General features: G+C 41.6%; 1 protein-coding gene across 1 annotated transcript; it reads right to left on the bottom strand.

Moving 5' to 3' along the window:
• Nucleotides 1-51112: 51112 nt before the first annotated feature.
• On the bottom strand, nt 51113-61046 carry Ppp1r17 (protein phosphatase 1 regulatory subunit 17). Its single transcript, XM_052172549.1, has 4 exons — nt 60953-61046; nt 56353-56505; nt 55918-56070; nt 51113-51207 (listed from the first exon to the last, which is right to left on the bottom strand). The coding sequence occupies exons 1-4, from the start codon at nt 61044-61046 to the stop codon at nt 51128-51130; spliced, it is 480 nt and encodes a 159-aa protein (XP_052028509.1). The 3' UTR covers nt 51113-51127.
• Nucleotides 61047-72089: the final 11043 nt, after the last annotated feature.

Raw genomic sequence — 72089 nt, 5'->3', positions numbered from 1 at the left:
TTTTCCCAATGGGGAACATGGATTTTGTGTGTGCCAGGACACACAAAAGGAGAACATAAAATATGAAATAAAAATTGATCATCTTTCCTGAGGGAAGATTTCTTTTCTTAAAGTAGAACAGGGTAATTGAAGGTTGCTATTGCTTGAATATAGAAGCAGTTGACTTTCCAGCCTCCTTCCCTTCACCAGTTTGTTAGATGGGGCTGAGAACTATGCCTCAGTGCCTTTCCACATTATAGCGAGACCTGCACATAGAAGCCAGGGTTTCAGCATCTGTGTAAAGCAACGGTTCACTGCGGTTGTAGACCTGAAGCTTATGAAGGGATGGACTCATTGGCATCCTTCTTATTATAGGCAGTGACTCTAGGTATAATGACATCTCAGAAGAGAGAAATGCTGGTTTCTGTTAGCACTGACATTGTTGCCAGCAAGTGTATAGTTAAAGTGAGTTTTTTTTTTTTTTAAAGACAGCATCTGTGAAGGTTACTGAGTGTGGCACACAGTAGTTTGTTCACTCATTTAAACATTTTTCTGCACCACCTATTATCAATACTAGGTTACATTAGGAAGTACAGATATATGTGAACATTATCCCTGCCCAGGGATGTAGACATGAAGGGCTGAAGAGGTTATGGCGTAAAGAAGTGTCTAAAACAAACAAACAACCACACCCACAGAGAGTGACTCAAGCATTTCTATGTCTCAGTGTAAGGAATGCAGGGTCCCAGGAATCAGGATGGGTCCTGTCATTTTCATAGTCTCCCCACGATCTACTAATTACATCTAGATTAGAAATCAGGACCAATTTCCATCTCCTCATTGGTTGTCTGACATTCTTCCCATCAGGATCTCTAGCACCTTTTAGGTTCTTCTCAGTCATCCAGTCATCGAGTCCATCTTTTTACTTGCTTAGTTCAAAATATGTTTTGGGTATTCTTCCTTGCTTAGAATACTACATAACTTTTGAAAAGTGGCTTTCTTGAGAAGTTAAGTAGTATGTTCTCTGAAAAATGCAAAGAAACAGAATGTCTTCATTGTGTGATGAGATCATTCAGGTGTAAATCATGTATAGGAAATTTGATAAATTTTCAATACTGTTATAAGAAAATCAAGAGAGAAGACTCCTTGATAAAACATCCTGCTCTTCCATGCTCATTTATCATGTAATGATTGTCACCAAGTACCTACTCTGTACTCACTGCAAAGAACCAGCCTGTATATTCTCTCTGGTATGCAACCTCTTGAAGTTTTCATAACAGCCTTGTAAAGAAGTTACCATTCTCCCAACATCATAGAATAGATGAAAAGAAAAAAATCCTTCGTGGAGGAGACCCTTAGGGTCTTAGATAGAATAGTAATGACCCCAGTTCTTTGTGCCTTCAAGCTAATGCTTCCCCCATAATGCCACCCACTGCTTCCAAGAGGAGAAATTCATGGGTCTTTTCTGCCATAGATCTCATCAGAGTCTGTATCATGTAATGTCGGTGAAGAGGGACCAGAACAGTTCTTCATGCATGAATCAGACCCAGTCATGTACCCCATAGATTTCTCCAACCCTAAATACTGTCATACACCATTTCACAATGGAGATTCGGTCCCAGAGATAGGTCGTTAAGTGATTTCATTTGTGTGCACACCATGCAGTAGTCTTACATAAACCTCAATGGTATAGCTTGCTAGCACACCTGGGCTATATGGGATATTCCATTTTATATGCAGCCAATTATTAATTAAAGCATCATTATATGATGCATGGCTGTATTATAGATGACTTTTTTTTTCTTTCAAAATGAGCTCAGCTCATCTGTGGTTCTTAACCTTGGCTCAACATAAATATCACTAGATAGCTTCTCGGAATGCAAGCTTCCCCCTTTCACCTCACAGAGCTCTTTAGTCTTTCTGAGGAAAAAAATAAAAGCTATAGATTATGTGTGTGGGCTTCTCATGTCTTGAGGTAGTCCTTAGGAAGCCAAGATCTTTAAAAATATAGATAATGAAGTCATTCATTCTATTGTTTAATATGAAATTCAAATTGAAGAGTTCAAAAATAAAGTGTCACTTTGGATAACTTCATGTAATGTGTGTAGATGAAGAGTAATTTTCTGATTGGGCTATGTTGTAAAATCCTGTGTCTACAAAGGGGCAGGATACCTATCAGCCTGGTTTCAGGCTAATGCTTCCACATCTTGGGATGTATATGAATGGAAAAGATGTATATGAATGGAAAAGATGTATATGAATGGAAAATGTGGAAAGGATAATACTACTGAATACTCCTGGCAACACTAAAACTGCCAGACCATTCCATATCTTCATCTCAGGAAATGCAGAAAAACTGAGAGAGAAGGAACACCCCTTCCTTGACAATCAGTGCTTGGGCTGCCGGCTGCTTCTGGATCTGTGGTTCTTTGCGTTCTCATTATTGACTTCTGAAGTTTGTGTTAATTCATTTCTATTACTAAGAAAAGAAAGTGAAACAAGGCTCTCATGTCACATGAGGACAGAGTCAAAGTTGAATCTGTCTACCTTCTAAAGATGGCAGAGCTGCAAATGAGATTGTGGAGATACAACTCAGGAAGAATACTGGAGAGATTATGGTAGTAGTTCTAGCTGTCTGGAATTGTGGTGGTATAAAGACAGTGGAGGCCCACTTCTGCCCCACAGATTCTGCTCTATGTGCTTGAACTTAACTTGAACACCAGTAGTTTTTGAAGCTCTTCATGTGGGCTTCATTGACAGACGGGGGAGGAACCAATAAGGACAATTTCACCTAAGGTCCCAAGCTTGCCTGGTGACTTGTTTCCACTGGCCTAAGCTTGTAACACTGGCCAGCATTCTAGCCTGTGGAGGGTAGGCACCAGAAGAAAAGTTACTTCAGGGGCCTCCATCAGAATCTCTGTGTAGCTACTCTTTGAGCCATATACACAGAAGACGTTTGTTTTAAGGAAACATTATTATAGTATACTCTGTCCTGCAGAACTCAGAATATGCCACAGGTATTATGTAGGTTCAATGATACTTAGAATAGTTTTAACTTGACATTTTAAGCCTGTTATAGCAATTATTAAAGCTAAATGTGGGCCAACACACTTACCCATGTACCAGGAAGGGTCTGTGGTCTGTTTGGATGTGAATCAAGCCTCCATCATCACAGTTGTAATGTAAATCTATTAAGCCTGTTTCTATTGTTTCTATGCCTGGGAAAGGAGTGGCCCTAGTGCTTGCTTATAGGCAGGTGTAAACTGAGGCATGGATTAAGCTAATTCACATTAAACTCACATTAAATGGTACCTAGTATGGTTAGTAGGCATTATATGTCAGTTTTCATAATCATATCTGAATCCAACATATCAGTTTGATATGTAAACAAATCTAAATCCATTTTCTGCAGAAAAGAATATGTGCACTAGTTTATGAGAGGAGGAGAAGGGAAGGGAGGGAGGGAGGAGGAGAGGAGAAGAGAGGAGGTGGGAGAGAGAGAGAGAGAGAGAGAGAGAGAGAGAGAGAGAGAGGAGAGAGAGCACAGAAGAGAAGAAAGCCTTGGGCATTATTTGGGAGGAAGGAATTGTAGTATTTATGAAAATAATGAGGGCAAAATGAGGGTCGAAGCTCCTGAAAGAGCATTGCTTTAGGAAAATCAAAGATTATGTGTAATTATAAAATAAAGAAAAATAGGTAATGATGTATAGTTTTTGTCTTGAGTTTCTTTTTCTGAGTGTATTCAAAAGTGACCTTTAAATTAACATTGTATGTAGGTGTATAAGCCTGGGTCAACATCTATATCAGCTGGTACAATCTTTTTCTGCAAGTCCTTTGCTATAAGAGAACAAAGTACTATCCCACTGTGTTCACTAGTGAAAGAACTGTTAACCATGCTGATAAAGCACATGGAAAGTGGGGTTTTGTTCCCTATTTGTTTCTTCTTTGTCTAGAGAATGAAACTGTACTAGTGGGTTCAGTTGTAGTGAATGGTAGTTATTGAAAGGAAGAGGATCAGGTCCCTTCTAAGACGCTGGGCTGGAGACATGCCAAAGATGAATAAAAACTTCAGCTGGATGCCTAGAACCCCAGAAGAAAGATCAACACAGCTTTAAAGATGGTGCCCCTGCCATCATGCCCTGCCATCAAATCTTGATCCCTGCATAGGAGAAATGCAAAAAAGTGCACACAAACAGCACTGGGCACAGCCTCCTCCCTTTCCCCATAGTGAGTGGAGGTGACAGCAGGAATGCACGTATTTCATAGCTCTGTGGGGAGCTGATCTCTACCAGTAGGTCCAGGCTATTTGCAGCTAGTGGCAAGCAGAGTTTTTGTTCTGACAATCAGAATTCTAGCAAATGGTAAATGTTCCTTCATGCTGAGAAGTGGGAAATTCAATAATACTTTGGCTGAGTTCATGCTGAGTTGTGAAAATAGGATGAATGTGAAGAGGGACTGTGACTCAAAAGACATAAATCAGTGAGCCCAAGCCTGAGCTCCTGATCTGAGCCTCTCAGTCCTCCCTTCTGTTTCCTCCTGGGTCACAGCAATGTTTTTATACTTGCTCTAGATGTGTTGGGAGTCAGAATAGTGGTGACTATAATACTTGTTTACCCTAAACCATGGGATTAAGCACTCTTGAGAGCTTAAATGTGACCATTCTTACAATGAACAGGGGAATTTATTATCACATCACAAGAGACTCATTTTCTGACAGCCTTCATTGTGTAGAGATATCTCCAAGCAGTTTCAGCCTGGGTATTAAGAAGTCTGGGAAGAGCAGCTTACAACAAGAATGTCTCTTCTTGTAAGTGATGCACAAGTTCCAGGATAGACCAAGAATGACTGCCCACCAGGGCAGGGATTTCTGTTCTTTTCAGTTACACCAACAGCACACAGCATATGTTCTAAGAAACCAGTTGGTAAATATTAATCTTAGACTTCAAAAAGTGTGCTGAGCAAGACTTTCTGGGGTTTAGTGGGAAAACCCCAGGGACATTGGGTTTTCAAATTCTTCCTCTGGTACATTCTTGTAGAGTTGATAGATGATTCCACAGAAGAAATGCTTAGTTATGTTTCTTTTGTAAAATTACAATGCTAAAATCACTCAAAGCAAATGTTCATGCTGCATAGACATGCTCATGGCCTTGAGCAAATATTTAATTTTTAGATTTTCCTATGCACATGGTGTCTTAGTCAGGGTTTCTATTCCTGCACAAACATCATGACCAAGAAGCAAGTTGGGGAGGAAAGGGTTTATTGAGCTTACACTTCCACATTGCAGTTCATCACTAAAGGAAGTCAGGACTAGAACTCAAGAAGGTCAAGAAGCAGGAACTGATGCAGAGGCCATGGAGAGATGTTTCTTACTGGCTTGCTTCCCCTGGCTTGCTCAGCTTGCTTGCTTTCTTTCTTTTTTTTTTTTTTTAACAGCATCCATTTATTATGTAATATTTCTTTTTTAAATAAATTTTTGATTGAATATATTCTTTATTTACATTTCAATGCTAAAACCTTTCCCAGTTTCCCCCTCCCCCAAGACCCCCAACCTCTCCTCTCACCCCCTGCCTCCAAGTATATGCCCCTCCACTTGCTTTCTTATAGAACCCAAGAGCACCAGCTCAAAGGTAGTACCACCCACAAGGGGCCCTCCCCACTTGATCACTAATTGAGAAAATGCCCCACAGCTGGATCTCATGGAGGCACTTCCCCAACTAAAGCTCCTTTCTCTGTGATAACTCTAGCCTGTGTCAAGTTGATACACAAAACTAGCCAGTATGCATGGTAATATGCTTTGAGTGATAAGATTAGGTTAGGGGCTGGAGAGTTAGCTCAGAGATGAAGCTGCTCTTACAGAGTACCAGGTTCAAGTCACAGCACCCATATGATAGTTCACAGTTGTCTAACTGTAGTTCTAGAAAATCTGATCGCTTCTTCTAGCCTCTGTGTATAACAAGCACATGGTACACAGACATATATATCAGCAGTTATACATGTAATATATATATATATATAATTTAGTTAATATTCAGAGTTATTTTTCATTATATTATCACATAAGTCTCTATTTTTGCTAATAAATGCTTCTTTTATATTTTCAAGATATCATAATACTGTATTTTATTAAATAAAAATGAGAATTTATTTAAATATATTTCTATTTTTTTCATTTAGTATGTGTGTGTATGTGTGTGTGTTTGTGTGTGTGTATATATATATATATATATATATATATATATATGTGTGTGTGTGTGTGTGTATACTATGATGTGTTCAAAAGATAACTTGTAGTAGTCAGTTTCCTTCTCCCAACTGTGTGGGTTCCAGGGATTGAATTCAGGTTATCAAGTTTGTTAGCTTAGCCATCTTGCTGTCCTGAAACATGACAATTTGATGCATCATATTTAATAGCCCATTTGTGTGTAAGTGTATGTGTATGTGTATATGTATGTGTATATGTATGTGGGGGTGCTTTTCATGCAGACATTTGTGGAGGTCAGAGACATCTTCCTCGACTTCTCCATACTGCTTTTGAAGCGGTGTCTCTCACTGAACCTAGAATTTGCCGTTCCTTCTAGACTGAATATCCAGGGAAAACCTGGGATTGACATGGCTCTGCCTTGCCATGACTGAGACTCTATACTTTGTCACTGTACCAAGCTCCTCTGTGGATTCTAGGGATCTGAACTTGGGCCTAACAGTTGCAGGTATTTGGCCATTGAGCCATCTGCTCAGCCTCATATGTAACAAGAGGCAGACATTTGTTTATTGTTAGAAGGTATTTGCTGAGGGTATTTCCGAGAACTGCTTTAGGTGTTTAACGGAAGTGTCCCTTAGCTTTAAGGCCTTCCAACCCTCTTACTTGGGTGCCATTTCCCTTTGCTCCTTAGGAAAAGCAGGAGTGGCCTGCAGTGAGAGCTGGGGCTGGGCAACCAGCTGCACCGCCTCTGATCCTCCGCGCTCCTCACCTAATTATCATATTTGTTTTGTCCTCACTGACAACATTATTCCTCTCCCTGTGTCCATCAGCTAAACAGAATTTCAGGAGGAACCAGAATGAGTCAGAGGACGAGAACAGAGAAGAGAGAACGTAATGAGTGCTTCATCTCTTCTCCTCACAGACCTGCCAGTGACAGGAGGGACTCCATCATCATCTGAGCCATTCACTCCTTCCTGCTTCTCACTCGCTGTCCCTTTCTTTTCTCTGTTCTAGGATCACCCAGGGAAACACATGAATGCTTTGGGTCTCCTTAGCTCCTCTTGGCTCTGCGGTATCTCACTCTCAGGCTTCTTTGATTTACTAGTTAGGTGTTTTGTGGCTGTCTACCAGTTGGGGTTATCTGCTGTTTGCTTACTGTTAGAACGGGGTTATGTAAGTTTTACTTTCACTGATTTTCATTTAGAGTCAATTGAATCTCTTTTGCCATTTTCTTCTTGGTGTCTCCTCCTCTTCTTCTTCTTTCTTCTCCTTTCCTTCTTCTCTCTCTTTTTTTGGTCCTTTTGAATTTTGTTTCTATAATGGTATCCAAGTCCACCATGCAGTATCCAACTATACTGTGCTTAGTTCTATAGCAAGCTGTTGCTATAGGATATGCTTTTTTCCCTCACTGGCGAATTGTATTTGAAATAAAAATTGTATTTTGAAATAAAAATATGGTGGGTTCTCTGCTGCTATAGCCTCAAAGCCTGCAATTTTTTCTAGGTCTGATAAAGAAATGCATGTGTGTGCACTAAGCTATGTAAGCACTCCTGTTTATAAAGACCGTTATATGTAGCCAACAATATCTCTGCAACGAATTTGTATTGATTTCACCAAGGCTAATCAATGACCTTTGGATCATTCTAGCCTCCTCCTTTTGCTTAGCTGCTAACATCTTTGTCGATAGTTTTTGTCATCTGTTCTCGTTTTTATATAAGTTTTCAATTTTAGAGAATTGTAGAGTGGAATTGGAATTGTTCATCTGCCCCTATCTGAGAAGCAACTTTTATTAACCAGAGTGCATAGTTTATGTGCATAGTTTATGGCAGCTCCTCTGGCCCTTTTGCTCTTAGAGCCTGCTTATAAGCAGCTTCCCAACCCCCGCAGGCTCATTGTTACTTACATTAGCAGGGATGTCAGATTTTTTTTTTTTTGCAGTGCATTCTGGGATCCTAATAACTTCTCTGCCTTTTTAAAATTGCATACATTAGAGATCTCTCCTATAAAATTTTATGAGTTTTGACAAATAGTGTCAGAATCTACTAGTATTACATAAAATGGTTTTACTCTCCTGGAACTCTTACTGCTTACCTATTTATTTTTCTCTCCTCACTTTAATAGTGTCACAGCCAATGATCTTTCTATTGTTGCCATAGTTTTGTGGGTCTTTCTTTTATCCTTCAAGCCTATCCTGTAAGTACAATCATATAGTATGGCTGCCTTTGCATACTGATTTCTTTCTCTTAGCAATGTGTATTTAATATGTGTCCACATCTTCATATGGCTTGATCACTCATTTATTTTTTATCAATTATGATACCACTATATTAAAAGTTGTCTTGCCTTTTTACAGTCAAGTGATATGTGAATATAGTCTTTTAAATTAGTTGAGTAAACTAATTGAAAAAAGTAAAAAGTATATTGCATTTATGGTAAAGTCTGTGTCGGGCTTCATGAAATTGCTAATCGATCTTTCATAGCAGCTGTAGCATTTTTTACTCCCATCAACAGGAAGAAGCATTCTAAGGGTCTTGGAGTTTGGCATCATATAGAATGTAGTACAATATTGCTGTTTTATTTGCAATTCTTCAGTGTTCACATTTTGTCCTGTACTTATTTGGTATATGTATCTTCTGTAGTAAGGCGTTTACTCATTTTGTCCATTTTGGCATTGAAGTGTTTCCTTCTGCTGAATTTTAAGAGTTCTTTGTACATATTGGATATTAGACCTTTATAAAGACCTTGCAAATATTTTCTTGGTGATGCACTTTTAGTTAGTACTTTGGGAGTAAGTGGCATTTTTTCAGCCCACAAAGCTTGCACACAATGCTAAATGTGAGTGATAAATACATCACTACTCGCCACGGTCAGCTTCCACTGTGATCCCGGCATCCCCACACCTTTTCATAAGTTCATCCACTCATTACCATGAAAACATTATATACTAGGCCACCACTGCCCATGTCTAGCATTGAGATTAAAATCAATAACTAAGTTGATGTTGTGCTTATTCAATCACAATCAGTTTAGAAATCCAATCCTGCTCATTTTCTGGCTTAAAAGAGACATACAAGTCAAAGAGGAAGGCAGCCACCATGTCTATGTCCAGTCAAGTCTCTCTGAAGCTAATGGTTGTCTGTCTTCCTTTCCATGGTTTCCAGTCATCAAGCCTCCTTTGCGCCACTTTAAGCGTCCTGCTTATGCATCTAGCTCCTATGCACCTTCTGCTCCAAAGAAAACCGATGATCATCCCGTAAGGTACAAGATGCTGGATCAGCGGATCAAGATGAAAAAGATCCAGAACATCTCTCATCACTGGAACAAAAAATAGGGCAAGTATACGGACAGAGGGAGTGGAGGAGGGCCTGCCTGCCTACCTACCAGCCTCTCAGCACCTTCTAGATACACCAGGACACACCTCTGAAGTCATGTAGCTGACACCACTGTGGCTGACCCTGAGAGTCTAAGTGAAATCTGCCTGAGATTCATCTTGGTCATTCTCTTATAGATGCACCAGTCACTAGATTTGCGGTCAATAAAGATTCCAGCAAAAAGCTAGTAAATGGTAGATTTATTTGATTTTACTATGTAGGCCTTTAAAAGTCTTACGTTGCACCCAAATTCAAAATGATGTATTTTATCCTGGAAAATAAAATTCTTCCCACTGACCTGTTTTCAACCCCAAGAAATGATTTACCCTCACATGAACACTGCCTCAATAACTATCAGGGGTAAGAAATGTATTTCTAAAAATAACTTTTCCAATTAAAATGATGTTATTTTATGAAATTAAAATATAATTACCCCATTTCCCCCTTTATTTTCCCTTCTTTCAAACCCTTACATACATACCTGTTCTCTCTCAAAAGCATGGATTCTTTTGTTTTTTATATATTATATTATATGTTACATATATCTTATATATATTCCTAAATATATAAATGTAATCTGCTCAGTCCCTGTGTTACTTGTATGGATGTGTTTTCAGAGAAGACTATTTGGTATTGGATAATCAGTTGATGTCCTTTTCCCTGGGAAAAACTAATTTTCTCCCACTCTCAGCATTCCTTAATTGATTATTCTTCTTTGTCTAGGGTTGCAACCCTGTAAGATTTCCCTGTTTTATGTTAACATGTATGTTAGTATTGTCCAATTTTAATCGCACTGACTTAAAATTTAAAATACTTACTCAAAATTCAAGTAAATGTGTGACTTTGAAAGCAAACACATTCAAAACAAATGTTCTGCTTCTGAACATAACAATCTTAGAGGAAAGATGGGTGATGAGTTGTTTCCTTCATTGGTATTACAGAATTCAGGCTTAGAAAATAGATCCAAGTGAGGGAGGGAGGGAGGAGAGAGAGAGAGAGAGAGAGAGAGAGAGAGAGAGAGAGAGAGAGAGAGAGAGAGAGAGAGAGAGAATTTCATTTCTGATCACATCTCATTCCTAAAAGCTTAAATGTACTTTGGAAGATTTGAGTTTTCTAGGCATACATTTGCCTCAAATCATTTAAATCCTTTCTTTCTGTCAGAGTACCCAGGAATCCATGAAGTGCCTGTCACTGGAAGACTCCAGGCTCCAAATCTACCACAGGGGAATATGGTTTTGTAGAACTGAGGCAGGAAGCTGTAAAATGATAAACCTAAAGTTATTTCCTCATTTTCAGCTTTGCCTCCCAGCATCTAGAGATGCCTTTAAAAACTTTAGCTTATCTAGTTCTCAGCCTGCCCATTCAAAGCTCTTGGGGTTCCCACCTGCTTTCCTTGCTATTGGTGGGACAGAAATCTTAAGTTACCTCTTGTTGGCATGCCATTGTTAGCTTTTCTGTAACTTTACCAAGAAGTTTTACTTGGAGACTAAAATCATAGAGATGCAAGGGAATTCTCACACCTGGAGACAGCATCTGAAGGTTCGGCTGGTTTTAAGACAAGCCTCAGCTTCACCTGTTCTGCCTGAGACTTGCTTCAGGTCCTGGGGCTTAAGGTGTGATGTTTTCAAGTCTCAGTTTGTTTAACCTACTACTTTTGTGATGGAGATGGACTGTGGGTTTCAGGAAGCTATTGCCACACCTGGTGGCTATGGGTACAGAGAAGCATTAGTACAGGGCACTCCAGGTTTAGGAAAGCAAAGAGCCTTTTGTGATAGTCACAGAATCCTGGCTTGATTGCTGAGTTTAGTTCATTTTCATAGACCATAATTACCCAAGAAACAAGCTCCAGTGTCCAGTGAGTGCCGGTGCTGTTGAGCAGCTTATATATAATGTAGCTTGTTCAGATAATTGCTATGCAAGCAAGAAATCACTGTGACTTGTTGTTTTGGAAGACAATTACAATTCTTAGTTCCTTGCCCAGTATTTGAGCAAGAAAAGCTATCTGCAGGTTGGAAGCATACCTTTATCCGGATTAGTTTAACACACGGGTAATGCTTACTTGGTCCTATGCAGAAACTTTACTGCTGAATGCAACAAGCCACTTTCACTACACACTGACAAGGTTTGGGGGACCATAAAACTTTCTACCTTAGGGTTCCAGCCTCAGTGGGGTTGCTCTTTCTTAGTTGATTGGAGGTGGGGTGTTAAGGGTGGTTGTTCCTTCTGTGTTTTTTCTGAGATGTGATTTTTTTTTCAACCTTTGCTAAAATTTTAGTTCAATAAACATTCACATGTGGAGAGTCTGCATTGCTTATAAATGCCTACTATGTTTTACAAGCAGAAATGAAGATTATATTCTTATAGCAAATAAAAAAAAGATGCTTTGAATGGACTTTCTTGGCTATGAGTCATCTTTTTCTTAGAATTCTGCAATTTACTTGAAAAGTGATCCCCCATGCCCAGTTTGGCAGTATTCAGAATTGTTTGTCTTGTTAAGGTAAATAGTGTGACTCATCTCTCTCAGTTTATGAATTTGTGTATGCAGATTATTGCAATTTTGTAGTCTTTTCATCTATTCAGACTCAATAAGTTAATTTGCTAACAGCAGAAACCTACAATAGGGCTACTCAGTAGGAGAATGCCTGTGTTATCAACATACTTGTCATTCAAGCAAGCTGCCTAGCTACTGGTTAGGAACTGGGCTTCGGAGTTAGGAAAACTCATTAGTAAACCTTGAATCTGCCTTTAGTTTTCTCTGTAAGTGAGTTACATAATTGCTCTCAACTTCTGTTTCATTTAAAATAAAATCAAGATAATAATAAGGCCTCACCCAGCAGAGTGTGGGGTTGACTAGAGAGAAAAACCTGCAATTATTAGCCATTATTCCTTATGGAGAGAGGAGTGCCAGCCTGAGAAAGGAATATGACCGTTCATTAGAGAAGAAGGTCCCTCACTGGTTCTCTGACATGTCACAGGTGTTCATCCTCACCTGCTATTACAGGGAGTTGATGTTCATGTGACTATTTGCATGTCATCCTGTATTGAAGGCTTTCATGTATTCCTCCATATGGTAGAAACACAATATCCACACCTCAGCACTCCTTTGTTTCATATCTCCCACACCTTAGAGTTCTTGAGCCTCCCTCCAACTGTTACAGTTCTGTGCTACTATTACTTCTTACTTCCTATGAAATTCCTGACCTCCCCACTATGTTGTGTGTTTTATAGGATCTACCCTTCTGTCCTTCACTCCGTTGAATCCCAGCCTGGTTGTTTTGATTCTCTAATGCACCCCATACCTTGACTGCACAGAACTTGTCCTGAAGGCACAACACGACTCAGACAGCAGTAGAGATAGTCCCTTCTTGCAGGATCTCTTGCTGACTGTGGTCCTTTAGGGACAGATTTGCCTCTATATTCTTGGGCTTGTGCTGTCACCTGTTTGCTCTGGCACTGACTGAGCCTAAAATTCCCATGAATGTGTAGGACAACCCACTTTTCATCTATTACATGACACAAGTTCTGGGTATTTTTAAAGCATACTCTAGAAAACAAGTGACATCATTTTAGGTCTCATTTCTGAAACAACAAAGAATTCACAGAATCTTCACAATGGCAATTTTCTTCTACTATGATCTAAGTCTTAAGTAAGCAAATAGCAGAACAACTGCCCCCTGTCTTCTATTCCCAGCCTCTGACCATAATAAACTTCAGGAGTTCTAGTTGTTTCTTTTCCATATAGTTATTAAACCTATGCATACAAGGTCAAGTCATTGACCATCACTCACAGCACTAAGAGAACATCAAATTCTACTGTGGCTTCCTCCCACAGCTGTCGTGTATGTGCACAGCCACTGAGCGCTCCAGCAGTTGAGAGTCCAGCTCTCATTGTTGAGGTTTGGTTTCTCCATGGGATAAGATATGGTTGTGTGATTGATAACTCCTAATTCTGAGTCTAGGATTTCCATCTACAGCCCCAACCCTCGGACAAATGGCAGGTTATTTGTTTGTCTGCAAAGCTATAGCTTGTTTCCCATTGGATACCAGTTTTGCTTCATAAATTATCTTTTATGTGTTTCTAACAAAGAGTTTCCATTGAGATAATACTTTGATTTATAGGAAGTCTGTTGAAAGTTAGAAAGAAGAATATCCTAGAACTAGAGTTTGGGAATTCATGAAAGAATAATGATACACTTCCTTGTATGGTGTTGGGTATACACTGCAGTAACAACCACAAAGCTAGCTGTAGCAATAGACAATCAGTTGCTGCCCGTTTAGCCACGTCTTTCTTTCTTTCTTTCTTTCTTCCTTCCTTCCTTCCTTCCTTCCTTTCTTTCTTTCTTTCTTTCTTTCTTTCTTTCTTTCTTTCTTTCTTTCTTTCTTTCTTTCTTTCTTTCTCTCTCTCTCTCTCTTCTTTCTTTCTCTCTCTCTCTCTCTCTCTCTCTCTCTGATTTACATCTTAAAGGCCCAGTAAATATCTTCAACAAAATAAGCATATTTCCTTTTTTTAATTTTATTCTCTGCACAATATAATGACCATTTACATGTAATTTGTATTCAATTAGATATTTTAAGTAATCGTGAGGTGATTTATATTATATAGGAGGATTGTATAAGCTACATTAAATTGTGTATCATTCTCTATGGAACTTGGTCTCTTGCAGATCCTAGTGTTGGTGGCATGAAGAAATCAATGCTTTGTCGGTCCAGAGGGACAAGTCTTGTGAATGTGCTGATGTTACCATTCATAAATCTTGCCTGTATCTTCTGTACACCATTGTTCACAGAATGCATTTAATTTGCCTCTCATCAGTTAAGCCAATCCTTTCTCAATGTCCTCAACACAGTGTGGGGGAAGCATTCTCTATGGATTCCTTCTTCCCACCCTGGTTAGATGACTCTATAGCACCTTCTCTAGCATCTCACCGGTACCATGTTTCTTCTCTTCTGTAAGACAGTCTTTGTCTTTGAGTCATTCTCCTGTCTGAAGACAAAATAGCCTTGCATTTCATTTTCACAGAGAATCACCAAAAAGACCAACCCAACTATTGAATAAATAGTCTTCCAAATCATCCTGACTTCTCCATAGACAAGTTCCCATGGACTGTCCTGTAGCCTCTCCTGAGGCTGCTCTCAGGATTTCAATCAGTGAACCATCACTATTATTTTCCTGGGTAGAGTACACTCTCCTTGCCTGCTTCTCACTCCTTCCTCTATCTTGCTATCATGCCTCTTTTCCTTTCTTCTAAATTTCTCCTCACAAATTATATCCTTTCTTAGAATTTAAATTATTCTTGATCTCCATGGCTATGCACCCTTCCCTGACTTTTGTTCTTCACTATCACTATCTGCATTACCAATGCTGGTTGGAATTTTTCACCCTAGAACTTCTATGAACTATGAGTTTCATTCCTAGACTCCACTGTAAGTCCCACACTGTCCTCTTCCTGGTGTCTGTATGTCTGCATACTGTCATTGTCCTTGTTGTCTATTTGAGAAGTCACTTCTCATTTATATTTCTTAGCCTTTAGATTCATCAGTGGTCATGATTCTTCTCTCTTGGAGTCTATTACACTCTCTAGATTCCTTCCTTAACATTTAGAACATTCTGTTGCAAGAAGACACTCCCTCCAAGAAGCAGAAAATCCACTTTCCAATGATCAATAGCAGAAGCTTCATTTGAAGAAATAAGTTTGCCATCTCCTGTCTCATCCAATGGGCTCCTCATAGATGGAAACATAACCCTGGCCCACAAATTCACAGGCTCTAAATGAGGTCTTGGTAATCCTGATGCCTCAGATGGAGTCTCAGTTGCCCCTCCCATCCTCCCTTATGATACCCAGCATAAAGAAACCATGTGAACACAAACATTTGAATTCAGATACAACAAGCTCAGAAAGCATGTGGTTCCATGTAAAGAATAAACAAGTGAAAAATACATTACTGCCCCTTCCCTGGAGGGCAGAGTTGTTTGTAACAACACCCCTTATTCAGATTTTGTTTGTTTGTTTTTACTTTTCTGCTCAACCTTCACACAGGTAAGTTTCTTGACTGAACCAGATCCCTCCCTCCTTGTTTCTGTTTATGTGAGTGTTTTCCTGGAATGTCTTCTGTTTTCTGCTTGTTGTAGCCTGAGCTGTTCTCTAAAGTGCAAGAACAAATTCACTTTCTCTTGGCTGAGGGGCTCTGATTTCCCCAGGTAAAAATGATATTTTGCTTTGATTTGTATTTGGTATCTCTATGTATCCCAGCATGGCCTCAGTCTCCTGAGCACTGGGAGTAGACTGTGGTTCTCAACTTTCCTAATGCTGTCGAGACCCCCAACCATAAAATGACCTCATTGCTATTTCACTTTGCTACTGTTATGAATAATAAGTAAGTATGTGATATACAGGATATCTGATATGTGACGTGAAAGGGGTTGTGACCCACAGGTTGAGAACCACTGAGTTACAGTGTAAAGCATGGTGTCAGAGGATTGCACAGATCTTAGTTCTTTCCTGTTGTATGATTTCTTGGGCCACGGTGGGAAAGTGTGGCAGCAAGCAGGAGACATAGTAGCTGGAATACGAGCTGAGGAAGCATGTCTTGAACTGCAAGCCCCAACTGGAGAAAGCAGACTGGGAATGTCACAGGGCTCTGAAATCTCAAAGGCCCCTCTGTATGACATACTCCCTCCAGCAAGCCCATACCCCTGAACCTATCAAAACACTGTTAGCAACTGCAGACCGAAGATTCAAACACCTGAGCCTCTGAGGTCTGTTCTTATCCTGGATAGTTTCCCCAGCAGTCTCCCCAGTGCCGAGCTCCAGGCTACTTGTTCCAGTGAACCAGAATTTTCACTGTGCTAAAGCCAGTCAGCACCCACAATCAAGGAAAGGGACTCCATACTACCTTTATTTTAATGCCCTTCTCTTCTGGCCAGGTTACTTTATTATGTCAAAAATGCTTTCAAATGCTATTTTGTTCCATATTCTTCTGCTTTGTTTTTTAAAATTCAAAATTCCCCAGGACAGCAGGACATCCTAGTCCTTAGAGGGGAAGGTCTGTCTAGGTGTCTCCCTCAGGAATGTCCACGTGTGTAGGCTTCCCAGTAATGCGGAGTGTCTCAAGCGTGTGGTCTGGTTTCCCGGATGGACCTGGTGAGCATACGGACTAGGCAGTTCTTTGAGGTCAGCAGCCTCTGGGCTGTCCATAAACCAAATAAAATGGTGTTACTAGTGGGTGTCACACAGGCTGTTCTCATTTCTGAAAGTGAGGCTGAAGCCATAAGCCATAAGGGCTTGGCAGAGACACCCACTTCTGCAACTTACCTGATTGATTTAAATGGACTCAATAACATGCGGCTAAACCTATTGTCAGCCACTTCTTAGGCATTGCTGCCACCTGGTGTCCTTCAGAAGAATGACTTCTAGGTGATGTTACTGGAGATTCTGGTAATAGTGTAAATACAGAGAGAGAGAAAGAGAGAGAGAGAGAGAGAGAGAGAGAGAGAGGAGAGAGAGAGGAGAGAGAGAGAGGGAGAGAGAGAGGGAGAGAGAGAGAGGAGGGGGGAGGGAGGAAGGGGAGGAGGGAGGGAGGGGGAGAGAGACAGACTACACACACATGTGCATGTGTGCTCATGAATAACTGCACTCACAAAAACTTGAATTTAGGAAATACTAGAAAATGAGCTATAGACACTAAAGGAAATATAATAGATAAAGTTCTAAGCAGACAAACTATCCATACATTTGTTGGTGGAAATGAATAGCAACAGGTAGACACACTGGCATCAATTCCCTCTTAGTACACTGTGTCAGCTCACCCTTTACTTCTGGGGCGGGGGGAGTTGTTTTGCTTTGTCTCTGGACTTGAGACAGGTTCTTACTGTGTAGCCCAGGTTGGTGCTTGAACTCTTGGTCCTGCTGGCTAGGCCCCCAGTTTGTGGAATGCGAGGACCTGCACTGGCATACCCACCCACACAGCCACCATTTCAAAGGCCTTTGCCAGTGCTTTCCCTTTCTGGAAGAGCTGTAAGACACTCTACTTCCTCAATGTTAAAGCGGGGTGACAGCTCAACGTAGTGAGACTTGAAACTGGCCATCACCAAAGTCTGGAGGGCCACACACCTGGAACTGGGAGTTCAGCTCCTCGTGTGACACTAAACACCAAGACAGAAAAGGTCTGGATCCCTGATCACATTACTCAATCACTGACATTACTGCTGACCTCTTGGGTTGCTGAAGGGCATGCAGAAGGACTGGCAGATGGCTTTAGAACCAGTGGGATGTGGCCCACTGGTAGCAAAGACATGATGGGTGCACCTGGATTGAGGCATGGCCCTGACAGCTACATCTCGGGAGGGCTTCAGGCTGTGATGGAGTTCTGCTCTGCCTGCTGCCCTCACATCCCTCTTAATCTAAGAAAGACATGAAAACGCTAAGGGGGCTTCCAGATCCTCACTGGGCAGTATCTCTGGCACTCACAATAATAGTACTTGATCTCTTTTCTTCAGGCACTGTGCTGGAGCAGATTTATGATTTAACCACCATCCTAGGAAAGAACTCAGAGATGTGGATTGTCAGGAATGACCACCAACCTTAGAAAACAGTTAGAAAAATGAGATTGTTAGTGAAACTTGGTTAAGATGTTTCTGCTACTGGCTCTGATGTAGAAAATCTTAGGGAACAATTTGATGTTCAGAAAGACACACTCTTATTAGTTAAGTCCTGGATATTTTGAGGTCAGGGAGCAAGAACTATGCCAGCACTGGCTGATGTAACTCTCACTGAGGCTGGACTGATGAGAATTGATTTCTTATACCGATTTTTTGCTTTCAGATTTCAGATCTGATTTATGAATAATTGCTGATCGGTAGATACACATTCTAAGGATTTAAAATAGATATGACTGATTTTTATACAAAGATTTAGATTTATGAGTCTTTTAAGATTCTTATAAGAGTAGTTTTAAAAATAAATTAAAACAACAGCAAATTGCTGCCTCTCAATAAGAGAAACTGGCTGAGAAAACTACCTTGTTTGCTCATTCAGACTTTGTTAATCTATAGCAAGTTGCTTAGTTACAAATATAAATGGGTTCTTGGGAATAATTTGCTTTCTTTATCTGTACTATGTAATGTTATTTCTTGTAAAGGTATTGGGGAACATATTGTTTTTTCATAGTCATTCACTAGAAGAAAACAAAAATATATTCACATTGTGATTTTATACTGCTTAAATTATTTCCTGGGATATATATCAAATATGGGAGAAAAAATAAACTCATTGGAAGTTTGTTCCTTCTACATTCAAAGTATTATGTATACATGTATGTGTATGTATGTATTGTGTAGTTTGTATGAGAGGGTGTGTTGGAACTTTATCCTACCCATCAAATCTGTATACATGTATAAATGTAAATCTTGTTTGGGTGTGTATTGGAGCTTGTTTTATCCACCAATTGTGTATATGTATTTGTATGTATGAAGTTATTGGAGTTTCCCTTTTGCTTCATTCACTCAGTGTGTATAAAGGTACATGTATGATTTTTCTCTCTTTTTCTTTCTCACTGGCCCTGGGGAGTTAAAAGAGTTCAGAGTTTTTCGCTGGCTACAGGGAGTGCCAAACCTCAGTAAGTTAAGCTTTGTTCCCTTAGAGAAAAGTCCGCTGAGTAATTTCTCTAATCATTGACTGCCATAAACAGAAGCCCTGGTAGGTATCTGGATCAATCTCCATCAGCTGCTCTCAGCACTGACCCACACTGGCTGCCTGTCTCAGTTTACCCTGAGATACCAAAGCTATGCATTGGCATTGGTTCTTACTGTTGTGTGACATAAAAATAAACCCTTGTTTTATTAAGTTGCTGTCAATTTACTATTTGTATCATGACCCTGAAAGACAGCTCCCAAGTAAGCAGATGATACTGGAGTCTCAAGGAGATACTTGCACATCAGGCTTGTACTTTTGATGAAGTGTGTGGGTGTGTATGTGTGTGTGTGCTTATGTGTGTTTATGTGTTTATGTGTTTGTGTATGTGTGTGTATGCTTATGTGTGTTTGTGTGTTTATGTGTTTGTGTATGTGTGTGTGTGCTTATGTGTGTGTGTATGCTTATGTGTGTGTGTGCTTATATGTGTTTGTGTGTTTATGTGTTTGTGTATGTGTGTGTGTGTGCTTATGTGTGTTTGTGTGTTTGTGTGTGTGCTTATGTGTGTTTGTGTGTTTGTTTGTGTGTTTGTTTGTGTGTGTGTGTGTGTGTATGATTTTGCAGTTAGCTCTTTGACACTGATGTGATTTGATACAACTGACTTTAGTTGTCGACACCATGGGTCTACTGAAAACGGAAGGTACTATTTTTTCTTACATCCCAATGACTCTTCTCATCTTAGTGTAGACCTGCAGTTTCAGGCATCTGGAGGAGAGAGATGCACATTCTAAGGAGGAGAGAGAGCACAAGCAAAGAGAATATGTTTAATAAACTGGAAAAGGCTAACACTGTGCTAGCATGATAAATACTTGAAAGAATAGCATGAGGTGAGCTCCTCAGGATAGGCAAAGGCAAAAGTATATATGTTTTATAATGCTGTATTGGAGAGTGAAAACTTGATTTTAAAGTAACTAAGATTCTTTTTCATTTATTTCTTTTTCTTTTCCTTCCTTCCTTCCTTCCTTCCTTCCTTCCTTTTTTTTTTTTTTTTTTTTTTTTTTTTTTTTTTTTTACAAAATATTAACAGGGTTCTAGAGAAATAAAATTTAAAGCTACAAAAAGATTATGTGGCTGTCAAATAGAGAATTTTCTAGAGTCTGAGAAGAGACAAAACTTACAGTTCAGCAAGGGATCTCAGAGACGGGGAGGAATTGAGGGCAGAGGAGGAAGTGAACGTGGTGATCTAAAATTTGAAAGTAGAATCAAGAGAACATGAATAAGGAGTGTGAGAAAGATCCTGGTGATTGCTAATGATAAGGGTGGAGCGGGCATCAATTACATGGGAACATGTGGGGTAGCTGGGCAAAGAGAGGGCGGTCTTTAGGACAGAATGGAAATTTCTTAATCTATTAGCAATTGTAGAATTTATATGACAATAATTACTTGATTAAGATGCTGGTTTGGGGCTGTAAAGAAAGCTCAAATGGAAGTCTAAATTTGAAGCGTATAACACCGCACAAATTTTACACATTTGTGGGGCACTTAGCCTTTCGCTAATTGCACTTATCGTTATTTTTGTGGTTTGCATTAGTGCTTTAGTTATGGTTACTATTGCTCTGATGAAACGTCATGAACAAAAGCAGCACGAGGATGAAAGGGCTCATTTAGCTTACATATCCTGAATCACTGATGGAAGTCAAAGCAGGAACTCAAACGGCCTGGGAACCTGCAGACAGGAACTGATGCAGAGGCCATGGAGGGGTGCTGCTTACTGGCTTGCTCTCCTTGTGGCTTGTTCAGCCTGCTCTCATAAAACTGGGATGGCACCACCCACATTGGGCTGGACCCTCTCCCACCATTTACTGATTTTAAAAAATTTAAGGTTGGTTTTCATGTCCAAAAATAAGAAGTGAATGTATTGTGAAGTCTCTGCCATCACTAATAGACTAAGGCCATTTCATAGGTTCCCAGGAGGTAATGCAAACTTAGGAGACAGAATCTTAAATGCCCCATAGGCTTGCCTTACTACAGCCTGGTCTTATGGGGACATTTTTTCAATTGAGGTTCCTTTCTCTCAGATGACTTTAGTTTGTGTCAAGTTGCCATAACATTAACCAGGACAGATTAGTGTACCAATTTGGACCTGAAATGTATACCAAAGAATCAAATGCTGAAAGGCCTGGTTCCTTTCAACAATATCCAAAGGTAGGAAGTGATTGGTTTGTGAAGTCTCTGACATCATTAATGGTCTAATCCCATTGATGAGTTCATCATTTTTTGGGTTTCTAGGATATGATGAAATCTAGAGATGGAGTGGGAGTGAGAATCTTCAGAGATGGAATCTAGAGAAGGGAGCGGGTCCATAAATGATGGCCCTCTGTGTCCAGAGATTATATCCACAACTCTGTGATGGAAGACAAGCTGTTCTTCTTTCAGGCAGGTAGAAAGAAAGCTGGCATAAAATCAGATACAGAAACTGGCTAAGGAATCCTAAAGGTGGTGAAATGGGTAAGTACAATCGAGAGGACACTGGAGATTAAGACTTCCTAATCCTATAAGTGGCCTTGGGTGACCTGTGAAGATGGTCCACTACTCTCTTGACCCAGACACCCTCCAACATCATTCAAATTAAGAGGTTCAAATATTTATGTTCTCTTAAGATCACACATAGAAGTTTCGAGGCCATCAAGGGTATGCATATCTAAGAAGCTACCATGTGTTTGAACAGTATCATTTTAAAGGAGCCATGTTGGCCATTCCAGTGGTATAAAGGTGGTCAATAAATATACCTAGGCCAAAGAGTAGTGCTGAACACGGAGTCAGTGGCACTAAATTTTTCTACACTTGTTTAAAAATGCAGATAGTCACGCTAACTTAAGGGTTTAGATGTGTATTCTCTGGCTATTGAACATATGGAAGTAAGCAAAGCTCCTAAGATGTGCTAGTGAATTTATAGAGCTCATGGCTAGGTTAACCTGACCGAACTGAAATGACATTCACTGAAAAGAAACAAATTGTTCTAAAGTCAGAAGAGGGAGTTTCACAGAAGAAAAAGATTCCCAGAAAAAAATTGAAGAAACAGAAATGTATGGCATGGGAATGAATTCAACATAAAATAAATGCAAATAAAAGTTAAATAAATAAATAGAGATAAAATGAAAATCAGTTCAAAGTGGGGAGCATGTAATTTAAAGAAGAAGGAAAATAAAAATGTAAGAGATACGTATTGAAGAAAAGGGATGGGAAGCAACGCTGAAAGTTGACTAAATGGGTAAATTTAATTTTACATCAGAAAGGTTAAAACTTAGAATTTAAAAATGTAAAGTTAAAACGTGGCAAAGAATTGATGATTAAGACATTCCATGGAACCTAAGAGTTATAAAATCAAGAGAAAACCAGTGAATTTGTTTACCAAAAGCTCATGTAAATGCTTCAAATTTCTCAGAAATCAGACCCAGGAAAGACAAAAGTATGAGCACAAAAGGAGGTGAAAAGTCACCTTGCTATAAAATCTGAGACTAAAAGACTTTAAATTGCAGAATCCAGCAGATTATCATTAATTATGAAGGAACAAGTTGTCCTGTTTACTATTCTATTGCTGAGAAGAGAAACTATGACCAAGGCAAACTCCTTTAAAGGAAAGCATCAAATTGGGTCTTGCTTATAGTTTCAGAGGGGTAGTTATGATCGTCAGACTATCATGTCGTCTGCAAATAATGAAAGTTTGACTTCTTCCTTTCCAATTTGTATCCCTTTGATCTCCTTATGTTGTCGAATTGCCCGAGCTAGTACCTCAAGTACAATATTGAAAAGATAAGGAGAAAGGGGGCAGCCTTGTTTGGTCCCTGATTTCAGTGGGATTGCTTCTAGTTTCTCTCCATTTAGTTTGATGCTGGCTACCGGCTTGCTGTATATTGCTTTTACTATGTTTAGGTATGGGCCTTGAATTCCTGTTCTCTCCAAGACTTTAAGCATGAAAGGATGCTGAATTTTGTCAAATGCTTTTTCAGCATCCAATGAAATGACCATGTGGTTTTGTTCTTTGAGTTTGTTTATGTAGTGGATTGTATTGATGGATTTCCGTATATTGAACCAACCCCGCATTCCTGGGATAAAGCCTACTTGATCATGGTGGATGATCGTTTTGATGTGTTCTTGGATTCGGTTGGCAAGAATTTTATTGAGTATTTTTGCATCGATGTTCATAAGGGAAATTGGTCTGAAGTTCTCTTTCTTTGTTGGATCTTTGTGTGGCTTTGGTATCAGCATAATTGTGGCTTTGTAGAAGGAACTGGGTAGTGTTCCTTCTGTTTCTATTTTGTGGAATAGTTTGAAGAGTATTGGTGTTAACTTTTCTGGAAGCAAAAGGGCACAAAGCTCGAGCAGTAGCGAGAGCTTTGCATCCTGATGCACAGGCAGCAGGCACAGAGAGACTGGGTCTGGCTGGGCCTTTGAAGCCTCAAAGCCCATTCCAACTGATGGAAGTATCCCAACAAGGTCACGCCCCTTAATCCTTCCCAAACTGTTTCATCAACTGTGGACTCAGCATGTAAATATATGAGCCTATGGGAGCTATGCTCATTCAAACCATCACATGAACAAAATGACATTACAAATTTTGACAAGCAAATTGTTAAATTTAAATAAAATACATGGGTTTGATAAGCTTTTTCTATCAAAAGATAGAAATTATTTTTAGGAAGATATTATTTTTCTCTCCTCTCTCTCTTCCCCCCTCTCTCCCCCTAATGTGTGTGTGTGTGTATTAAGGTATGCATATTCATATATGCACTTGTATGAGAACAATGGAGGGCAATCTTGGGTGTCTCAAAACCCACTGGTTTTTGTTTGTTTTGTTTTGTTTTGTTTTTCAGACTGGGTCTCTTACTGGCTTGTAGTTCAACAAAAGGGTAGACATTGGGACCACTGAGTGCCAGAAAACTGACTTCCTTTTCACGTGCCTCTGCCTTCTAGTGCCTGAATGCAAACACATGTAGCCCTGCCTGGCCTTCTTGTATGCTTCAGTTCCTCATGCTTGCAACGGAAATCCTGAACAATTTAGCATTCCTTGCTGCATATTGTCACCATTGGAATGATGTGTTTTGATTTGATAATTGAGAAAACTCAGGAAAGTAAATATGTGGAAATCAGGTTATATTAGCAACACTCCTTATGTCTTTGAACTCTTTTTTTCATAAGGTGAAGTGGAAATTTCTGTTTTCTTTAGAAACTCAATTGGGTCATGTCATGTTGTTCTGGAAGCTGTCTTGTGAGGGAATGTTTTGCTGAAATACGCATGTGAGAGGATGTTTTGCTGAAGCAGACATGTGAGATGCTTGAGAGTGTGCATGATGTTTGGAAAAAGTATAAGTAGAACCCCATAGATAGTGAAAAGATGCTTTTGCTTTGCTATACCTTGCAATGCCTCACTAATCTTTGCTTGTCTTCACTGGCAATGCAACACTTTGCTGGTCTTCGTTGGTATCCATTGGTTTTTGCTAGTTTTCACTTCACAGAGAGAAACGCACCAAAGAACTTCTCATGGTATTCTGGCTGATTCTTGCCATCTTAGCTGACTCATGCATATTTGGCTGAGCCTTGAAGTTTCTGCTGGATAGAGCCACTACTACTGATCCTTGTTTGGTGTTTGCTATTGGACTAGATTAATGTTATCCTAAGTACAAAGAGTGAAATTTCCTCGAAGAATTACTTATAAACAGGCCCACAACACCTCTTTCCTATAAACCTTCTTTTTCTCCTACCTCAGGTTAGTAGGTTAGAAGGGAGGTTGAAGCATTCTAGAACCCTAAATAAAAGAGGTGTAGAAAAATCTAAGTCTAAAGTAACTTGTCCCAACTGAGTACATAGAAATAACATTCTCTCAGCTTAAATAGATTGTATGTAATTTGTGTTATAACTGAAGAAATAAAAATTACATGTTTTAAAGAAAAATTTACAACCTGGGATTCTGAGGCAACTACTTTCTTAATTTTTTTTAAGTATATAAATATATTTTACATAGATTCATCAAATGATTATATATACTAATATATGTATATATATATACATATCTATCTGTCTGTCTACCTCTCTTATATAGTGATTTACTTCATAAAGGAAAATAAATGTCATAATGCACCTAGATCAAAACTGTTCTTTTTCTGTTGCTATAGTTTAGAATAAGCTAATAGCTGACTTTTTTCACCTTTATCCTCCACTACATCACAGAGAGTTCTATCAGAGCCCTGCAAAGTAGGCTCCAAGGCTATATCCTAGGCCTTCACCAATGCTGTGCCCTAAACCTTCATAGAAATCCTTTACAGAGCTGATTCTGGAGAGAGACAACTCTAAGGTGGCTTATATACTTCTCTTCTTCCTTCCTGGAGGCTCCCATAGCTGATATTTTGTGAGAAGAATTCATGGGTACAGTGGGAAAGGAAGAGCTGGTCAATGAAACTGGAACACATAGATGAGCTCTCAGGCCAATCCATTTGCAAACATGTAGAGAGACTGTGGAATCAAAACCCAGGAAACAATGGCTTGAGTTGTCCCTCAGAAAGCTCACATTACTTGTGTGGGGAAACCTTGTTTGAAGACTACAGAAGGCAGACAGTTTTGATGCCTGATTGATCCTTCTTAAATGAGCATGTTTGTTTGGTGAACTTGTACTTTTTCTTCTTAATGGGGTCTTAGGGAGCATGGCAATGACTTAATGGTTAACAAACTAATTTTCTTTCCATACACTTGGACATTTTTTTTTCAGAGCCCAATTATGTGAGCCTATGACTGAGTGATGGCCAGTGGGGATAATATCAGTAAATACTAGGCTTGGTGAGAACCTGCCAAAATTTCCAGGGAATTGTTTTCTGTAGTGGGAAAATAATTATAAAATGTACTGCCCCGCCAGGCCTCTTCACCAAGTCCAGGTGGGTCTCACTCAGGTCAACTCTTACTGTTGCTGCCCAGCCAATCTTTCCCAGCTAGCTCTCACAGCATCCCAGCTATGTTTCCTCTCTGCCTTAGACTTTGTAAATGGTGGGAGTCCCATACCCAGTACCCACTCCTTCCGAGAATCTGGTAAAGCATGACTCTTAAACTTGAATAGCTAACCAAATATATTTATGTATATAAAACTCCCAAAATTACATAATAGCAACTTACAATGATAAAGTCTTATCCCAATAATTTTACCTCTCCAAAACACCAGAAATGTGTCTGAAGCCATCTGGATATTCCGTCTCCCTCTCTGTATGCTCATTTGGTCCACCAAACCTCTCTCTCTCCTCCCCTCATTTCTCTTAGCTCTTCCTCTTCTCTCCCCTCCAATCACTGGCCTCTCACTGCCTCAATGTAGCTGGATAGGAAATATCTTGCAACAGTTGTTCCAGAACAAGGAATTGAATGAAGACACATTGACAGTAGCAAGAGGGAAAAGAGAACTCATTAAGAAACAACAGTCCCAAGGAAGAAGTGAGCCACCACAGGGAACAAGTTTAAAAGCTCAAACGGAGGTGGTATATAAAGGGTAGGGCTTTGGTGTTCTTTGCACAGTGTGAGATCTCTGGCTCATTTGCCAAGTCTGGTCTTTCTTGCTCATGCTCAGTTACATGTGAACCTTACAAGTGGGCTTTGAAATCTCCCTCTTTGCCAACAGGTGTTCTCACATAACAATGCTACAGCCTTTGTGTAAAGCCATCTAGACTCATCCTCTACCCTATTTCCCTGCCTCAGCTTCTCTCTGAGAGTCCCAGAAATCTTTTTGGGATAGCTATAAATAAAGGTCTGTGGTCTTCCATTTAAATATCAATTCCTGCTACATGGTCCCTGCCAGAAAGGGATCACAAGAGTCTCTCTATTCTATCCAGCAGTTAGAGAGAACTTGGATCCCCTCTAGCAGAACTTGCTAAAATGAAGGCATTACAATTGGTCTGAAATTGCTATATCCTAGAAGAAGTTAAAAGCCCAAGGCCCAGCTCTTTGCTCTAGCCAAGAAAATGCCCCAAAGAAAGAACAATGGGAAGAATTTGGCCCTGACCCCACTGCTGTGAAGAAACTGGAGGCCAAAATGGTGGTTTGAGAAAAGAACTTATGCACTGAGTAAGACATCCAGCCTCAAAGAAATCTCTCTTAATTCCTCACATAGCCCTGCTATATCAGGCTAAAGCAGCAAAGTAGCCCACGGACCAACAAACAGATACCTAACTGCTTATGTTTGCCCAACAGTACAGGCCAGGGACAAAGTAGAAGAAATAAGGCAGCGGGCCCTTGCTGAGAAGAAAGCTTCTACCAAAGTTCACAACTAAGAGACCACCTGTCCTTCCAGCAGGTCAATACAGTCACTACCTTGGTGGAAAACAAGAAAGCTCAGCTGGTGGTAGTTGCCTACAATGTAAACCACATTCCTGACTGCCTGTGTCACAGATGGGGGTCCCCTACTGCATTATCAAAAGGCCATGCTGGGTCAGCAGGCCCACAGAACATATTCACCACCATTGCCTTCACAAAGGTTGACTTGGAAGACAAAGGTGCTCTGAATAAGCTGATGGAAGCTGTCAAGACCAATTACATTGACAATGAGACCTATTGTTACTGGGAAGACAACATCCTGGGTCTTAAATCTGTGACTCCGCATGCATTGCCAAGCTGGAAAAAACAAAGGACAAAGAACTTGCCACTAAAAAGGGTTAAATGTACAGGGCTAAATTTTATTTCTTGGATATGAATATTGCTGTGTTTATAAAAAGATAAAGAGAGAGGGAATATGTTTTGGTGGATGTGTAGTCAGGTATGGGGGAAGGAGGTGCCTCTGTCGGCCCATACTGAGGTATCCCTTTTCTCTGAGGTACTAGCCACACAGTGGTGTAGTATAGAATAGAGTTTATTCAGAGCATGGGGAGGGGAGTTAAAAGGGTAGTAGAGGCAGAGAAAGGGAGAGAGAGACAGAGACAGAGAGAGGAGGAGGATAGAGAAGTAGAGCCTGGCCATGAGCACGTGGAGAGGAGGGTGGGGAGGAGAAAACAGAGCAGAGCAGGGGTAGGAAGGCAAGAGCAAGGAAGAGAGGAGGGGTCAAGCAGCCAATTTTATAGTGAGTCAGGCACACCTGGCTGTTGCCAGGTAACTGTGGGGCGGAGCTTAGACAAAATGCTAACAAATATAATTACAAATTTATCTTAAAAAAATAAACGAAAATAAAGGTCCAAAGAAAAATATTCTGATTCGGTCAATGAATGGTCCCCAAAGGGCAAGAGTTTACTATATAACTAGGAAAACTACTCCATGTATTACCCTAGAGCTATCCTTACATAGTTGGCTCCCAGGGGTGAGATTCTTGGGTTAGTCTCTTAATACTGTTTGACAAAGCATACTTAGTTTTATATTGAGAATGTAGCAAAACCCACAGGCATAATTTCAAGAAGAAACTCAGGTTGAATAGATTAAAAGGAAACTAGTGTAAGATTAAAATATTGACTATGGACTATTCTAATCACAACAGAAGAAAAAAACAATGAAGAAAATCAAGACCTAAAGCCAGATTACAACTACTAACAGGTGCATAAATCTTTGCATGTAAGAAGAGGCACATTCTCTTGTTTGAAGAGAATTTGTAAGCCCTTTCCTAGTACACTAGTATAAGCAGTGTGTCTTAAGTTCTTAAGGACATAAAGAATCTAAAAAGAGAGTTTTGTTCTAAAGAAACATTCCTTGAGTTCTAGCTTTTTTAAATCTTTATGTACTCTGGGAAGGTATTAACAAACATCAAATGATTATTTGTATTCTTGACAAGGTCTATCTAGCAACATTGCTTTAGCTGCTGTAGTATATATGCATCCTAGATAGTTATATAGTACAAGGTTTACTATATAACTAAGGAACGTTCCCTAACACTTAAATGAGGACTTCCAATAGCATGCCTTTTTACTTGGCAATTTAGAGGATGATTACCAAGGCTAGATTACAGTAATTCCTTGGTTTAGAGGCATTGCCACCATCACTTGGATATGCTGTTATTTAAATGGAATCCTAGGCTATTGATTAAAGTAGAGAATAATGCTCCTCTCCACATCTAGAGTTACCTGAGGCACCTCATTGGTGATTGCAGTCGCTTACTTACATGGAGTGGTGCTTCACTGGGGAACTTTGGGAAGCTTCAGTATTTAAGATCAGTCATCATCAGGGTGATACCCCATCCTCCCTTCAGATGTGAGACTTTGCCCCTTCCAGTGCTTTCCCACTTTGCAGAGGGGCGAAGCCTTGTTTCTGAGAACTCTTTGGAGGGCAGCTCATTTTCTGTGTCCTAGTATCCCACAGTGAGCACTCTTCCCTTAGAACCCTCTTTCATGAGCTTAACGGTTCTCTAAGATATAAGTTATTATCTGCCTGAGAAAATACATTATTCCCAGGGCTAAGTCTATAAATTGGGCTTATTGCTGTGTATATAATGACTGATTCTGAGACCTTTGAGCCACAAAATTTACTTTTTGTTGTTGAAACCCTCAAAAATTAAATTTAAAATTAACTTGGGGTACCTGAAGTTTCATGCTTCCAAGCCAGGATGCTAAATGGGATCAAAGTAGAACATTTAAAACTCAAAGAGGCAGCATCGAAGTTGGTCATTAATAAGGCTCATGTAGATGCCCAATAATAGCAAAAACAGTCAAAAAATAATGCTTGTTACACACACTTAAAATGATACCTTTCCTTGCTTGAAAACAAACAGTAGAGAGAATTGCACCTTTACCAGCAGAGCCATGATGCTAGCCTGTTAGCAGGGCTTTCTTCACTTTCTTCTACTTCTCCTTCTCCTTCTCCTTCTCCTTCTCCTTCTCCTTCTCCTTCTCCTTCTCCTTCTCCTTCTCCTCCTCCTCCTTCCTCCTCCTCCTCCTTTTCCTTCTCCTCCTCTTCTTCCTTTTCCTTCTCCTTCTCCTCCTCCTCCTTCTTCGTATTTTTAAACAATTTCCTTTACAAGATATATTATGATTATGGTTTTCCTTCACTAACTCTTCTCAGATCACCCTGACCTCCCGTCCAAATTAACACCTGTTCTTTCTCTCTTGATAGAAAACAAATAGATATCTAAAATTAATAATAAAATAAAATAATATAATCCTGACCTGCCTTACTCTGGGACCTACTGTGACAAAGAAGTCACCCCGGAAGCCCAGGGCTGTGCTGCTGGCACTGGAAGTTAAAAGTAAGAAGACATTCTAAGTACAGCTAACCTCTTGTCACACAGCTCTGCTAGGGAAAGATGTCCATTGGCCCTCCCAACAACATGCCACATGAGTGGGTTGCAGACACTTAGAGGTCCGCTTGCCACAATGCCATGGAGTGCAGACAGATGAGGTCACCATCTCCACCAGTCACATAACTTGCCTTCAGTGGGAGCCATTACAATGAGCAAGTGTATGGTCAGATGGGAGAGAAAGAGAAGCGGCGCGTTTGAGCATCATTAAGGAAGATGGAACTGGAGATATGAGGGAGGACGGGAGTAGCTTGTGAGCAGCTTCCACTGAGGCCATGATGTCCCAGCCATGCTTCTGGGAGAGCTGATCCAACCCCTCGCCAGAGGCAGCACTCAGGAAAGTGGTCCCCATGCCTAGACTGGGCAGCACAGTGAAGCTGGCTCTGGAGGCTTGGACGCTGGTGTATCTCAGGGATTTCAGGAGATTCCCTTGAGGTTTAATAAAAAAGACATGGAGACATCTGAATAGTGTAAGGCCTATTGACTGGTGCAGTTCCTTAGCCAGCCCATCTAAAGTCAACCTGACTTCTCTGCCCTGTGTCCCGGCCATGTGGTTCTCACTGCTCTGTTCCATTTCATGTCTCCTGTCTGTCTCTCTGTGTCTGACTCCCTGAAAAGCCACACTCCTTACTCATCAGGTTGGCACTGTGGGCTAAGTTACCTTCCCCACTCCCCACAGTAGCTTGCCTCACCCCACAGGAGAAGAAGCATTAAATAGTTACATACCCTTCTGGCCTGGAGCCATAGGCCCAGCAGATAACAATTGAGAACACAGAGACACACATTTTCATTGCCAAGTAAATATAGTATTTGTGGCTCATCCGAACACTGGTAGGTGAGCTGGTCCTGACACTATGAGAGCAGGAGGACCAACCCTACCTCCTTGGTGGCGTAGCCTGAGCAGTGCAAGAGAGCTGACCCAAGTGGTACAGCTAAAGAAGAGCTGGTGAGCTGGCCAGCTCAGCTACCACCCAGGCCTAGATCCAGGATTTTGAGTTGTCCCACTACCCGAGTCTATTTCATCTGTGAACAGTTTGGGATATGGGCAAAGGCCTGGTCCTATTGATTCAAAGCTGCAGGATCTCCATGACACAGGGCAATAACAGGATCAGGAAGAGTACAAAAGAGGACCCATTATTGATGATATCACAGAAGCCAGAGAGACCTTGAAGGCCCTTACTCTACACCTAACCTCTGATCTTAAACAAATTGTGACTTGCTTCTCAAAGACTTAACAGCTAACATCCACATGTAAGTGATTACATACTATACTTGGTTGTTTTGCATCACTCAGGATGATTTCTTTAGCTCCATTCACTTATCTGCAAATTTCATGTTTACATTGCCAGCAGCCTCTCTACCATCAACCTCTGCCCACGTGTCCCTGGCGGGGTGCTGTACCCTCAAAGAGTCAGCTGTTAAACTGAGGGTCTGAGCTCTGGGCAGATGTGATCTGGTCATTAGGATTTTGGACAAATGGTTAATCTGTATACCTTCTGTCTTTCTCCCAAACCCTCTCTTTCTCCTCACAGGTATTATAACAAGTAAGATCAAGTACAGGTCTTTCCAAGGGGCTGAGGTGCATGTTTTACATACCAAAATAGACCTGGCTTCCAGGTTCAGTCAACATTCCTCAGTCCCTTCTACCTTCCCAGGCCAGAAGCTGGGCTGCCTTTCTTCCAGAGGCTCTGCCCTATAAGATCCAGACATTGTCATCTCTCTGCCCTTCTTCCCCTTCTTTCTCTCCTTCTCTCCCTTCTCTCTTCTTTCCCTCTCTCCGTGCATACTTTCTTTCCCCTTCCTCCTCCCTCTCCCCATTCCCTCTGACTCCGTTCCCAAGGCAACGTGCTTGACCACCTTTCTTGGGAAATAGTGAACTCATCCACCAAGAAAAGTTCCCAGGTGTTGCTTATATTTTGATGCTAATTCCACTTTCCCAGGAGGGACTGCAGTAGAGGAGTGAATCACCCTCACAGGTGACTTCTTGTGAACCATCCCCTAATGAACAAAGGAATCAATCACTGGGCGAGAAGGCAGGATTTGGGACCACTGGCCACAGGGGGTGGATGGCTGGGAATGTGAGCAGACTCCCCCCCCCCCCCGCCCCCCCCCAAGTGAGACAACTAGCTGGGGCTAGCCTAGAGGCAGAGGAGGCAAAACCATTGGAGGGCAGAGTAGGTGGGTGTAGCACAAGAATTTGGTGACACTTTAGGCTGGTGTTTTATCACAGTGACTGAAGGCATTTGTGTGTGTGTGTGTGTGTGTGTGTACAGGTGTGAGACAGCTGAGAGGGTGTGGGGCAGGAAGGAAACCTACTTTTCTTTCAAGAACACAGATACAGTTCCAGTACTTGCTGTGAGATCTCCACAGAACAGGACGTGGATATTCACCCACTATACCCTTACCACTTCTGGAAATAAGATGTCTTTCACTGACAAGCAAGAATCATGGTGGCAAACTGGTGCCTGGGGTCTTCCTGTGTTGAAGCTTTTGTTTTTCCTCTCCAGCTTGACACTGTCGTAAGCAACTGAAGTCATTGCGACCTCCCCTCACTATGGCATCGCGTTATTTTTTATTATTTATTATTTTTTTAGTAAATTTCCCAGGATTCCCTCAAACATCTGATCCTTCTTTCCTGCCTACTTTGCTCTGTAATTACAGGGCTGTACCATCACTTCCTGTGCTCTCTTTTCAAGGTATTTCATACTGTGGAAATGAGATTCCCCAGAAACACCACTGGTGGCCTCATATGTTTTCAACCAGTGCTTGCTTTTGGGGGGCTCTCTGCATATCCAGCCTGCCTCCCTTCATGGCCCTCATACATATCCTCTTTCTGGTTTCATGATGGCTTTCTTGGCTGAATGGCTGGGAGGAGGTGGGACCAGAAACCTTCTAATACTGATAGGCACTCCAGGCACTCAGCAGGGGTAATGACAGAGGTCAGAAAGTGCTACAGGGAAGGAGGGAGAGTCCAGCCTAATCAGGGAGGAGACAAGTTTCTACTGCACAGCTTCTAAGATTATCAGGCTTTCTATGATCTCATTTTCTTAGGTGACATCCTTCAGCAAGGCTGAAATCTTCCATTCACTATGTCTATTTAGTAATGATCGAAATCACAGTACTCTGGAATGGTTGTTTCAGAGAAATAGCTTTAATTTAGGTTCAGGCTCATGTTTTTTCCTAGTGACTCAGGAGTGAGCTGAGGCTTCCCATGTGAAGTCTGGAAATTCTATTCTGTTGAGAGGTCAGCTCAAACTACTGAAAAGCTGAATTCCTGATTCTAGTTTTCAGATGGAACAATTCTATTGAATATGAGCAAACAGACATTAAACTAGGTTAATGGTGCTGGTTTCATTTATTTTCCCCACAGCTATGGTTAAAATTGGGAGAGTTGTCCTAATGATCATTATTGAGTTTGTGATAGAACATTGACTGCATTAAGTGGCCAGTTTTTAAAATGCCTGAAGCTCCAAATGAATCTGACCTCTGTGTCAATACATAAAGCTATCACATTTGACCACACGCCAGTTTTATATTTACAAAGCTTCTTCCCCAAAGCAACTTTCATAATTCAGAATCTCACCCAAGATATCTCTCTTAACCCCTCACCCCTAACTCTATGACATCTTATCTGGCAATTATAAAAAGCAAAATAAACCTTAACATTGCCTGGGGATTGCAATACTCTGAAATTACAAATTACAAATCAGTTTATCAAATGTTAATCAAAGGCACTAGAGGTTAGAAGTGTAATGTGATAATATATCCGGTAGGTGGCACTACTGTGTAGGAAGAAAAGCTGTTTTTGACAAAGGTTGTTACAGAGTGGAGGCTGGCTTGGGGTGCTCCATAGCAGTGTGCAAATGAGTCTTTAACCCTTTCATTCTCCAGGCACCGTCCTGGGAATGTATATGATGACCCAGTAGGAGTGAAATAAGGTGTTCTAGCATGTAGAATCCACAGTGATGAAGAATAATGTGTCTTTTTCTGTCAGGATTCTGTCTCAAATCAAATCCACAACCAGTTCTTTATCCATGGACCTTTGTTGTTTGCCATCATAATGACAAAGAAATCCCAAAGACAAGCCTAGAAACAGTTGAAGGGAATGGTAGAATCAGAATAGTTTTTGCACAACAGAGACAAAAGATGAAGGAAGCTTTTAACTGCAGTCGGTAAAAGGAGCAGGGACAGAAGAGTCACTTCCAAAGCAGGAACAAAGCTCTATGCAGGTAGATACACATGTTTATATAAATCACTTTAGAGTTAAGTACCGTGAGCATGCTTAGTTAAGGAGTAGATTCCTGAGCATGCTCATTTTAAGATCCTAATTAAAAGGAACAATGGCAGATACATTATGGGAATGCTTAGCTCAAAATCATGGAGTATATGTTCAAAAGGTTAAAATGGTGGACATGGGCACATGTAGGCATGATGAACTTGTATCATAAAATTTCAGCCATAAGTAAAGAAAAGACTACTCGGTAAATGCATTAATAGAAGTGTTAACCCTGAAGGAACACACCCACACACCATGGTTGATAATACCATTCCGTATAAGACCTGGAAGAAATGGGCTTTGCTTGGCTTTGTTGTTGATATTCATCTTTGATGACCATATGTGCAATGTCATTTCTCTGGCCATTGCAACCCATCAAAGGTACAGACTAAAATAAAGCAAATTACCTTCTCTGAAGTATGAATCTAGGAAAGAGAAAAACTGGACACCTGTACTCGGAGGCAAGCTTTCTACTTTGTGAGGACAGACTCTTTTCCCACTTACCAACACGCTGAATATATGGCAACAGCCATTAGTTTCTTTGGCAGGTAAAGGAAACTGGTTGAGAGTTCCCAATTATACTGAACATCCAGTTTGCAAGTGATCGGTGGACTCTGACCTCCTGACTCCAGCATATACCCTGTGGCAAATATAGGACTTAGGAGACTGTCATACATTGTCTTACATATCACAGTGAGGTGCTCTCCAGTGTTGGGTGTTGTGCTGGTTAGTTTTATGTCAAGTTAACCAAAGCTAAAGTCATTTGAAAGATCAGAACCCTAACTGAGAAAAATGCCTCATAAAAATGGGCTAAATGAAAGCCTATACCTTTTCTTAATTAGTAATTAATGTGGGTGGCTCTAAACCTATTGTGGGTGATGCCACCCCTAGACTGGTGGTCCTGGGTTCTGTAGGAAAGTAGGCTGGGCAAGTCAAGGGGAGCAAACCAGTAAGCAGCACCCTTCTATGGCCTCTGCATCATATTTTGCCCCCAGGTTCCTGCTCTGGTTGAGTTCCTGTCCTGACTTATTTCAGTGATGGACTGTGATGTGGAAGTGTGTATAAACCCTTTCCTCCAAAACGTGCTTTTGGCCATCCATGTTTCCTCACAGCAATGGTAACTCTAACTGGGACAGCTGCACAGGAATTGCAAGTCACTGCAGGGCTTAGAACAATGATTTGCTGACTTGGCTGAGGCGGCGGATTCTATATTTCCAGGGCATTTTTGAGAGCAAAGATGCTGTTTGGAGATCCTTCCTTTGAGGAGCAAGGCACCCTCCTTCAGATGTCCCCAAATATTTTTCTTGTCTCAGATTTCCAAGCCAAAAGGCACATTCTGTTTTGAAGGTTGGTTGTTCTAAACAACCTAAGTTTTGTATGTCCTGGTTTAAACACTTATCAACCATCTGAAAGAACTGTGTGTGTGATATGTATGCACACGTGGAAAGAGCAAATAAGATTTTTCTTTTTCTTCTTAGATTACTACAATTATTTTTTAATGGAATATATGTCTGCAAGACCCTACTCCTTGAGATTTGGGTCATTAGAGGGAGTTCTATGCTTTTTAAAAATGGGAAACTTCCAGAACAAGGCATTCACACGGATTCTCACGGGTATGTCCTAGAAACCACTTCAGTTTTTCCTTCTTTTAGAATTATAAAATATGTGTGGTGCCCCATGGCTCCTTGCTACTGAGGCAAGGTTGAAAGATCAATGGATATGGGAAATGAAATGGCCCTTCACCTATCAGGGCCTATTTTAAGTCTCTTGCTGAATCAATACTTTTGACATACCTGGCTAGAAACTGCCCTGAATGAAAAGCATACACAGAAATTATACATTCTTCCCGAAAACCACCCAGACAAGGCTAGCATGAATAATACTCTTGACAAGGGCATGTTTTTTAAACCACTGAGTGACTGTACAGCAAAATCAAATTATTCTTTCCATTTTACCCTATGTTTTTGCCTCAGTCACATCTTTTCTGCCTATCAGTACCCACAAATCACCTTATTGTTTTATTTAAAGGAAAGCTTATTCTCACAAGGAAATGTGTAGATCTACACATTTTTCCTGCCTCACCCTTTGTTATAGATCATCTTCCTTAAATGAAGAAACTTTTCAAGACTACGATCACTCCCATAGCTGCTGCTCTGCTCTGGACTGGACAAGAGCTGTTCTACAGCTGACTCTCAAGTCCCCCTGTCCATTATCCTGGTTAGTAAGTTCACAAACTTTGCTTCTCTCTGTCTGGTCCTGAATCTCTGTTGGGACTGAGTAGGAGCCTCGGAGACTGAGAGGATACTCAAGCCACGTAGAGGACACTGGGAAGCTGTGCTCTTGCTGCTGGTGGGTGACAGTGGCTGGTCAGTTTGGGGACAGACCATCATTGTACTCTGACTTACACTGAAAGGACTTCAATGGGGAAAAGTGGAGAGTGCTTTGAGCAGTAGCCACGGGCCTCTCACTAAACTGCTGGGTTAACCTCAGAAGGGTCCTGGGCCCACTTTGTGACCCAACAGGGATGTCCTTAAACTAACCTTCAAGATAATTTTGACATAATTTCTGTGACTAATTTTCTGAAAACTTGTCTCTGCCTTTTATGAGGGAAAGCTGTTAGAGGCAGGGGCTGAGTCTCCTTCGAAGTCCCACTGTGAGTTCCTCAATAGTCATGCAGGGAAGAGCTGTACAATAAATGCCTCTGAAGTTAGGTGTGCACTAATTTCCAGTGGTTGGGTATTTCTATTGTTTCTATAATATCAAAAATATTTTTATGCATTAAAGATGCATTTAAATAACAAGGACTTGAATAGGGTTGTTTGTTTATTTGTTTTGTTTTAAGGAAATGAGAGCCCACAGTAGACTACTACTATATTTTAGAAAGGTGGGACTAAGAAAGGCAATGCATGAGGATTTGCAAGCAAAACCTTAGGTTCCAATTATAGAATAACTGCTCATTTCCTCAGCAGACTTGGGCAAGTTACTTTAATTCTCTGTGCCTCTGTCTTATCTGTCTAACACGAACCATAATGGTTGCTCTCCCTCAATAAAGAGCATCAAAAAGACTCTGAATGTGAACATGATCTTTGATTTATCTTTATCACCTCCTTTGTACTGTCTCACTGCCCCTTCCACTTAGAATTGACTAACTGTACAGTACGTTCTGTAAATCCCTAATCAATGAGTGGCTCTTTGCCCAAAGTCACTGCTTTGGTCATGGGGCTCAGATGGGATGCAGGTAATTGGAAAAGAGCCATTAGGCGAGAACAAGGAGACACTCAATCTCCATGCATTTGAGAGCTAACAAATTAGACATCATAAGTCAGTTTATCTCATAAATATGTATGTGTCCTTTGGGACAGAACCACTCACCCCAATCCAAGAACAAAAGAAAGTGGATAATGCTGGGATACCTACTAGTTTTCTTATCTCGAGATAACCTTATGGGTTAAGTTACCTTTACAAATGAAAATTCTAAGGTCAGAACCCAAGATTCCCCTCAAGACAATAGAGTGCTTCTCACTCCACCCTAGTCATGGATGAGCTTTTCTATATTCCTCTAACTCAGCAGCTATCCCTCACTGAGCTGAGGAGCCTTAGGGCTTTGTCAACCTCCTCCCCCACCCCCGCATTTTTTTTTCCTGGGGATAGATCCAAGAACATCTGCCCGTGAATCCCCAAGGGTTTTTTATTGATTTTAGCCATGTTAACTGTCAAACATGAAACAGAACAAACAGAAGTTGTGAGGATGAAAAACTCTTAAGTCTTGTCAATGTGTAGTTAGTGTCCCCCAGGGAAACAGAACCATTAGTACACACACACACACACACACACACACACACACACACACACACACACACACGGGCATACAAACACAGAGACAGGGCATAGGCAGAGAGAAGGATTTATTTTCATGCATTGTCCACTGGCTGAGAGCTGTCAGTCTTTCTCCTATCCAGTGCCTTACTCATGGCCTGGGAGATGGTTTTTTAGCAGTGACTGTTTGGGGCTTGTGGAGGAATGAACTTGGTGCATCGTCCTCCAGCCCTCCAGCCCTATAGAAGCAGGTCCTGCTCACTCCTGATGGCTTGCTCTTACTTTCTCAATCTCCTCACCTGGGTCAGACTTACACACAGCCTACCCACTCCACCTGCCTTGAGATTCTGAAACCCAGATCACATGGAGTCATTACCTTCTCATGATGCAGAAGGATTCATCTTCATAGCCTCTCACATTCACCAAGTGTCCTGAGTTCACCCAGTACCATACCATTTTTATGGAGGCGGACACCGGAACAAGGAGAAACTTAGTAATTTGCTACATAGTAGGAAGAGTTAGTGATTGGGGTTTTTTTCTTCATTATTTTTAATTATGTGTCCCTGTGGGGTTTTGCACATTTGGTACAGTGGCTGTCTGTTCTCATCTGCTGGGTTGCAGATGGTTGTGGGCTGTTTAGTGTGGGTGCTGGAAACTGATCCCTGGTCTCTTCAAGAGCAGCTGAGCCCTCTCTCCAGCTCTCTCACTTTTAGGGTGGAGTTGTTCTTTCTGCCTTAATAGTCTCACTATAAAGTCCCAACATACAAGTCCTTCCAGATATACATTTGTGGTCTCAAATTGCATTTTCATGTTGTTTTTTTCTTTATGACAAGTCCTGAGGAAATTTTTGAATAGTTTGCATCCTTGAAATGGCTCAATTGGAACAAAACCTTCTCCTATGTATGCCTGGATCTCAGATTAGAGGGGAAAGATCTCCTATGACACTCTCACAAGCACTCTTTGCAGACTGTATCCTGTATCCCTAAGTGCACTGACTTTCAGTGTGGAACCAGTCTCCAGTCACCATTCCGAATGGGAATCTTTCAGGTTTCATGTTTCCTTTTTGGTGATCTTGGAGCAAGGCTAAAGGTATTTCTGAGGCAATTGTTGAATTTAAAATGTTAAAATGCAGTGTATGGCATGGTAAAAACACAAAATACTGTTTTTCTCTTTCTGGGTCATTATTGCCTCCCTACTTTATTCATGCTTATATCTTTTTATGAAATTTGATTTTATTGTCATGACAAAGTCTTTAATGAGGAACAAAGGAATCTACACAGTCAGAACCATCCCATACCAGATTCTCACCCATGGCTGTCTGGCAGCCATTTCCCTGGAGAGCCCAGTGGCACGCTACCTTCAACCAGTGGGATAAAGGGTATGGCCCTACTGAAAAAGCTACGGTTGCCTGCTTCAGGCCTCCTGTATGCTGCCCATGTTGGAAGCTTACCCATGCTTTTGCAGGTATTCTTTGTAGTAGCCTAGCAAACTTTATATTGACCGTTATTTTTTCTTTCTGGAAATAAAGCAAGACTCCAAAAAGGTCCAGATGCCAAAGGTTATGTCTTAGCAGTGAGAAGGTTGAAGTTCTATCAGTGTGGACTGACCATGAATTACAAACTTTAAGGTTCAGCCTCGAAGGGTGTGTCACCCAAGGCAGCAGAAGCATCCCTCAGGCCCTCGCTTCTACCCAGCTGTCCTTCAGTCGCAATGAACCATTTCTTCTCCATTCTCCATTCAGTTGAATTATTCAAGCCAAGCTCTCTCCTTACCTCCCTTGTGGAAACCTCCCTGCAAGCACTTAACTCCAGTCTCTCTTCAGATCTGACATTTATTTAGAGGCAGACATGGCTTGTCGTCAGCGTGTTCATGGTGGCTCCCTCTGAAATGAGCTCAGACAAGGCTATTGCTGTGTCATATTTCACTTCTAAATAATCTGTGATTGGGGAATAATCCATAAATACGTAAGTGATGAAAGAATAAACACAAATGAGCAAACATAAAAAAATCAGAATAGGAGCTAGAGAGATGGCTCAGTGGTTAAGAGCACTGACTGCTCTTCCAGAGGTCCTGAGTTCAAATCCCAGCAACCACATGGTAGCTCACAACCATCTGTAATGGGATCTGATACCCTCTTTTGGTGTGTCTGAAGACAGCGATAGTGTACTAACAGACATAAAATAAATAAATACTAGAAACAAAAAAGAATGTCAGAATAAAGAACTGGTTATAAGGACTACAAATGTCTATTTGTTATTTAAAATTATTTTTCAAGCTTTTTAGATGTTCTTTGAGAATTGTTTGCAATAACTAATCTTCCAAAACAGCAGTGAACAAACAGCTGTGTAGGGGCTGTACCTGTCCTTTCATTGTGGGTGTAGTGGACCAGGAATTACTCCCAATAGTCAATGAATGGTAAAAGCAGGATAGTGACCTGTACAGAGCCATATTGGGGCAGTCTTGCACACTTGGTCAGAGTTTGACTTTGGTCAAGGTTAACTTCTCCCAGTTAGCCAGGATCCTTCTCCACCCAGGGTGGAGCGCTCGAAGTAAAGGTTAAGTTCATTGTTCCTCCAGGTCTAGGAATTCCTGAATTAAGCAGGTGACCCACCCAGCTGCCGGAGCAGTCAAGACGAGGACCTCCAAGAGAAGCTAGACAACTTCCACCGGAACTCAGCCTGGAGTCTGGGGGGAAGGGTTTGCCCAAACTGTTAAAAGGTCTGGCGCCATTAAAGTTTCGGGCTTTGATCAGTGAACATTGTCTTAGCCGCACTTCTTTTCGCCCCTCTTCCCTATTTATTCTCTCAACAGGTAACCCGGTTTACATGTGGCTGCTGGCAGCTACAGTGACCCTCCCAGGGGCTCTTAGGTAATACTTTACATATTATGGTTGCTTCTCTGAGAGGAAAAAAATAGCTTGTTTTCCTTCCTAGAGAAGAGATAACAAATTTATGCTCCCCCTGGCCCGCAGACTCTAGGATTACTAGCCAAGCAACCTGTGAATCTAAAACCCTTAGAAATAGTTTTTAGGTACCATTGTCTGAGAGATTATAGTGTCACATGGTTCCAGAGGAGGTAACATGACTAAGGATTGCTCATGGACCTTACCACTGTGTGATGGGGCATCAGTAGAAATCAAAAATCAATTCAATGTGGAAAGTTTTGCTTACTGCTGTGTATGCTTGCACCCTTATCTGTAGTCTCAAAAGCACAGAGCAGAACTGCAGCCAGAGTCAAGAGGCTGGTGCTTTGAGGTCATTAACAGTTAGTTCTTAGACTTGGAGATGCCACTTCCATCTTTGTTTCTCACTTTCTTCTTCAGTAAAAGAAAGAGAAAGGCAAAGATACATTAAGGGCCTTGAAAGGATTCACCTGAGGGCTAGAGAGATGTTCAGTTGTTAGGAGCACTTGTTCCTCTTTCAGACGACTGGGATTCTGTTCCCAGACCCCACATGATGGTTTACAATCTCCATAACTACAGTTCCCAGAGGCTCTGACATCATCTTCTGACCTCTACGGGCACTGTACACACATGTGGTGTATATACATATGTTCAAGAACATTCCACAGCCTGCCTCACCCCAACTGTTTTCTGTGCTTGGTCATGCTGGCTCACTTCGGCCTTCTCCCTGAAGCCCCCTCTTTCACAGAGCCTCGATACTACTCTCTGCACTTCTCTTCCCTCAGTTCACTCCTCCTTCTTTACCTGGTGTACTCCTGAGCTCTCAGTTAGAATATTATTCCTTTGAGCAAGGTTTTCCTCATTACCCCCTTTTCCCAGATAAGGTCAGATCCTTCTTTTATGAGCTCTCAGAACCTCTGTGTAGCAAGCACAGTTGTGTTTCGATTCCATGAATTATTATTTTTGACTGATATCTGTCCAGTTGGCAGACTAGAAACTGTGGCCAAGGTCCTTGTCTACTTGGTCAGACAGGTAACACTCAGTCTGGCATGTATTTCTTCTGGTGCTCGGTACGTATTTGCTGATTGGATATGGCTAGCAAGACTTACCAGTAGAATCTAGGACCCTGACTGCAAGATCATAATCTGTGCAGTTAGACAGAGGAGACCATAGTTTCAGATGTGACCTTTTGAGCAGGAAGTGAGGAACCCACAGTAGCCAAGTAGTATGGGGACACTGGTGTCGGCAAGAGTGCTGGGAAGAAACAGGCTAAGAAGGGCTTGGGCACTGAGACTAGAGGACTTTAAAAAGGAATGAGAAATGAGAAGGAGGGAAGAGACCCAGGTTCAGAAGTGACCCACCCCAGGAAGCTCTTATGAGAGCACAGAACTTTGAGGGGCTTTAGTGCAACTACTACATGAGCGTGATTTGCAAAGTGTAAGTCAAGAGCTTTCTCCTTCCTGAGACTGTCCCACCTTCCTCCTCTGCAGTGGGATCCCATGGTACTGAAGCCCTATCCCACTGCGGAGATCATCTGCTACCAGCCAGGTGTTCAGGAAACATAATTTTGCATTGCCTTCTTTTGACTTAACATTCATTATGTAACCCTAGAAGAGGCTGGGTGCCTAGCCTGGCTAGCATGTCGGTGTGCAATTTGGAGAGCTCCACTAAAGCCTTGCTAGCCACTGTTGTTCCTCCTACCTAACTTCATTATCATTTCATCTCTGTGCTTCGAATGCCGTTTCTGAACATGCCTATGGCATGCAATGTTAACTTCCAACTTCAAGTCCCTTGTCTTGAAACTCTCACTCCCACCTGCTTGTATATTTGATTCTATGTCCAGCCACAGAATATAAAATTAGATCTCAGCTCTGTATTGTGCAGTATGGTGACTGCTTCTCACACGAGACTACTTAAGATAAAATTAACAAAAATACTGAGTCTTCTGTCTTACTAGCCACACGAAGCTCATGTCTCCTTGTATTGGGCAGCACTGATTAGAATATTTTCTTGTCCTTTCAGAGAATCTTATTAATGACTGTTGTTTCAAATATGTATTTGCTACATTAAATATTCCTGCAACAGAAGCAAGCTGAGAGTAAATCATCTCTGGGAAGCACACACAATCTCTGCACTAAAATGTTTTGTCTGCTGGCCCTTTCCCTGTCCCTATGTATCAGAGTTGAACTTAAGATGAAAAAGATCCAGAATATTCTTCTCTTTGTTAGCCCCTGTGTGCTTTGCACTGAAGTTGAGGACAGCATCCACAGGTTGATGCAGCTAGTCATGCTGTTGAAGGTTTACTGAAAGGGCTTATGTCCTAAAACCTCCAACATACTCCCTTTCCTCTAAAATAATCTAGGGCTGATAGCAACTTCATTTTAGGGTTTGATGAAATCAAGTATTGGTTCTTTGCAATTCCTGTCACTGAGGCAATTCCTTAAGGTAATAAAAGGTACAAATATTTTTACTATTGGCAAATGTATATTGCTTCTTCACCAAATATCTAAATGCAGAAAAACCAAAAACATCCTCTGTTTCAGGTCGTTCACACAAAGCACTGGGAGGGGATTTATAGCTACACAGTTACAAATTATGAATGTGCACGCACTCAACAACTACACCCTGTTGATTTGCTAGTTAGTTTTTTTATTGCTGGCTTTTTGCGCTGCTCTACAGGAGACTGGCTGCAGATTTGGCTGCTACTCAGAGTGAGGAGTCACCAGGGATGTTGTTCCTATTCAGAAATGCACATGGTAGATCAAAGACAAAGATTGCAAACTTGTATATTAAAAGCCATACATTACCCACACAATGAAAACCTGCCTCCCACTCCACATGGGAGGCTTGGGGCTGAGTGTGAACGGCGGATGCTCAGGTTGGAGGCAGTGAAGGGAAGAACAGAGCTGCCTAATTACCCAATGTGGTGCTTTCTGGTCCCCTCTGAAGAGTGCTAAGGATTCCCTCAAAGGGCGCCAAATGAAGTATGTATGGAAGGAATGGAATGGAGGGCAGGCTTGGGACTGTTCCCATGTCTCCAACTTGGTACTTCTGCTTTTGCATACTCTACACGTTACACTTCTAAATGTGATTTCTTTTGAACAAAAGAAGCCCCTAACACTTGACATGGACCAAAAAGCTTCACTCTGGGGCAGAAGTTAGTGGTGTGGAATAGGGTTAGGTATGCTCTGACACTTGCTTTTCAGAGCAGTGAAACTGGGCAGAGTTGTGTGACTTCTAGTTTCATTTTGTGTAAGATTTATGCTTATTCTGGGTATTCAGAACCAGCTAGTAGCTGCAGAGTGTTTCCTTCAGGTGCCTGTCTAGATCTGTGCACTCGATTCCCTTCCTCTGACTCCTAGCACAGGGTGAAAGACAGTTGGTAGAAAAGGACTGGCATCTCTCCTCATCCTTTCGCATGCATCCTGCAGCAAGAACAGGAGGATGGTACCCCCACCTGTCTAGCCTATGGTATGATGCTAATGCTTATAATCCCAAAGACATCTACCAATATCCTAGAACCTTTTTTCCCTTAAGCTGTGGCTGAACCATTGCATGAAGCTCCAAGATGAACATGATGAGAGTTTTCCTGATGTTTCATCCCAAGTTGGTCCAGAATTTTCTCTGTACCTTGGTTTCTGTTCTTGTATCCCTGTATATAGCAAAGGAATGCCCTGTACACTGTGACCCTTAGCATCCCTGTTAATTTACTGGTGAAATTATTCTTCTCTCTCAATTAACTTAGTCTTCTTTCTAGTGTCGATCCTATACCATCCGTCTATACACTGCCAGAGGCTCTAGGTACACACCTATGTGGATGAGATGCAACCTGTGGATTAAGAATCTAAAATCTTGGGTGGAGAAGTACTCTGTCTACCCCACCACATCTACACCTGTACAGTTCAAGGACTGCTTTGGGACCATTAATACCAGGTGAGCATGTTCAGAATCTAGGGCTAGAACTGCATGAGTCAAGTTCTAAAACCCAGGGGAGCCACCCAGTTTTTGCTTCAAAGCAAAGCACATTGAACAAAGACACTTTTATGCACACACTTGGTGATGGATCTACTTGCCAGTACGGTAGTGACATAACAGGCTGGTAATCAGAAGTTCTCACGTATGACTTAAGTTAAAAGTGTTACTGTGGTTTAAACATGAAATTTCTTCCATGACCAAGTACTGAGCACTTGGTCTCCAGATGTGTGTGCTATTTCAGGATGTTTAGAAACATTTAAGAGGTGAGGCTTAGTTCAGTAAAGTACAACACTGGGTTAGGTATAAAACTTTATCCTTGAGGGTTAAACCAGGTCTGTCTCTCCCCAGCGGTCCACTTCCTATCCACCTTGTGTTAAAGACTCTCCTCAACCATTCACTCCTGCTGCCTTGCTGCTGCCTAATGGTATGGGGTCAAGTCTTCCTGCTTTACTTTTTTATCCCCCGTTCTTATAAGAAACTTAGCTTAAAATACTCATTGGGCTACATACACCCTATGAGCTACATACATAAGATTCCCTGGAACCATCTCTCCCATTGTCATAATCCAAAGCATTGGCTTCTCTTTTATGGTGCTAGCACCTTCAGAAACATCTCCTTTCTTAGTTGCATCTGTGCACAGGATTTTCTGATCCAAGTCTTTTCACATTTATCTGCTCTGCTCTTTTGATCCAAAATATCATTTTAAATGTTGAACATACAAGTTGTTCTTTTTTCAAGTCATGCTCTGAGGCATTTTGGTCATAGCTATCCAGAAGCAACCAAAACATAGTATTGGTATCAGAGAGTGCAGTTGCTGCTGTGACAAACCTGATCATGTGGTTCATATGTGCTTTGTAAGTGGTTTACAGGAAGAACTCGAAGCTTAAGCAGGGAAAGGCCAGAATACTGGAAGTAGCACCTTGATGGGAAACTTTTGCTAGAATCTTAGAAAAGTAGACTTGCAACTAGAAATACAGACAGAAAGCCAGGCTCATGAGGGTTCAGATAGGAATGAGAACTCTACTGGAAATTAAGCTAGAGATCACATTATTACAATATAGGTCAGAACCTGTTTATACTTTGTTTTTGCCACAATATTCTGCATGAAACTGAATTTGGATTTGAAAGATTAATGTCATAAAGGAAATATGACAGTAACCAGCATTCAGGCTGTGGCGTGGTTATTGCTGGATATTTTTAGCAACATTTAAAATGATATTTTGGACCAAAAGAGCAGAGCAGATAAACTTGAAAAGACTTGGATCAGAGAATCCTGTGCACAGATGCAACTAAGAAAGGAGATGTTTCTGAAGATGCTAGCACCATTTAAGAGAAGCCAATTCTTTGGATAATGACAATGGGAATGATGGTTCCAAGGAATCTTATGAATTATAGATCACAGAAAGACTGCTACAGTCTCAATTGTGCCCCGAACCCTACGCTGAAGGAAGAGTCTCAGAATTCCATACAATATGAATAGCACTAAGCTAGTTCAGAGACCTGAACTCTCTTTGACTCTCAGTTCCCTAGGTCTTATTTGACTTTTTACAAATTGTTTTTAAGGATTAAAGGAGAAGCATGGAAAAAGAGCAGACAAGGACAAGAAAAGAGCTTCTTTCCTGAGGGGGTAGTACAACATGTTCAATTCCACGGATACATACATTGTTTCTCTGTATCATTAACATATATTCTAACATACAATTATAGGGATAGGAGGACCTACAGTTTACATTAGTTCTGTGTTTTGTTTGTTTTGCCTTTCTTATCTTTCTTTCCTTCGTTCCTTCTTTCATTCATTCTTCCCTCCTTTCTCTCTCTTTCTTCCTTCCTTCTTCTTTCTTTCTTTCTTTCTTTTTCTTTCTTTCTTCCTTTCTTTTTCCTTCCTTCCTTCCTTCCTTCCTTCCTTCCTTCCTTCCTTCCTTCCTTCCTTCCTTTCTTCCTTCCTTTCTTATTTCCCATCCAAAAAGACAAATCTTTAACATCAAAAGGAAGAGACATATTAGAATAAACAATTTTCCTGTTCATATTTTATTGTGTTTCTCCTGTGAGTTCTTTGAGGAATCTTACCTTGCTGGAAGGACCTGCTACTTTAGGTTCCAAAAAGCAGAGACCAAGGAAATCATTGAAATTAAAGGGTTTTTGCTGTTTTTATTTTTGTTTTATTTGTTTGTTTGTGTTTGTTTCTGCACCCTTGTGGATACTGGAGTAGAAAAGATCCAGGTCCTGGGCTGGCTTCTCTCTGCCACCAACTGCAGGTGAAACAGTGCTAACAAAGCTCTTCCCTGGGACTCTAGCTAAGAGTGCTTCTAGAGGGCTGGAGAAATGGCTCAGTGGGTAAAGGTGCTTGCTGCCAAGCTTGATGACTTGACTTTAATATGTGATATTACTGAACTAAGTTTCACTAATGGTATCACACACAAAATATGAAACATCACATCGATATTTTTTGATGAAACTGGAAGTGAAAGAAATTAAGAGGGAGATATAGCTGCATAATTGGAGATAGTGAACATCTTTGCTTTATACTTAAGTGCTTTGTATCTGTTTCATTTTCTTCTACTATAAGTTATTACATGACCATAATAATTTAAGCAACTCAGAAGCATAAGTAAACAAAATGTTCCTCATCATATCTGTCAACTAGTTTGTCTGAGAAAATCATGTTAACAGTTTAGGAGGTGTGTTTTGAGACTTTTAATGTTTCTGTAGGGTTACACAAGGGTGTGTCCCCATACAAACATATACACTTATACATGAAGCATATATGTTTATATATAAGAAATGAAAGTATTATACGTATTCTTGCATTACAGTTCCAGTTGTATTTCAATGGTGACTTAGTCCTCCCCATTTAAAATTTTAATTAACACAGAATAACTGTATATATTTATGTAGTACAGTGTGATATATATATAATGTGATTATCAAATCATGGTAATGAGTGTTTCTCAGCAAACATTTGTAGTTATTTTGTGCAAAGGACCTTTGAACTTGTCTTTGCTAACTTTTTTCTTTCTATATATTTTCCTCTTTTTAAAAATTTATTCTTTAATCTATTTTTACAGCCCAGACTTTATCCCCCTCCCAGTTCATCCTACCGTTCCACATCCCACACCTCCTCCTACTAGCCCTGTCTCCAAAAGGATGTCCCCACCTCCTCCCCAACCCACTAGACCATCAACAGTAAGGCAACTGAGATTGTCCACAGAAAGGCACTGTCCCTTCTCAATTCCTCCCAGATCACAGTGGATAGGCATTTTAGCTTACAAAGCCCATTGTCTACATGCTGATTCTCAAACTACAAAGAAGGTTTAAAAAAAAAAAGAGAGAGAGAACCATTAATCTTACATTCAAACTTAGAGCTTCAGGGTTCTGCTCAGTATCATACATTTAGATTTAGGACCTGAATCCAAGGCCCTCACTTCTAGAACAGCCAGTTTGTTTCCAGGAGAAATGATGGGTGCTTTCCCAAGTTACTGGGAATTATCAAGCACAGTCTGCAGGCCTGACTGCCGCTGAATCCTGTGTTTAAACAGAAAATCTAATAAGGCAAGAGGGCACCTGTATTTTCTTAGTGAAAAACCTGCAAATCATTCTTTTGCTGGTTCACTAAATATGGCTGTTCACTTGCCTGCAATTGCTTTGGAGTACTTAATGACTTTATAGTGGCCCTTTCATCATTTATGATCCAATTGGTAATCTGGTCAGTCTTATGTTCCCCCCCCCCCCGTCCCACCCCTTCTCCCCCCCACTCCCCCCACCCCCCACCAGCCTCAAACTTGGAAGACAAGAAAGCCGTGAGAATAGGTTCCATGTCTCTACCACCAGGGTACTAAACTCCCAGAAAATATTGGAGAGTGAAGTCAATGGGTCAGTAGCTAGGGTAGGACAGATCCCCAAATGCAGAGTGTGCATGCCTTCTGGAACTGTGTATAGAACTCAGTAATCATAGGGTTAGCTGGAATGATTTAGTAAAGCCTAACCTGCCTTCCTGCCTTCCTACCTTCCTGCCTAGCCTACCTACCTACCTACCTACCTGCCTGCCTGCCTGCCTGCCTAGTCTGCCTACCTGCCTTCCTGCCTGCCTGCCTAGCCTGCCTCCCTGCCTAGCTTGCCTTCCTGCCTAACCTGCCTGCCTACCTGCCTACCTTCCTGCCTAGCCTGCCTACCTGCCTGCCTGCCTGCCTGCCTAGTCAGCCTACCTACCTTCCTGTCTTCCTACCTAGCCTACCTGCATACCTTCCTGCCTAGCCTGCCTTCCTGCCTTCCTGCCTTCCTGCCTTCCTGCCTGCCTGCCTGCCTGCCTTCCTGCCTGCTTAGTCTGCTTTCCTGCCTAGCCTACCTGCCTGCCTAGCCTGACAGCTCTTTAGACATTTTTCCAAGACAATATAAAATCTAGAATTTCATACAGATTTTCTAGATTTGATCCTCAAATATTAACAGCTAATTCAAGGATTTAAAAAATCTTTACAGACCAAACAAAAATAGGAGCGAACCGAAACCAAATTGTGCAAGGTTTGTGGCTTCTTGTTCACCACCTTTGTTGTTGTTTGTTTGTTCTTTATAATTCTAAGTAAAGGTTAGGAGAAATTTCCAGGACACAGAGATGTGTGCTGAAGCATCTTTATTTCTGAAATGTATTGCATCTTTCACATCTTTGTAAGGGGGACAGAAAGACAGAAAGGGTAACAAACAGCTGGACCTCAGAATGTACAGAACCGCCCCATGCTGCCTGCCTTGGTCTGAGCACTAGAGTCTCTGCTTGTCTTCCTTTTAATCCTCACCCTCTCTCTGTCTGCTGTCTGGTGGATGGAGTACAGATGCAAAGAGTCCCCACAGGCACTTGGAGACTGCCAGCTGCACAGGAGCCAAATGCACATCTGTGTTCACTAGACAACACCACCTCTTATACAAGAAAGTATATCAGAGTCTAAATAAATGAGATGGTGAAAATATCAGAACAACCTTCAACTGGCCATAGATTTAAAAAAATAAATTTCTTATAATCATTGCTATTTCTTTACCTCCCATTAGGAATGGCTCACTTAAGACATAATTCACAAATGTCAAGACAACCAATACAGTTAAGAACTCTCATTTTTAACCATGAAATTAAGTATAAGACCTCCTACATAAGTCAGCATTCTCTGCCTCTGATATCTTTTGCTTTTGCAAGGCAGGTTGGCTCCCTCTTCTTGAACCCTTATAACATCTGCAATGAGGGTCTACAGAGCGCTATCAGAGTTGGACTCTTAAGGTAGGAAGGAAGAAAGGAAAATCCATTTCATCAGAGCATTCTGTGAGTGAGAGACCAAATGTTCTCAGAGTCCAACTGGCAGCCTTGGCCCTGCTGGACTGTGAGTGCTTGATGCTGAATCAGACTGCTCTTCCACTAAGCCAGGAGGAAGGAAGGATCGATTTCCCCCAACTTTTATCCAAGTTTTTTGCTTGCAGAACCGGAGCACTGAGGTCTCACTTCTCTTACTTCGGAAAAGAAAATCACTTTACTTTGCACTACATAGAAAAATGAAGTTTGGGATGTGGGACTGAAAAGCAGCTCCAGAGGAAAGACAAAGAGGTGACAGGCAGTCTGAGTAGTAGGTCTCCTGGGGAGGACACGTCTAGATCTTAGAGCCGACTAGGACAAAATGAGGGCAGAGACAAATCTATTTTTTCCCTCTAGATCACCAAAGGGAACCAATGTAATCTATTTACACGCAATCTCAGGGGAGATGTCTTTAAATAGCTAGCTTGTCACCATCCATTTCTTCATCCTCCATAATCACTCCGGCACTCTCATGCCCGAGCAGAGTCAAACCTGCAAAAACAAAAATGTAGACCTGCAATGACAAACATCCAATTGAAATATCAGGCAGCCCCTGGAGCTCCCAGACTGCTCTCAAAGGCGTGGTGACCCAGAAATGCTTCCGTGTGTGGGGAGAATTAAGTGACCTTATTTGACCTTTGTTGAAGTACTCAAGAGGACTCCATTCTGGACACAAGGGGAAACATAGGCTGCCTTCACCCTTGTGCAGTATGGTAGGATAGAAGGCACAGGGATTTAGGAGGCTAACTGTTTGGGGTTCCAATTTAGCCACTCTTTTAATGTAAATGGGGCAACCTAATGTTTCCTCTAAATGTTCTATTCTCATGTGTAAAATGAAGACACTAATACTTGTTACAAAGAGGCATTGCATCAATTAAATAAGATGTTTGTATCATGCCTAGCAAAAATCCACATCTGCAGGTCAGTGACGTGGCTCAGGAGTAAAGGTGTTTGTCATTAACCCTGATAGCCTGAGATGAATCTCCAGGACCCATAAGGTGGAAGGAGAGAACTATTTCCTGTAAGTTGTCCCCTGAACTCCACAGGCCCATTGTAGCACATGTACAGCTTGCCCTGCCCCCACCATTCATAAATACATATTATAAACAAGTTTAAAGCCACACCGACGATCAACTAAATGATATGCTTTTCCACTTTATTTATTCTATAATTTGCTAGTTTGTTTCTCTTTTGAATGGAACAGTAAGTCTAATAAAATCAACCCTAAAAGCACCAGAGTCCATATTGAGCTCTGAGTGTCTGCTCCCCAGTGTTAGCCCTTCGATGACAGAGCCCCCACATTTCAGAGCAAAGGGAAGGTATTAGAGAGTAGCACATTTCCACACAGTATGGCCACACTTTAGAGCAATTCCTCATTTGAAGATAGAATTAAAATATTTCCATTTTTATAAAATGTAGGTATATTAGATGAATCCTTACTTAGGCAAGGTAGAGTATGAAGTTTTTTGTTGTTTTTTTTTTTTTTACTGGCTTGTGAAATTCAGAAGATTTGACTTAATTTTTTTCTTTTCTTTCTCTTTCTTTCTTCTTTCTCTTTCATTATTCCCTCTCTCACTCCTTGCTTTCTTGCCTCTTTTCTTTCTTTGTATCATTTTTCAGAGCTGACCAGTTCAGAAAAGGCCAGCAAAGGAGACTTTATTGATGCTGTCCATTCATGAAAGTAGGGCCACTTTAATAAATGACAAGTGAGCCTGGGTAATTTCTGTCCGTTCCCTCTCCCCAGCCGTGCTTCCCAACACAGCTTTGCATGGTCTGTCTCCATTCCTCTCATTAGAGATTTTCCAGTCCACGCAGCACTTCCTAAAGCTCTCAGCTTGTGGACTGGAAGCTGTACTCCACACGGGGTCTTTCTACAACATTGGCCTCCACTCAACGGCAACAAATTAATGAAAACTATGAGTGAATCTTAATGACTATTCATTTGATTCAATTTCTAGTTTGTTTATATTTTTAACCAATTAGCTAGTATTTATTGGAGGAGAAAAACAATTTCAAGTCTGGCTAAAGCTAAGGCTTTTGCATAAATCACTTATAAAGCACAGTTGGAGATACTTTCTCTTATAACAGCTGCATAGAGTTCCATTTTTCTTTAGAATTAAAACTAGTATCCCAGGAGCATGTAGAATTAGCTATGTTGATGGGTCAAACTTTCCCTTCCTTCCTCCTCGGGTATATCTTTACATTAAGTCAAATTTTGGGTAATTTACAATAGGCAGAAATCTTTACATTTTTATGATCAGCAACTTTCTAGTTATTTTGGGTGTCCTTGAAATATAGTCCATAAAAATCTGGGCCAGAAGGTGGAAGGAGGCCTGGGACAGCGAGAATAGCAGGAGCATATTAAATGGTAAAGGCTGGGCCTTCCTGAAGTGGGACAAGCTGCCCACAGGGGCACAGAACATCATTTAATGTGCAGGATGAACTCGAATTTTCTGTCAACACAGGTCAACCTCAGTTGTAATATTTTCTAAGAGAATAATAAGGGATATATTGTGTTTGGGCTGTTAACAGGGCTCCCAGTTGCTACTGATGTCTGGAGGTGGTGGAACTGTTTGGACACAGGGCCTATCTTGCAGGAAGTGAGCTCACTGATCTTTGGGGGATTGCACTTGAAAGACATTAGCATCCCATCCCCATCCTACATTTCTGTTTTCTTTTCAAGCCACTTCAAGATGAAGTGCTTTGTTCTACCATGTACCTCATTTTGCCATGTTTTGTCCTGCCACTGGCTCAGAGGCAACAAAGCCAAGCAACTATGAACTAAAGCTCTGAAAATGTAAGGCAAACAAAAGTTTCCTCTCTTTAAGTTGATTTTCTCCAGTGTTTTTGTCACAGTATTGGAAGGATGCCCATTACAGAAACTCAATGTAGTGTTGATTTTTTGGGTACCCTGTTCAGAGATCCCCACCTAGAGATGGGCTCCTGCTACCACCGTCTCTCCTGTCCTTGTCACTTCGAGCATTTGAGAACAGTTTGAGCAACACTGATGGGATCTGTCTTTCTCCTGGTCTCTGTTGTTCTGAGGAGTCAGAACTGTGTCTCTGAGGGGAGGGAAGGGAGACATCAAAGCCAAAGCAGTCACCACTTAGGGGCTCACTCAACCCACCCAAGTCTCAGCTTATCTAATTGGGAAATTAATTTGCATTTCTTCAAGGGCTTGATGCTGTGAGATAGACTTGGGCCTGCAGTCTCTTTATCCTTTTAATTTTTCATGTGTATAAATGCAAGTGAGTCTACATGTGCGCAGGTACATGTGTACATGTGTGTGTGTGTGTGTGTGTGTGTGTGTGTGTATGTGTGTGTGTAGAGGCAAGATATCTTAATCTGAAGCTCAACAACTCAGTCAGGCTAGCTAGCCTGCCTTTGGAATCCTGTGCCTTTACTTCATGAGCCCTGGGGATACAGGCTCCATGTCTACAACCAGACAAAAAAGCACGGTCTGGAGATCTAAACTGGAGCCCTTCACTTTATCCACTGAGCCATCTTCTAAGATCAGTCCTTCCTTCTATAGTTCTCCAACAATATCATGTAGACCCTCTGCTAAAATCATGGTTTGCAGGATAGGAATCATTGAGCAACAGTCACATTCTGGCATTCCCACACATCCATCATCTAGAAGAAGGCTCAGACATAGTAAAGATCATAGTAAAAATCTAAAAAATTCTTTCTTTCTATCTGTATAGAGCAGAATTTAGAGTTTAGGGAACTTGGATGCTTGTGAGGTGTTAGCATGTTGGGCCGAGAAATCTTGGTGTTGGGCCAAGATTTCTAGTCCTGGGTCTTTGTGGGGTGCTCAGAATGCCAATTCTAAGCAAGATTTCACCTAGGCACCATCCAGACCATAGCTATCTGCATTAGGAAGATGTTCCTCAAGCCTTGAGGAGCCTTGACAAAGGTATTTATTACCTGTCCTCATAAACCAAACCAAGGGATTTCCCCGAGCAGAACAAACCCGTGCTGTTTTCAAAGGAGGTACTCTCTTTCCTTTGTGTAAGTGCACTACTTTGATTTCAGACTCCCAACTGTCCTGTTGGTGGTCACTACTACCTGCTGTATTATCCTTATTTTGCTTGGATCTTTTTTGCCTCCAATGTAGACTAAGTACTTCTTTTCTCTTCAACAGTTGTTGGTAAGTGGTGTTTCTGACCAATCACAATCAACACTGCCATGCAGTGAGCCAAGTTCGAACAAAGCCTGGTCCTGGCAGGGAAGCCTTAGAGGACTCCCCACAGAGGCTCCATTCAGGCAATTGGACTTGTCAAATAAGCTCATTAACCTAAGGGAGTGAGATGGTTAGCGTGAGATTTAGACAGGATTGGGAATCCTTGTCCAGTTTCCACTTGCCAAGGGTTAATGAGATATGTCTCTACGGTGTGTTTGCCTGCAAGTTCCTCTCAACAACCTTATTAGAACCAGCATGAGTCTTTCTGAATGCCCGCCAAAAGGCTCCGTCCTCAGCTTAACTAGCACTGTGTTTACTGCCAATTCTTTACTTACTAAAAGATTCCAGAAATAAAGCGCCTTAGCTAAGACCTTAAGAGAATCCGGGGCCAGGCAGCGATGTTTGCTACTGAAGGTCCTTATGGCAAAGCTTCCTCAAGAAACTTCCCTAAGTCTGCAGTCATAGTCTGACTGTGATTCTACTTGCCTCAATGTCCCAGGGACAAGGACAATTCCTTGTGTGCGTGTGTGTGTGTGTGTGTGTGTGTGTGTGTGTGTGTGTATGTGTGTGTGATCTGACATGTATTAAGATACCTATTGATGTGTATCTTTTCTATCTCCCTCCATCTCTGTTTTATGTCTTGAAAATTGATCCGCACAATTTGGGGAATCATCCATGAACTCTAACATGCACAATTCATGTAAGGTAGGGAAGCAGGAATTTCACCTTTTCTCAAGATCCTACCTATATTTGTTTCACTGGCTGAGTGAATTCTCAGCCAGGTCTGCTGAAGTAGCAGTTGTTTCTCGGCCTTTTTCTCCCCCAGATCCCTAGGGAACTACCAATGACGAAAACCCCAGAAAGCAGCAGTATGTATACTCTTCCCCTGGGCACGTGAGTGCCACACAGCTTGCTGCACCAGGACACAGGGCATGCCCCTTGCACCTCCAGATGGCAAGGCTCCAAGCTGCTCCCTTCCCTCCTGTGAACGTTCTATACCAGCTTTGTTTTTTTCTTACCTGCAACAAAGGGAGGCACGTGCAGGGCAGGTGTGTCTTTTCTCCTTGGCCTTTTCTGTTCCATGTCAGTGTTATGAAGAGCTGGGCCTGTTTTGCTCTTTGGGATTCTCTCTTGAACATCATATCTTTTAATTAAGTCTTCTGAAATCACACCTGCATGGTCAGAGGAGCAGAAAGAGGAACAGGGTCAAGTCGTCAAAGTTGCTGATCCCAATGCTGAAGTATTGTGCATAGGTGCATTGTGGGCAGGTACCTGGAGAAGGCAAATGGTGTAGCTTTCAAACTTCCTGATGCCACCCCATGCCTACTGGATGTAGATGCTCATGGTAACTTTGGAAGCTTGTGGGGACTTACTTCCCCACGTGGTGATGATGTCAGGTCTCATGGGCCTGCCATTGCAGCCTCACTCACAGAGCAGCATTTCTCTCCCCTTACCTGGTATGAAAGGCGGGATATGCAATGCTGGTGTATCTTTCCTTCTGGGTTTCTTTTGATCTGACTCAACATTCAGAGTGGCCTGTACATTCTTCCCCTTTCTTGGCTTCTTTTGGAGGTCACAGTCCTTAATGAACTGGTCTGAAAGGTCATCTGATTTCAAAGAGGAAGTGGGTTGAAAGAGGAAAGGGAATAACACAATTGAGTCTTGAGTCACTACTGGTTGTTTTTTTTGTTTTTTGTTTTTTTTATTCGATATAATTTATTTACATTTCAAATGATTTCCCCTTTTCTAGCCCCCCCACTCCCCAAAAGTCCCATAAGCCCCCTTTTCTTCCCCTGTCCTCCCTCCCACCCTTTCCCACTTCCCCGTTCTGGTTTTGCCGAATACTGTTTCACTGAGTCTTTCCAGAACCAGGGGCCACTCCTCCTTTCTTCTTGTATCTCATTTGATGTGTGGATTATGTTTTGGGTATTCCAGTTTTCTAGGTTAATAACCACTTATTAGTGAGTGCATACCATGATTCACCTTTTGAGTCTGGGTTACCTCAGTTAGTATGATGTTCTCTAGCTCCATCCATTTGCCTAAGAATTTCATGAATTCATTGTTTCTAATGGCTGAAAAATGCTCAACTTCATTAGTCATTAGGGAAATGCAAATCAAAACAACCCTAAGATTTCATCTTACACCAGTCAGAATGGCTAAGATTAAAAATTCAGAAGACAGCAGGTGTTGGAGAGGGTGTGGAGAAAGAGGAACACTCCTCCACTGCTGGTGGGGTTGCAAATTGGTACAACCACTCTGGAAAGCAGTCTGGCGGTTCCTCCGAAAACTGGGCACCTCACTTCCAGAAGATCCTGCTATACCACTCCTGGGCATATATCCAGAGGATTCCCCACCATGTAATAAGGATACATGCTCTACTATGTTCATAGCAGCCCTATTTATAATTGCCAGATGCTGGAAAGAACCCAGGTATCCCTCAACAGAAGAGTGGATGCAAAAAATGTGGTATATCTACACAATGGAGTACTGGTTGGTTTTTAACCACATTTGATGTTAGGGATAGAGGTCATTTGGACAGAAAAGTGCTTATTTTTATCACATCAACGGAAGATTCAAATACACTTGCATATGTTTGTATATAAAATAGAAAATTAGAATTCAGTAAATCTTAAAAAATGTTTAGCATTTATTTTTGTTTTATATGCGTGGGTGTTTTGCTTGCATGTATGGCTGTGCATGCAATTCCTGGAGAGACCAGAAAAGGGCACTGGTATCTTCTGTTGGGAGTTCTAGATGATCCTAATTGTTAGGTGTTGGCTGACCAGTGAACTTAACCATGAGCCATCTCTCCAGCCCCCTGATAAAACTTTAAATTTAGAGAAATCTGGAGAGTTATTAAAGCAAAGACAAGCAGAAAAATGTGACCAGACTTGAGCTGAATTTCTGTAGGAACAGTAGGTTCACTGTTCAGCCTCTTGCTCAAGAATCATTTTCCTTAAATGCCCACAAGGCCAGGGTGATATATGCTCTGAGATCCTGGTTCATTTCACTAGGGTATAGGATATGAATCTCTTGATTTACCTCTGTGGGTTGCTGACTCCTCTTGAAAAGCCCCCACTCAGACTTCAGCATCTACTTTCCTCTCTGCCCCATGTTTCTCCAAGTCACCTCTTTATAAAGTTATAAAATTATAATGTTGTTTTCTGTCTGATCTCACTTTTCACAGCCACATTTACTAGACCCTGTACAGCCCAGCTTCTACATCATCAGAGGCTTTCATAGGTGATGACTCCAGACCAATCACTTGGCTCCTGAAAGCCTTGTCTAGCCTGCATCTTAAAACCAGGCATCTTTGTCTGCTCTGCTCTGCTCCAAGTTGCTTGCATTTCTCTGCCATTGCTCAAGCCCTGATCCATTGTTCTGAAATGATTAATCCCTGTAGTTTCCTGCTCCAGACAGAGTCTTCAAGGAGACAAAGATCACACAGTTTTTGGAATTTTGTTCTTAATTGCATCTCTCTCCAACAAATGTGCTCTAAATGCAAGTTGAACTAACTCTGCTCTGACTTCACATCCTTAGTCTCCCATTTGCTGATTCTGAAAACTCAGGACTTCATTTCTAGACCCATTGATATTGTCTCCAGTGTTTAAATGGAGGTGACATCTAATCAGTGTGCGTGTGTTTTGCATATCTGATACATGTCACCTGCTCAGGATCTCACCCACCATGCCATCTCTCAGCCTAAGCTGTCAGAAGATCTGCAGGAAGCCCCAATGTTGTTGGTCTGTCAGTCTTTGTTAACCCCAGCCCTGACTATTCTTTCTAATTTCTTGAATGTTAATAGCATTTTTGCTCAGATAATATTTTAAAGAGTGATGTCAGTATTACTTCTGATATTACTTTGGTTTTTTGTAAAAAATCATTTTAACAGCTAAGAGTGCATGTTTGTTCAATATGTCTTTGAATGAATGGACTCAAATAGGCTTAATGTAAAGAGCTATTCTATTATGAATCTACAAGAGATTATTTTCTCTAAAATCTCATAGCTGTGGCCTGGATACAATCTGGGTATTTCTATAAATATGAAAAAGAATATGGGGAATTTAAAGGTTGATTTGATTTAACATTTCAGTACTTCTCCTCCCCTCTTGTTTTTTTTCCTTGTTTGCCTTCTTTCCTTCTCTCTCTCCCTTCTACCCCAAGAACTCTCTGTGTAGCCCAGGCTGGCCTTGAACTTGTGACATTTCTGCCCCACTCTCCTAAGTGCTGGAATTTTACATGTGTGTGGTTATTTATACTTGGCTCTCACTTTTCTTTTTTTTATATATATTTCTTTGGAGAAATGCTAGGATAAATTACTTTAAAATATCGAGGACTAAATATGTAAACTTTTCAATTCAATTTTGTGGATCCAGATATACCCCAAATCATTCATTATTCCATCCAGACAACATTTTTTAACTACCTATTATCTGTCAAATCATTTATTAGATCCTAGAAATAAAATGGTAAGAAATTATTTTTTTTTGCCTCCAAGTTGCTCGTAGTCTTATAGAGTTCTCCCTCATAGTTCACATGGTAAGAAATTATTTTTTTTTGCCTCCAAGTTGCTCGTAGTCTTATAGAGTTCTCCCTCATAGTTCACATGTTTAGAAAAGTTACACTAGAAACATTTAGTAACCACTTACAATGTGTGTTCATCATCAGCCGTAACCATATAAAAACATAAGGGAAAACCCTACCTGTCAAGGTTCTCTTCGGTGACACTGAAAAGTCAGCTTTTCCATTAAATGGAAGACATTGATAGTGTTACCAGCAGCCTCAATCTAATCAATAGTTATCGAGTATCCACTCTCTGACGGCCCTGGGCTGTGTGAAGCTCACCAGTAGATGAAAAGCACAGGGAGATTGCCCTGGTTTGTCTGCACATGCGTGCTCTTCCAGCTTCTCAGCGCCAGTTTTGTTTCGCCAGTTGTTCAATATTCATCCCATTCCTGGACAAAGGACCTCATTTAAGCCCCCCACAAAACCCGTGGTTGTTCTACTTTCATCTCCTGTTTGCAGATGTGAACAGGTTATTGATAAGGATCAAGCTAAGTCTTAGAGCTATTCAGCTCGGTTGTCAGCCTGGCAGACACTGTAATTCTTCAAAGTTGTTACCACATACTGGCTTATTACCCTTCCCCATGTTAGATGCACTATAGGTATTGATTGACTGATGGTGCGAAAGATGGGTGCTGCTCAGCTGTGGGGTCCCTGAAGGCATAGCTTGCATATGAATCTGTTAGGGGTGGGCTACCATCCAAACCCAAGGTGCTACTCGGCACCTAGAGCAGAGAGCGAGACATTTGTTTCAATTTTGACTTTCATTTCAATTGTAATTTTCCCTATTTTTTGGAGGAATCCTGAACATAAAATATCTTGAAGGCAGTCGAGGAGAGAGGAGATGAGGGGAGCCATAGCCAGATGAGGCATTAACAAAGACGATGAATATGCAAGAGGCCCATCCATCAAAAGTCTGAGTGTCTCATTTTTAGAAATGGATAGAGGCAGAAATGTTTTTGGTGTTTTCATTACAAAGGTTATGCAAAAAGTCAGTTCTGGAAAGGAAACAGATTGACAATAAAGCAGAAAGGGGCTATTTAAAATTCTGTCTTGATAGGCAAAGAGAGATATTTGAAATATTTTATTGGCACCGCACATGGGGTTTAAGTGTGCTGGAAAATACTGGAAACAAGCTATATTGCCACATTCCATTTATTGCCTCAAAAATGCTCTGCCTGGGATTCAGATCCAAAACACTGCCTCTCTCTCCCTCTCCCTTTCTCTCTCTCTCTCTCTTTCTCTCTCTCTCCCTCCACACCTCTCCCCCCCCCCTCTCTCTCATGAACTTCTCTCCAGTACTTCAGCTAATATTTACATGGCAGACCCCACAGACCCATGGCTATTTGCCTGTCCATCTGGTGTAGACTGTCACCAGAAGGCACCAGCTATCGGATTTCAGGGGCCTTTCTCTCAGGCCTTTCCTGAAAGCAGTATGGCAGAGAGCCCTCCTGTGGCTTACAGGACAGACGTTCCAGATGGAGCACTTACCTGAGGGGCTGCAGTGAGGATCAAGCTGGTCTAGTATGTCTTCTGAAAGCTCCAGAGGTTGAACGGGCTCAGTGGTCATCATCTCAGTGGACATCCTTGGGGGGGACAGAGAGAGAGAGAGAGGGAGGAAAGAGAATCCAGGCACTGGAGAAGTTAAAAAAGTACCTAGGTAAGTATACCTTCTGTTCATTCATTCACTTGTTTATTTAATAAATACATTAAATATCAAGTGATTATTATTACAGATCCCATCTTAATCCTATTTTTCATGTATTCTTCTTATAGTTTATTGCTAAATTTAAAATGTAAGACAAAATAAAGTAAACACACACAAACACACATAAACATACACACATACACACGGTCATCTCTCCCTGTTAGAAAGTGCTGTGTGTCAAAACTTAATTATTTGCCTATTTAAGGGTTCATGAAGCTAATCAAGTTTGAATTAGAAATGAATTGGCTAAGAGTTAAAGAAAACATCAAGCATCTATCCTGTGCATTTTCTGTGCTGAGTTCTATAGCGTATGATTATATCTAAGGAACAAATGAGGAACAGGAGTGCACAAGTTCACTCTATTTAGTTGTCACACATCGTCTTAGTTAAGTTTAGATTAAAATCTAGTCATAATGAATTCTTGGCACTTTAGTCTTTTAAAAATAAAGAAAATTCTCTGAACCCAGAGTTAACTAGGGCTCTTCGGTCCTCACAACTGGAACTTATAAAATAACTCAGCTGCCTCTTCATGACATGTCCTGTGAGGACAGCAGGTACATAGAGAGGAAAATCCTGATCTTTGTCAACATTTCTATTACTTTCTTAGGGATCCTGACATAAAAGCAAGTTCCTTCCTGTCCCTGGATACCTGTCTTTCCTAGAACACAAATGCAAGCTCTTTTCCGGTGATTAGTTACAGTCTTTTCCAGAAATGAAATTCTGAATGGACATATGACAAGTATGGATGAGAAATTCATTAGCTGAGGTTTCCGAGAAAAACTTCATTAGAGTCTATTCCTTGTGTTCCCTTCTGATAATTTATGGCTGGTGTCTGTAATAGCAAGGGTATGGGCAAAGAGAAACAAACAAGGTCAAAATGACAAAGCTGGTACTCTTCTCATGAGATTCTTGTTCCTGCACTAGGCAGAGGAAGCACAGACCATTCACAGTGACAGTTCAGGAGCGCAGACTGAGCTAACTCCTTTGCTTTGAAGACTAAGTCACTGTTCCCTGGAAAGACTGAGGGATTCTCCCCCACCAGCTGAGATCATTACAGAGCAGATGGGCCATTAGCTGATCACTTGAGCCTGGCTTTTAGTGTCACTCTTAGCAAACTGATTGTGTGAGTGACTTCAGCGGACATTCAGTTTAGACCATTGTTCCTAGTGACTGGGTATAGTCTGCCAACTCCCTGGAACCATAAGGAAGTGTGTTGTAACCATCCATAGACTATCTGCTTGTGCCAGTAGTTTTGAAAAGGAGAATGTCACCCAGGAAGACTGAGCTGGATGCTAAGGGCTGCAGGAAATGTGATAGACTCAACATGGTCCTAGATAATGAAACTTCCTCCTCTCTTCAGTGTCACAGGTGTTTAAAATCACCCACAGTGATCTGCTATAACCATCCATCCTCAAAACAAAGTGAAGTTTATGGAGTTTAAACTGACCTACCCGTAGTCACGTTTTCACACCCAGAATCATGGCAGAGATCCGGGCCCTGAGTACGCACTTTCTAGGTTGCTCTGGGCTGCTACCCTTCTCCCCTGCAACCTAAAGCAAACTACTCCCTATACTGGGATTGCATCTCCTGTGAGCCCAGTACTTGATGTTTTTTTTACTTTGAACCTAAGTTATCAAGCCAAAGAGACCTGAAGAAATAACACCTTCCCCATAGAGTTCCTGCGAAGATGAAGTTGTATATCGCCTCATGTTTAACACATTAAAGGTGCTTTCTATTGGATAGTTATTGTTCTGTACCATTGCTTGTGACAGTTGATGAGGAGCATCTGAATAACTGAAAAATCCCAAGAAACAGTAGAGACTTCTCTTATGTAGATGTTGAGCTGGGTAGAACCTTCCTTCATCTGAGATAAATCTTATCAGCCATGGATAACAACAGGAAGGACTCCCCACTGCCAGTGAGGCATCAGCTGGAGATGTCAGGATCCCCTGGACAGGCTGGGGCAGCCAATGCCTCAGCCCATGTCTGATGAGGGAGGGCTCCTCTCAAAGATAAATCATAGTTTTTTCATAGAGGAAACAATTCTATTTTAAGTTAGTGTGATTGAAATCCAGCTATGGTGGAATAGAGCACTGTTTGAGAGGAGGGACTGGGAGACTTGTTTTCTGAGCTGGGATTTTATATTGCGACAATATCAAAAGTGTTTGACAGAGGCATGTTTTGACAGGGGATTACAAGACTCTTTAATCTAGGGTGATGTCATTTTGACAGTCCTGTCATGAAATCTTCAAAGAAAACAAAGAACAGTGATGATAGTGGAGCGTCTGGGTTCAGAGCTGTCTGGTTGATGGAGGTCACTTATCGCTGCCTGTTGAGTGTTGATGTGAGAGCACTGCAGAGTCCTGCCTGGCTCTCCGCTGCCATCCTCAGAGGAAAGGAAACACCCGACCATGGTACGAGGGTGTGTCTCATTCTGCTCCACACTCTACCCATGCATTGTTCCTTTAACTGTGTCCCATCTGGGTCCCAGTTTTCATACAGGACCCTGCACTTGTCAGGATGGCTAGAGAAAGTTCCTATTGCTCCATTGGCTGCTCTCTGTAATTTGGGGAAGTTTCTTAGAAACCAGTTATTTGTTTTTCTAAACTAAACAATTGGTTTCCCTGGGTCCTCAGATTTCAACCCCAATGCTAAGGCCTTTAGAGATGCTTGTTCATGGGGATTTTACAATAGGGAAGTTTAATTTTTAGTTAAAGAGTTTGTGACTTCTTTGTCTTTATTATTATTATTATTTGCTTCATCCTACCTCAGCAGGGTCTTTGAACTTTTACTTTCACCTGCTGATGAGTATCTGCATTGGTCTGCCCACCCTCAGCTGAGGCCAAATGTGCTGTGGAAACCAGCGCATTTTCATTACGTAAGACTCTTGGAAGGACCCTGGGGAGTCCCGGCAATCTCATGCATTATTTCTACAGCCGAATTCAAGCATGCGCCATGAAAGCTGCAAGGGCAGACACCATGAAGATTTGTATCCTCTCAGTCAGAGTAAGGCGAACCATATAACAGTCACACCGTTCTTTGTCCTTTCTATTTTTCAGATGTCTCAGAGAATAAAGGCAGAAGATCTGAAGTCTTTTCTTGGTGGTTTCTTGAGAGAATGTGGGTAGCCCATGGGAAGTGTGTACTAGACCAACAGTCTTTAGGATCTTGGGGAGATTTCTAGGACTCCATATGTTACAATCTTGCAACTTCCTTACTACCTCTTTTCATAAGGGACCCAGCCCTTCTCTCCACTGGAATTCACACTAATGCAAATGCCACTGGGAATGGAGACCGATGAACTGTTGTTATCCTACTATGAAGCCAGTGCTGGTGATAGCTGTCACCTAGCTAGGCACCAGTGAAGGTATCTCTTTAAGTTGCAAAAGAGCCAGCGGGCCATGGTGTGCCAGCACAGCTATGAAAACCCGGATGCACACTTTGCTGAGGCCAGTCTCCGCTCACCCAGGCTATGGCTGTGCTGCTTCTGCAGCTCAGTTTGAGGTCACAAGCTGGCCCAGGCACTGTGTTCTCTTAAGAGGGCAAGGATATACATTTAATGCATGGGCAGGATATTGTCCCCCAAAGTGGCACACTGTGAGTTGGCCCTAGAAAGAAATAGTCCCCGTTACTTTCCTCACTCTTCCTGTGAAGCGAGGCAAAGTTAGCTTTCATGTCTGCACACTTGATCCTAGCCAAAAGGCCAAGAAATCAAGAGCTTTCACGTCTGTAACTGGGTGCACCTGGGTCTCTTCCCTAGGGCTCATGAGAGGCCCAGAGCCCAGCCAGAAGCCACACACACTGACCCTTCTGTGGGTAGATGCCTTCTATGCTCACTTAGTTGCTGTACTTAGCATACTTATATTTAAATTAATCTAAATTGTTATACCAATCTCATCCTAGTGCCAACTTTTTCCAAAGCCACTAATGAAATTATCACACCCAAAAGCACAAACCAAAGGGGAGAACACCTATTTTTCAGGCCCCAGGGTCAAGAAAAGCGAGTCTCAGGAGCTGCTAGACACTCTGTTAGCCATATGACATTCTAAGGGACATCCCCAAACAACCAGGTCTAGATTTACTAGCAATAAAAGTTTTGGAAAAACTATTTCCACAGCCCAGTGTAAGCCTGGTTAGGCTGCCCCCTGGCTCTGCACGCTTTGCTTTGCCAACCTCTTTTGAACTGAGGATTGAGCTCAAGCCCCAGAGTACCACATGTGCAGATAGAATTCCTTCATGTGGAGACCTGCCGTCTCCACATGAAGACATGCCGTCTTCTTCCTGGACTGACTGTGCTGTGAAGGAAGACACTTCGCCCAGACCCCATGGCCTCAAGTATGAAGTCGCACCACACACAGATCCACACTTCATTGTTCTGTTTGGGAGGACACAGACTATCACAGAGCTCAAGGCCCCCACACCCCCAGCAAACTGATGTAACAACTGTGACTTCATCCGACTCAGGGAGTCCAAGCTTAACCTTGCTCCATAAAGAACATTCAATGCTGTGCTCTGTCCCACCAGACGCAAGGAAGCAGTAACTTACTGCAAGCTGCTTTTTTTTTTATCACCAAAGTTCCTGGGATAAAAATCCAAAGCACTCACCGATCAGCGCAGGTGCTGAGCTGAGAAGGTAGAGGCTAGAGGCAGTTCTCACCACGCTGGGGCTCTCCTCGCCTGCACTGGCTGCCGCTGCCCTGCTCCAGCTCCTCTTATCTAGGGACCAGCTGCTGTGGTTGCCATGGGGATGCTCTGTTTCTCAGGCACCAGGGCAAGGGGGATGGAGAAAGAACAATAACTAACTTGGTCATCCCTGCTCTCTGCAGCAATGATTGTTTATTACAAACAGCAGCAGCACACGCAGTCTACGTTGAGTTTTTAGTGTGTCAGGGAAACCAACACAAACTAACTCCATTTTGGAATTCTACTGAAAATTCAGAGGCAGGTTTAAAAACTATTTTTCATGGGGTAGAGATGCCTGGAATTACAAATATGGAAACTGAGGCACAAAGGTCATCAAGGGGCCACAGCAAATTCTAACACTTAAGTTGGTGTCAGTTGAGTCCAGAGCTTTATGTCATGATGAGGAAAGGGATAATGATGGCATCTCTTACTAACTTTTATAGACTGTTATCACTCTCCAGTGCCAGGGCATTCTTCCCATCCCATTAGCTCTAAGAACCTTAAAGGGAACAGCCTTGGCAATCTCCATCTGAGCAGGAGAGTGAATCTGAGAGGCCAGTCCATCACCACAGTTGTCTCAAAGATCAGTTTTGTTCAGGAAGACATGAAGTCTCTTGGAACTCAGGACCCCATGACCCTTGCAAGACTGACAAGAAAGTGCTCTTACCATTAGCAAACAGCAAAGGGAGGGTTCAAATCCAGCAACTGACACTAATTCCCTGTTCCTAGCCACTTGCTCCTACTACTTATCAAAGAGCATTTCAAACAGCCTAAAGCGAAAGAGATTAGTCCCTGTCTAAACTGTTTGGAGGCCAAGAAAACTATATTCTTTCAAAGAAATCAAAGCCAAAAATCATATGTATACCATCAAAGACTTGGGCTCAAGGAAGCAGGTAAGACACACTGGTCTGTCCAGAAGAAAGCTCTATATTAGGTGTCAGCTGATGCCCTTTGCCAATATTAAACAACAACAAGCAAGCAAGCAAGCAAGCAAGCAAACAAACAAAACCCCGAAAGACTTCCTGTAAAAAGATAGAGGCCTTTAATCCCAGCACTTGGGAGGCAGAGGCAGGTTGGTCTCTGTGAGTTTGAGGCCAGCTTGATCTATAGAGTGAGTTCCAGAACAGCTAGGGCTACACAGAGAAACCCTGTCTCCAAAACCCAATAACAAGATCAACAATGATAATGACAGTAAAACCCCAAAACAATGAAAACCAAACCAAAAACCAATCAATCAAACAAACAAAACATGAAGACTGCCAAAGGATGGCTTGGGGAGGAAGGTCCTCCTGTTGAGGGGCAGTGAGGGGAAGCACTTCCCTGATTCCAGCTGCCTGTCACCTAACCAACAGCCTTACTGGACTTTCTATTAGTAGTGTCTTCATTTAAACATGAGTGGAAAGGATACACTTTCTCCCAAAATGCTTAAGATTTTGCTTCAAATGTCTTTTGGGGGTAGCCATAAACTATCATACTTCTTTTTAGTTTACGTAATTCAACAAATCTTACTAACACTGAACAGAGCTTTTTGCTTTCTTTTCACATATTTGAGGGTATAATTCATGGTACTGTTTAGAAAATCGCTTCAAATAAAAACAACTTTTAGCACAGAAATATAAAGAAATAATTCAGAAGGAATCCATATAACCCCTAGGCAGTTTCCTGCCAATGCAAACATCTTGATAAACTATAACAATATCATAATGACCCCATAGTATTGATGTCATAATATTTCCGAACACTTCTGCATTCACATGATTCCCTCAGCAGGCATGTATATGGTAGACTTACCTCTCACTATCCTGTTCCCTTACTACCAGTTTGTTCTATATTTCTGGGATTTTGTTACTTCAACAATTTGATGAGCATGGAGTTCTGCAGGAGAGGGCTTTGGGCTAGCATTTCTCTTTCAGCATATTCTCTGAAGATTCATCACTACCTGTACCAGCAATGCCTTCCTTTTTACTATAGAGTATTATTAGGTGGTTCCAGTGTGCTTAACCATTCACCTACTGAAGAACACCTGGGTTGGCCCCAGTGTTTGGCTATTACAAATAAAGCTGCTCTGAACATTTGTGTAGAGGCTTTTTGTGTGAACAAAATCTCTTGTTTCTCTTGGATAAGTGCCCAGAAGTACGATTTCTAACAATCAAATGTTTAATGTTATGATACCATACAGCAGCTGTACAGTTTCTCATCCTCACTAGCAGAGTAGAATGCTCTGGTCTCGTATCTTCAGGAGCCTTTCATATTGCCATGATTTTCCTGAATACTCTTCTCATTATGTAGTGATTGCTCATTGTGGTTTTAATTTGCATCACCTAAAGGGACTGTGTTGTTCAACACTTTTCATGTACTTATTTGTCATGTATATATTTTCCTTGTGAAGTGTCTTTTTGTGTCTTCACTCATTTTCTAATTGGACATTTTTATTGTTGAATTTTCAAAATTCTTTACATATTCTAGATACTAGTTCTTAATTAAAAATTTACTTTGCAAATATTTACTCATAATTTGTGCTTATCTTTTTAATCTCATAGTAGAGCCCTTCATGCTCGCGTGCCACACTTACACACACACACACACACACACACACACGTACACGCACACGCACATGCACACACACACATATGCACACACACACACAGGCTCTTAAGTTTTGCAGGGTCAAATTTATGACTAAAAAGCATAGGTAATTGAAATATTTCTTAGACCCCTCGGAACTGAACTGTTTTATTGTGAGGCATTCTAGCCTGTGGAACTTTATAAACTTCTTAGATATTTAATTTACCACAGTTCAAAGGGATTATCTACAAAGCATATGGATTTCTACATCTCTTTGCAAAGGCACATGCACTCCCAAGTTCAGGTTGGGGCTGCTGTGGGCTCCCCATCCCCCACACACATTTGATACACACTCCAGCCGATTATTTCCCTCCCCACACTCAAGACAGATGAAAACTGCAAGTGAAATGACAGATGGTAATGCAGATGTATGCCTTGGAGAGCTTTAAATAACAGCTACACACGGGCACTGGTAAAATCACCGACCCATGCTGAACACTCCAGTGTAAGTACAAGAGGCTACTGTGTCTGCAAACTGCTCCGTAGTATGAAGATCCCTCTGATGGACACCCGAGGCTTCTACTGTATTTAGATGAATGCATTTTCACTTTTTCACAAATATCGAGTCTTTATGAATGACACCGGTCTCAGAAATACACAATTCTAAAAATCTTATCTCAGTTAATAAACCATGAAATGGCCTCTTAAAACATTTGCTGTCCAAAGTTCCAGATGCCAGGAAAGCAAGAGCCTTCCAGGACCCCACAGGGATGACATTAGTTGAAATACCCTACAAAGGGGAGGGAGAACCTGTCAAGACCATATCCAGAGGTTAAACATGAACCCCCAGGTGAGGGATGGGGCCACCCACCCATTTCCAAAATTTTAACCCAGAATTATTCCTGTCTAAAGGAAATACAGGGACAAAGAGTAGAGCAGAGACTGAAGGAAAGGCCATCCAGAGACTGCCCTACCTGGGGATCCATCCTACATGCAGACACCAAACCCAGACACTATTGCTGATGCCAAGAAGTGCTTGCTCATAGGAGCCTGATACAGCTGCCTCCTGAGAGGCTCTGCCAGAGCCTGACCAATACAGATGCCAACCACCAGACAGCACAGGGACCCACAATGGAGGAGTTAGGGGAAGGACTGAAGGAGCTGAAGGGGACTTATCTGGCATCAATGGGAGGGGGGCCCTTGGTCCTGTGAAGGCTTGATGCCCTAGTGTAGAGGAATGCTAGGGTCATGAGGTAGGAGAAGGTAAGTGGGTGGGTGGGGAACTCTCATAGAAGCAGGGTAAGGGGGATGAGGTAAGGGGTTTGCAGAGGAGAAACTAGAAAGGGAAAGGGATAACATTTGAAATGTAAATAAATAAAATATACAGATAAAAAATCAATCTACCAAAGTTTCTATGTCGATGGGTGGTGTGTGTGTGTGTGTGTGAGTGAGAGAGAGAGAGAGAGAGAGAGAGAGAGAGAGAGAGAGAGAGAGATCTCCCAGAAGTCTTGGAGATACGTTTGTTTGTCTGAATCAGCCTCCAAGGGAGAGAATTATCTACCTCAGTTCAGATCAATACTTTCTGGTAAACAGCTGTCTATGCCTTTGCTTTGGGCACAGTTCTGAATACATTTTGGTTCCTGAAAATGGGGAGGATTTGAGTTAAGAACAAGAAATTCTGTTATCTAACAAATGACTTGCAATAAAAACATAACATACTTAATCTTTACATGTCTTTCACTTCAGTTGGGGCTGCTGTGAAGAACTGGTGGAGATGGAGCCTTTGTGTGTGGTACCAAGTTGCCCTCGCTGGGGCATTTTGTAGAAGATCCCAGCTTCTGAGTGAGGATACTGATGTTCGTCCAACCACCTTCTTGTCTTGATTTTCTTGTATGCCTTTTCCATGCTTGTGTGTCATGCTTTTACCAGTCAGGTAGATACATGTAGGGGTGCAGCTCCCCCTAAAAGCCCAGTGTGGGTTTCCTCCACCCTCCATAGCAGCCTATGCAGTCACTAATCTGTCCTCTGTAATTTTGTCAATTCACCAAAAGTGCACTGATCTAGCTACATTTTACGACCTCACTCCATCCCAGGTGCATGATCTCACATCAAGTTGCAAGGTAAAAACCTGATTTTCTGAGACATAGACCCTGGTCAAGGCACACAGCTACTAAGAGCGAAGGGGTGACTGGGAGCCAGGAACCTCTTCTCCAGAGTCCATGTTATCCTTTGTTTCTCTCTGTCATGAGGGTAACACGTCCTGAATGCCACACATTTGCGGACTCCTCGTGCTTGACTCTTCCACTCCCATGTGTTATTGAAATGTATCTGACCCATCAGTGGTTCAGTCATAAAAACCATTTTCTCAAAGCTGCACACCTGGATTCTGTATGAGAGGGATCACAGCTCAGGAGAAGAGAGGTTTTCCCTCAGTCACTATTCAAAAGGTTTTCGTGAGTATCAATTCCATCACAGCTTCCCAGATGTGCAATCAGTATATGTACTAGAGACAAGGATGCTAAGTAAGATTCACTGTTAGATCCAGCACCAAGATGTGATGGGGCTATCCTGGTCACTGATGACCTCCACAACACCAAAGAAAGACTAGGTCTGTGGACAATGAAATTTTTGCTCATTTCTTTCTCAATGAGCTAATGAGCCATTATAATTCTCAAATATAAGTTGTTCAAAATTCGAGAAATCTTCACTACAGAGAGAAGGCAGTAGAGGAACCAAGTCCAATCCCCACTGTGTTGCCAAAGCCCATAAAATGTTCTTCAAGTGTTCTTCTAAGGCTGCCTTGTTGGAGGAAGCCAGAGAGGGGGTTGATGTCAGCTAGCAGATGGAGAGGAGAGGGGCAAACAGAACACATGGCTTCTGCAGGCTTCTGAATGCAGAGGGAGTGAGTGTGCACATTCTCCCAGAGGGCACATAGAATTTTAAGGTATGTAACAATGTGTTTGAAAGATTTTTTTGCACACAAAGCAGTATTTAGAAATGTTCTTGAATTGTGTTACATAATATTAGTAATTAACTTCATTAACTCTCCATGAACATAAGGAAAAGTGTTTAGTAAGATCTTTACAATGTGGAAAAGAGATCTTTTTAAGTTTTAAGATTTTTTTTTTTACCTCTTTGGTTTCAACTGTATAAAAAATGACACCCAATTTGGGGATGTGTGAAAGCAAATTTTAGGCCCAGCATGTGTTTGCAAAAGCAGCTATAATTTCTGCACTTGTTTTTAAGAAACGTGTGTGCCGCATGTCAGCCCACTCATAAAGCCCAGGGAAGCTCATTCCCATTTGCTGGTGAGAAGGTCAGCACCCCAGGTGTTGGCAAAGGTGTGTGTGCCGAGCTTGGGTCTGCTTGTCGGCCAGGCAGTGACAGCTCAGGAGTGCCACATATGTGCAGCCCATGTACTTTGATCTAGAGCGGTTGAGAAACATGTCTAACTGAGCTTTATTAGAAAGGAAGAACATGTCTTCTCACTCAATTTTGTGTTCTTTGGGTTAATGGTATAGAGAAAAATCAAGCATATCTTATTTCTGTTCCTGTTTTCAGGCAGACTGATTTCTACAGCCATGCAGGAAACTACAATGACACCAATTGCCTGCACGGTCCGTTTTGAGCATTTACATCAGTGGCCAGGCTCACCTGACCTATTCCCATCTT

Source organism: Apodemus sylvaticus, chromosome 2 (genome assembly GCF_947179515.1).
Source record: "Apodemus sylvaticus chromosome 2, mApoSyl1.1, whole genome shotgun sequence".
NCBI classification, from domain to species: domain Eukaryota; kingdom Metazoa; phylum Chordata; class Mammalia; order Rodentia; family Muridae; genus Apodemus; species Apodemus sylvaticus.
The sequence above is the reverse complement of the archived record's forward strand: the minus strand, read 5'-3'. Positions and strand labels throughout refer to the sequence as shown.

Coding starts and splice junctions, on each gene's coding strand:
- Ppp1r17 (XM_052172549.1), bottom strand. CDS start 61,046: ATGTCCACTGAGATGATGACCACTGAGCCCGTTCAACCTCTGGAGCTT. Junction 56,506..60,952: donor TCCTCACTGCAGCCCCTCAG/GTAAGTGCTCCA, acceptor CTTTGAAATCAG/ATGACCTTTCAGACCAGTTC. Junction 51,208..55,917: donor CGTGCCTCCCTTTGTTGCAG/GTAAGAAAAAAA, acceptor TTGTTTTTGCAG/GTTTGACTCTGCTCGGGCAT.